At 41.5% G+C, this 72089-nt stretch overlaps 1 protein-coding gene across 1 annotated transcript; it reads left to right on the top strand.

The window, feature by feature from the left end:
* Positions 1–13919: 13919 nt before the first annotated feature.
* Positions 13920–36003, top strand: Tnfsf4 (TNF superfamily member 4). Its single transcript, XM_021176367.2, has 3 exons — positions 13920–14081; positions 33651–33693; positions 35612–36003. Exons 1-3 carry the CDS (start codon positions 13920–13922, stop codon positions 36001–36003), a joined length of 597 nt encoding a protein of 198 aa, XP_021032026.1.
* The last annotated feature ends 36086 nt before the right edge of the window (positions 36004–72089 follow it).

Raw genomic sequence — 72089 nt, forward strand, 5'->3', positions numbered from 1 at the left:
ACTAAGGTCAAGTCTAAGTGGATCAAGGAACTTCACATAAAACCAGAGACCCTGAAACTTATAGAGGAGAAAGTGGGGAAAAGCCTTGAAGATATGGGCACAGGGGAAAAATTCCTGAATAGAACAGTAATGGCTTGTGCTGTAAGATGAGAATTGACAAGTGGGACCTCATGAAACTACAAAGCTTCTGCAAGGCTAAAGACACCATCAATAAGACAAAAAAACCACCAACAGATTGGGAAAGGATCTTCACCTATCCTAAATCAGACAAGGGACTAATATCCAATATATATAAAGAACTCAAGAAGGTGGACTCCAGAAAGTCAAATAACCCCATTAAAAAATGGGGCTCAGAACTGAACAAAGAATTCTCACCTGAGGAATACCGAATGGCAGAGAAGCACCTGAAAAAATGTTCAACATCCTTAATCATCAGGGAAATGCAAATCAAAACAACCCTGAGATTCCACCTCACACCAGTCAGAATGGCTAAGATCAAAAATTCAGGTGACAGCAGATGCTGGCGAGGATGTGGAGAAAGAGGAACACTTCTCCATTGTTGGTGGGATTGCAAGCTTGTACAACCACTCTGGAAATCAGTCTGGCGGTTCCTCAGAAAATTGGACATAGTACTACCGGAGGATCCAGCAATACCTCTTCTGGGCATATATCCAGAAGATGTCCCAACCGGTAAGAAGGACACATGCTCCACTATGTTCATAGCAGCCCTATTTATAATAGCCAGAAGCTGGAAAGAACCCAGATGTCCCTCAACAGAGGAATGGATACAGAAATTATGGTACATTTACACAATGGAGTACTACTCAGCTATTAAAAAGAATGAATTTATGAAATTCCTAGCCAAATGGATGGACCTGGAGGGCATCATCTTGAGTGAGGTAACACAATCACAAAGGAACTCACACAATATGTATTCACTGATAAGTGGATATTAGCCCAAAACTTAGGATACCCAAGATATAAGATACAATTTGCTAAACGCATGAAACTCAAGAAGAATGAAGACCAAACTGTGGACACTGTGCCCCTTCTTAGAATTGGGAACAAAACACCCAGGGAAGGAGTTACAGAGACAAAGTTCGGAGCTGTGATGAAAGGATGGACCATCTAGAGACTGCCGTATCCAGGGATCCATCCCATAATCAGCTTCTAAATGCTGACACCATTGCATACACTAGCACTGAAAGGACCCAAAGATAGCTGTCTCTTGTGAGACTATGCAGGGGCCTAGCAAACACAGGAGTGGATGCTCACAGTCAGCTATTGGATGGATCACAGGGCTCCCAATGGAGAAGCTAGACAAAGTACCCAAGGAGCTAAAGGGATCTGCAACCCTATAGTTGGAACAACATGATGAACTAACCAGTACCCCGGAGCTCTTGTCTCTAGCTGCATATGTATCGAAAGATGGCCTAGTCGGCCATCACTGGAAAGAGAGGCCCATTGGACTTGCAAACTTTATATGCCCCAATATAGGGGAATGCCAGGGCCAAAAGAATGGGAATGGGAGGGTAGGGAAATGGGGGGCGGTATGGGGGACTTTTGGGATAGCATTGGAAATGTAATTGAGGAAAATATGTAATAAAAAAAAAACAGTGAAAAAAAAAAAGAATATTTATTCGCCAGCACTAAAATTACTTAATGTATGTGTACAAATGTTTTTCAGTCTGTTTTCTCTGGCAATATGAGTTCTAAGAAGGTAGGAATTGTATTCTTTAGGAGAAACTATTAAGAATGGATGGGAAAAAATAGGGCTAGAGAGATAGCTAAGTCAGTGAAGTATAGGTCATGGCAGCATGAGGACTGAGTGTTATGGCTGAGTATGGTGGCGCACGCCTTTAACCCAGCACTTGGGAGGCAGAGGCAGGCGAATTTCTGAGTTCGAGGCCAGCCTGGTCTCCAGAGTGAGTTCCAGGACAGCCAGGGCTATACAGAGAAACCCTGTCTCGAAAAAAAAACCAAAAAACAAAAACAAAAACCCCCCAAAAAACGAGTGTGATGTCTAGAACCAATGTAAAAGATAAAAGCCAGGGTGTTGACCAAGTTTGTAATCCAAACACGGGGAGGCTGAAATAGGTGGCTCCCTGGAGCCTATTAGCCCAGCCCAGTCAGTGAGTCTCAGGCTAGTGAGAGACTCTGGCTGGCAAGGGGCTCCTGGTTGGCTTGCCAGAGAAAGCTTTAGCAGTAAATCCTTTACCTAATTCCCCACTGCTAAATGGCACGTGTTCATTACCAAAAGCCAGTAGTTTTCAGCTACAGAACAAGCATGAGAGTGTTAAGTTTCCAGAAGCCATTAGCTTCTAGCCTTCACTACAGTTAGAGTTACAAGGTCTTTGACTAAATCTTTGTTTCACTGTTCCCCTAAGGCTGAGCAGGCCCCTGGCAGTAGAGACCCAGAAGAGAGAGACACAGAGAGAAACACAGATACACACACACACACACACACACACACACACACACACACACACGGGGGGGGGGAGAGAGAGAGAGAGAGAGAGAGAGAATGAAAAAGACTCACAGCTTGTATATGGAACCTATCATATGTCTAAAGCAGGCTAACGTCTCTGTCTTATTTGATCCTCAAGTTTTGCAAGAAGTAACATTTTAAGTAGTCAGGTCCAGTCTAGGAAAAAGGGGTTTTATCTGAGTGCCCAGTGTATTGGAAGAGATCTCACTACATTTTCACCCTCCTGCACTAAGAAAGCAGTACATAAAACCTTTTAGCAGTTTCTACCACAAATAATGATTTTTGAACCAAACTCTTTTGCTTAGGGAATTTGAACCAGATGATATCGAAACAAGAATAATCATTCATTTCCTTGAGGAGAACCAGGTTTTAAAAATGCTCTAAAAGACAAATATTAGGGGCTAGAAAAATAGCTCGGCATTTAAGAGCATTGGGTGTTCTCCCAGAGGGCCTGGGTTTGATGCTCAGCATCCACATGCTGGCTCACAACCATCAGTAACTCCAGTTTTAATGCATATGATCCTATTATCTGACCTCCATGGGCACACCCCCCCACACACACACACATGGTACACAAATATACTTGCAGGCAAATCACCCATATACATAAATTTAAATAAGAATATAAAAGGAAATATTTCTTTATGGCCTCTGGGTTTTACTTACATCCCTATCACAAGTACCTTTTGCAGTGATAGAAGAGGTGGGTGGGCATGTTGTACCTGACAATCAGCTCCCATCCTCTGCCTAGCTCTTTCCTCCAACAGAGAGGTTGCAGCTTAGATTCTTTTGTTTTTGTAGAAGGTGATGCGATGTCAGAAATGGTCTAGTTAATAATCCCTGGGCCACTCTACAGCTTAGATTGTAGTCTATTTGGACTGTTAAATGCTTCTTGCTGCTGACATTGTAGCACAAATCCCTTTCCTCCTTACATACTAAAACAAATCAGCTAACTTTTACCCCCTTCTTCTTCACTCACCGGTAAGTTCATGGGTGAAATAGTATTGGAAAATGACCAAAATGATATATTCGGTGCTAACTTCATAAAATTCAATCCTCACTCTTTAGCCTTACTGAGCAGTCATTTCCAGTCACTGTGGGAGGAGGGACCTAATTCACAACAAACAGAAACAAAGAAATAGATCAGTGTGGAACATCAAGGCAGTTAGACCATGCAAGCGCCTGAGGACTCAACAAGAGCCCAGAGAAAAACCTGTGGCACGGATGGTCAGCATCATCCTCGACTGTTATTCAGAACTCAGGGGCCCTCTCTGCAATTCCCAGAAATACCCAAAGACTACACTACCCTGAGGATGATGGAAGCATTCTATTTTGTGGGTTGGAACAAAACTATCGAATACAAATATTACAATGTGGTTAAAAAATTTTAACAGTCACACAAAAAAGTGAAATTAATTTAATAATGTTATGTTTACCTTAATTGACCCCCCCCCCCCCAAATCTTAACATTTTGATATGTGGAAACTGGTCATGTGCTGATGAGTCAGCTCTCTGGAAAAAAAATTCATATTTGTGCCTTTGCTGATTTCCATGATATAAACATACTCACCATAGCCAACTTCAAGCTAAGATAATGATAGAAGGATAATAAATGCAATTATTGAATTCTAATAAGTAGATGACTATATTTGTATCTATGTCTCTATTCTTCTCTTCCTCTCTTTTTCCTTCCTTCCTTCCTTCCTTCCTTCCTTCCTTCCTTCCTTCCTTCCTTCCTTCCTTCCTTCTTCCCTTATTTCCTTCCTTCTTTTTATAGCACATAACAAAAGTCAACTCACTTGCCCAATGAGAAGCTGTGAAACCGATTTGCATACAGATCTTCTGACTTTTGCCCAGTATCAAGATAAAGGGCTGACAAAGGGCTGGTAGCCATGGTGCTGAGAGTGCAGAGCCCAGAACATAGAAGCTCTGAATAGACAAGAATGAAACTGTAGCCTGTGATAGAATCTAATGATGTTCAAATACTGAGCTTTGCCATGGATGGGTACTGTGGGTATGCAAGGGAGTATGAGGATGGATGGAGCTTAGAGCTTCTCTAGCAAGGGGAGACAGCCATATAGCACTGACACACAGCAGATAGGTCTGTGCTGAAAGAAAGGCCTCAGGTATCTCTCCCAGACTGAGCCTACAGAAGAAGAAAGGGACTATGATGGGAAAGGAGCAGAACATGCGCAAGGACATGGGGAACCTGGAGCATGGCTGATACTTAGCAGGGTATTCTTCAGGACTTCTAGGTCAGTGGAGTGAAATCTTTCCCAAGTTTTACCTTGGGATGAGATTTTAGGACAAGTTGGGACTTGAGTCAATATAGGAAGGTTACGAAAGCACAAAGGATGATAGCATAAAGTAGAAAGGAAAGGCCCATAGCAATCCCCTCAGCAGACTGGCATAAAACAGTGGGGTATTTGTGTGTGTGTGTGTGTGTGTGTGTGTGTGTGTGTGTGTGTGTGTGTGTGTGAGAGAGAGAGAGAGAGAGAGAGAGAGAGAGAGAGAGAGAGAGAGAGACTTTTGCAGATAAATTATATTCCAAAGACTTTTAGGACCAGCTTAAGGAGACAGAAATGAATGTGTTGAGTGGGAGATAAGCAGTATTATTTTCAAAGAGAAGGAACAGCCTCTATTTCCTTTTATCCACACTCAGTCTCTGAGCCAATGTGTCATTCCATGCTGTTCTTGGTAATCTAGGTCAACATCTTAAAGCTGGTAATTAACATCCCTCCTACTGTTTCCTTTACCTCTAGGTTGCAATTAGCTGATCTCTGGAAGAAACAAAGTGCAAGCAAAAACCAAAAACCAAAAACCAAAAAAAAACAAAACAAAAACAAAAAACAAACCACCCCCCCAAAAAAAAAACAAGAACCACAAACAAACAAAAAACAAAAACCTCAAAACAAGAAAACAAAGCAAAACAACAACAACAACAACAACAACACAAATCCAAAGGAATGATTCACCCAATTTTTTAGTTTAAAAGCCTCAGACAGGGAGAGGGGCACAGAAAACCTTTGATGAGGGGCAGAGAAGACAGCTTAGTGACTAAAGGTCTTACCAGATACGTTTGAAGACCTGATTTCATACCCTAGAGCCAACAAAGGGCAGATGGGGTAGTGCAGGTGTCTGCAATCCCAGCACTCTTGTGGTGAGGTGGAGGATAGAGTCAGGAGAATCCCCAGAGACTCATGGGCCTAGCAGGCACAGTTGCGTCTAACAGCTGTGTCTCAAGCAAGTAGAAGGGAGGACCAACAACCAATGGTGTCCTCTGACCTCCTCATGTGCCTTAGAAACACATGCACCTGGAATCATTCCCATGATTCCCATGATTCCCATGAACACACACACATGCACACAAGCATGCATATAGGCACATGCATCACACACACACACACACACACACACACACACACACACACACACACACACGAGTGATTTAAAAAAAGAAAGGGAATGTTGGGTGAGTAAGAGCAAGGTTTTCTGGCCACTCAGAGAACGTTAAGATGCCTAGATAAAGGTAGATTCCCAAGGAAGTGGGGAGCCATGGCCCTAACGATGAGGGTGGATGTGCAGTTTTGTCAAACCCAAAGTGTGTTGTAAGATGTATGATTTTGTTCTGGGGGTTTCTAGCAGCCTGTTAGGGATTTGCCTTAGTCTTCACATATTTCTGTCTGCCTCTCCCCTCCCCCCATGTCAGTCAGTCAGTCAGTCAGTCAGTCAGTCAGTCAGTTAGTCTGTCTGTCTGCCTGCTTTAGGTTAGTGCTTTTAAAATTCCTTATAGGTATACTTCTTTTGAAGCACAGACTCTGGGATCCTGCATTTTCAGACAAGTCCAGGGTGAGATTGAACTTGTTATATACTCCAAGTGCAAGGCACCATCCTTGGCACATGTCAATTCTACAGCATTTCAGAAGAAAATCCCAGTCTCCGTTGTAAAAGTGGGGGAACTAAAAGTGGTCAAGGTGTATTGTCTGATGCAATGATTTGCATAAAGATAGCAGTGATTGGAGGCTGGACCCAAAGAAAACTTCTTAAGATAATTAGTGTGCAGGTAGTTAACACTGACATGGCCTTCAAGGCCAAAACACAGAAGCCTGCACAACACTGCTATAATTGCCTGATCTATTCAGATGTGTTGCTTGGTTTATTATGTAGGTTATGTCATCCTATCCTCAAAACAAGAGCAATATTTAAGAAAATAATTTTTTTGACAAAGAAATTGAAGCTGACAGGATAAAGCTCTTGTGATCATAGAGTGGACATATCTGAAGGCATAGTCAAGACCTCATGTTGTTTTGGTACAATTTTGTATAATCCAGATGTCAGTGTCTTTGTGGTGCTGTATGGATATCACAAAATGTGTGTAGTTGTCAAGGTGAGAGCCGAAGCATGCTCACTGTGATCATGGTCTCTCCCTGCGTCTTGCAGGGCTTCCACACAATGTCCCCATGTGCTGGAGAGAAACACTTTTCGGGTAGTTTCTTACAAGGCAGCAAACCCCATCAGACTGGGGTCCTGCTCTTGTTATCTGATTGCTTCTTCAAATCTCACCTTGAACCACAACCACACTAGAGGCGGGTGCTTCCATGAGGCACACTTAGCTGTCGAGTGGTTTGGAACGACTAAGCCAACAAGCCCTCATTACTTAGTTGAAATTCCAGGACTCTTGCGGTTAAGTTCCTCTGAGAGTCCCGTTCTTTGTGTTAACCGTATAGCTTTTAATAACCATGTAGTGTTCCTGAGAGGACTGAGTGAAATAAAACATCCGTGCCTGGCACCTAGAAGAGGCAGCATAGGTGTGAGGAGCATTTTCATGCACTACACATTTTAGGGAAAGTCAATGACTAAAGTAACAGGAAGCTGTTTGATTCTATTGTGTGTGGTGAGCAACCTGGGCGGATGGGTAGAGGGTTTCTCGTGGTGAGTGTATATCATTGACTGGGGCCAGGGTGCTGGGAATGCTTCGTTTGCATGAAGAGGAATTCCAGGTACTTGCTAGAATTGCTTGCTTGTCTTTATAGGGTGGTAGGATGTTAAACCTGTCATCTGGCCACCAGGCTATATGATTACCTCAAGGGTGGTAGAACTGGGGGTTGTAAAGCTTATGTGTACTGGGACATGCCGGCCAGAGTAAGGAGGAAACAGTTCAGCTCCTGCTGGTCTCAGAACCAGATTTCCAGGGTCAGACACTTCTCACCCTTACTCTTGCTCCGGAATAGCTCTTCCAGTCGCACGACTGTTTGGTACCACTGAGTTTTATAATGTATCACCATACCCTAAAATAGCTGCCCGTGGTCGATTCAGGCTGGAAAAAGAAGCATCAAGTAATGTGAAGAATGAAAAGGAAAATTGGCCCCTGAAGAAAAGGGGCTGGCAGTTCTGAAACCCACGTGGAACATCGTTCAGTGTGTTCACATTTGTATTTGGACTGATGCTCTACAACAGGTTTCAATGAGCAATATACATCGCAAGCGTATTAACCTCAAATCTAAGCTCTACATACAGCAACCAGGAGACTTCTGTATTTAACGGTGACACTTTCAGTACTGCTCTCTCTGCTCCCATAAGTACTGTACTTCAGATCTGTAAGCAACGAACTCAAATTAATTTGGCAAATCTTTATAGAAAGCTTATCCTGGTCTTGTGGGAATTCAGTAGAGTACTCCTACCTCAGGAATATACAGCATCACGGGGAAGACAGAAATAATTTCAGGAAGTTGTAAGAGAAACGAGAGTGCAATCAAAGCTCTCTGCACAGGCAAAATCATTTGCATTCTCTTTGGGGCCCCAGAGGAAAGTTCTTATCACAGAGGGGTAAGGTCGGAGGAGGCTGATCTTACTTATAGGGAGACTCTCTGGGCTGGCTCTGAGGAAATCTTTCAGACATATTGTTTACCATACCCTGCTCCAGGTGTGCTGGGTCAGAATTGTAAGAAGGAATGGGGGATTTGAATCTTTCCAAAGCTCTTCTAATGACTCTGATGATCAATAGCTTTGGGAACTATGCATACTACCAACCCTCTACTCAAACCTAAACTTTCTTCCACAGTATTCTTCCAAAGTTTTTGTTTGCAAGATTTATTATATTTTTAATTGTGAGTATGTGTGGGGTTATGTGTTCTTGAATTCGGGTATCCTTGGAGACCAGAAGGGGGCGCTGGATTCTCTGGAGCTGAAGTTATAAGCACTGTCAGCCACCTGAAGTGTTCTGGGAGCTAAACTTGAGTCCTCTAGAAAAATAGGAAGTGCTCTTTCCAATATTATAGAAAAATACTGCAGAACTCTCTCTAGCCCCTTCTTCTAAGGTTTTTGTTTAGCTCATTCTTAAAGGGCCTTGCCTCACTAGGCATCCTTCTTGGGGTTTGGTGGGAAGAGATGAGAGACAAAGGTACTTGAGGCAAAGCAGATTATCAGAAATAGTCAGAAAAAGAAGGAGATAAGTTTAGAGAGGTTATTTAGATTGACTAAATTTGAAGGTAGAGAATTTCAGCTCTTAGGTTTTAAAATTTTGGTGCATGTGGGGTGTGTGTGTGTGTGTGTTTGAACTCAGGTCATCAGGCTTGGCAGCAAGTTCTTTTATTTGCTGAGTCATCTCCCAGCCCAAAGACTTTCAACTCTTCATAGGATTATGATTTTACCGACTGTAAGAAACACACGGTTTTGGAATCAGCAAGTACGAGAGCAGAGGAGGAGTTCAGCGGAGAAGGAATATGGGTTTGGGTCAAAAGAAGTAGGAATAGAAAGAGTAAGAAAACATGAACCCAGGAGCCATACCTTGGGGACATAGAGCTCTGCAAAGTTTGCCTGATCAAGGCTAAAGAAAAGCCAGTGCTAATTCTGAAACTTAGAGCTTTCTGGGCAGCCAAATCAGGGCACCCTGGATCCACAGCAGGTTGAAAATAGAGAGGGCAGGGCTGGAGAGATGGCTCAGTAGTTAAGAGCATGGACTGCTCTTCCAGAGGTCCTGAGTTCAACTTCCAGCAACCACATGGTGGCTCACAACCATCTGTAATGGGATCCAATGCCCTCTTCTGGTGTGTCTGAAGACAGCTACAGTGTACTCACATACAATAAAACAAATAAATCTTAAAAAAAGAAAAAAAAAAAGAAAATAGAGAGGACAGTCTGAGAATTTGAAGAATCCAGCTTGACTCTGTCATTTCTCGCTGCCCTTTGACTGGCTTAAACACTTCCTTATAACTCTCAGTGCATGAAGAATCACTGTAAGTATCTCTGCATTCACTTTCTTCTTCATCTAGTTTATAATCTTATTATCTCTCATTTAAAGAATTGCAAGCCCAAGGGCAGCTCTAGCTAACACTGCTGTCTTTGTGTGAACTGGAACAAGGTACTCTTTTCAATTAGAGAGCTAGAAAAAAGCAGCCTTAACCTGCGTAGACGTAGCCCTTCAGTGTTGGGGAAACAGGATTGCCCATTGTAGGAAGGCAGTGAGGGGCTTGGAGAGCTGAACAGAGCAGAGGCCGTATGGTAGAGCATGGTTACATTTTCAGTTGGCACAGAACACTCCAAAAATTTCTCCCAGGTGGTCTCCTTAATCGCACCATTTCCATTGGTCCTTAAAACCAAAACAAACTAAAGTGTAATCACGTCACCTTTTTCTTCAAACCTGTCAGGGCTTCCCTAGTTCCTTATTGCAGGAAAACTTTCCCAGGCACTCAGCAGCTACCATCCATCTTCCCAGCTGTACTTCCCAGAGTGCCCAAGGCACAAGCATGATTGACCCAGAGTGGAGTGCCTGCTCCTGCCCACTGTCTGTCTCTCTTCCTTAGATAGCCAGACTTCCCCAACTCGTGTTATGGAAGCTACCCCTTTAAAAAAGTTCAGTTCAGAGTGTCACCCTCCCTCTGCATCCTTCCTGGTGTTGATACCTCAGCGCCATCATCTTCCAAGCTGTGGCTGTCCTGTCTGTCCAGCTGTGACTCTTCCGAAGATGTGCTTCATTCTTGTGGTTTTCCCCAGCCCCAGGATTCAGGCACCTGGTTGAGGCTTACAGAGTACAAGAAGATGACATATGTAGATATTTCAAATGGACAAACAAACAAATAAAAAACCCCAAATACCAAAACCCCCAAAACAACAACAAAATCCCCCAAACCGAAAAAGCCCCCAAAAGTTTTGCTATTCTCTGAACATGAGATTCAGAACATTCTCTGTCAGCTTTTGAAGTATTTTTGTGTTCCATACTTCTCTATCGCTTCGGCTGTTCTTGTGAGGCTAATGTCTAGGAGACGTAACCATTTTGGTTTGCTTTACTTTCTGGTTTACCATGCAAAACTAGTTTTTTCTGGCACATATATTTATTTTTGTAAGGTATTTTAAAACACACTGCCCACCATAGTTGGTAATTCACTCGAGTTCTTTACAAACATCTCAACCATATTTTATTAAAAAACACGTTCAAGATGGAGGTCCCTGCCCATCTGCCCAGAACTGAAATACCAGTGATGTCAGACAGTGATTTCTATCAGTGGTGTTCAAATGCTGGAGCAGCCTGGTGATGAGATTTGAGACATTTACACAGTCTATCACACACAAAAAAAATCTCACCTAGAATTTCCATCTTATTTTCTAATTCTTCCTCCCTGGTGAGTGTGTGTGTGTGTGTGTGTGTGTGTATTCTCCTTTCTACAAGGGCTATGAGAGAATGCAGTTCAAAAAAATGAAAAAAAAAAAAAGAAACAAGTTTAAGAGATCATTTAAAGTTCAGTAAAAATCACAGGAGGCAAAGCGCTGCAGTAGGGTGTCGAGAGGGAGAAGCACAGCACAGCATGACTCAGGGCCAGCCCAGTTGCCTCTGCTTCCTTGGCACGAGATAACAAATGCTCTACCATTCCTACTGTATGTAAGGAAAAAGATTATTTCTCCAGAGATGCATGATGCTACAGATAAGGAAAGCTTGTGCTGCACACTGTTTGTGTTCATAGGTGTTTGTTATGTTTTGTCCTTTTGGCTCTCGTGGGGGAAGTGGTTCAGTCAGGAAAACCCTTGCCATGCCACCCACCATGAGGTTCTGAGTTTGAGCTACAGCCAGTCCATGTAAAAGCTGGCTTCAGTGATGCATGCTTACAGCCCCAGCACTATGGAAGCTGAAACGGGAGGATTCTCGGGACTCATGCTTGCTGGTTTAGTAAAACTGCAAGTTCCTGCTTCACTGAGAGACATTTCCTCCAAACTAAGCTGGAGAGTAACTGAAGAAGACCTGATAGGTCCCTGATAGGGACCTCCAGTCAGTACATGCACACACATGCAGATACCCACACCCACCACACACATCTAGCCAGTCAGACTGTTCCCTGTGATTTCTCAACATGAATCTGCTTTATCCTTTTTTTTTTTTTTTTTTTTGCTTATCTCTAGTTTGTATTAGAGTTTTGGGCTTTTACCTATTGTCTCTTTCAGTCTTTTTAAAATTATTATTAATCATTGTATTCATTTACATTTCAAATGTTATCCCCCTTCCTGGATTCCCCTCCACAACCCTCTATCCCATTCCCCCTCCACCCACCCACCCACTTATTCCTGCCTCACCACTCTAGCATCCCCCTCCACTGGGGCATGGAGCCCCCATAGGACCAAGGGCCTCCCCTCCCACAGGAGCGCTGGGTGGTCTGGTTAGTAAAAGTGACTGGTTACAACTGTTACATATTATGCAAGTGGGGAGTTTACGTACTGATTTTTCTTCCCTCTCTCTTCACACCCTGCTTTGCTGAGGACATCATTGCTGCAGAGTAGCCTATGTGAAACTGAGTCCGACTCTTACTCAAAGACCCATACCTTAGCTCACCCAATGGTCTCCAAATGCAAAGCCTCATTATAATGTAGGCATCAACTGATTTAAATAGTTGACTACTGTGGCAAAGTACCTTCCTTGTCCTGCAACTCGATGCTCTTTTTAATATGCCTCATATCCGTGATATTTTTAATTGTGGCACATTTGTGAGTTTCATGTACCTTCTTACACTCTGGCTCTCAGAATATTTTTTTCTCTCACTTCCTTCTTTATCTGTTGACAGCTCCATGATAAACCATGAGACTTTCCCATAAAGTTGAGAGAGAATTATGTTCAGCATCCCTATGCTATTTATATAGCGTTGACTTCATAGTACATATTCAATAAACATTTTGCCATTTTGGACTTGACATTAAAACTTCACATTCATTTAGTTTCACTGTGCATTTCAGTGACAACGGCTAAGCGGTGAGCAGTTGGTTATTGGAAGAATCTATTTTTAAAGTTTTGTTTTGTTTTGTTTTGAATGTAAGGGTTTTATGCCTGCATGTGTGCACCACTTGCATGCTTGGTGCCTACGGAGGTTAGAAAAAAGGCATCAGGTCTTCTAGAATTAAGAATTACAATGGTTTTGAGCCACCACGTAGAGGGAGAGAATTGAACCCCAGTCTTCTGGAGCAGCAGCCAGATCTCTTAACCACTGGGTCATTTCTCCAACCCTGGGAAGATATATTTATTTAGCAGGCTCTGAGTCCAGCCAACATTTCAAAGAGAGTAACAACCCTCAAATGTTACTTGAATTACTCATGCAAAAGTTATGTGTGGGGAAAATATATAGGGGAGGGAAGGCGGAGGGTGGGGTGGGGAATGACAGAATTTTCTTCTGCTTCTTTTTTGATATTCTGAAAATTAATCATGTATTTGCTGAATTTCCCTGAAATGAGAAAGTATGACAGTTGCAAGGTCGTTTAACACAGTGTCTGACACATAGCAGCTGCTCAATAAATATTAGTTTATTTGGCTTAATGTGATGCATTATGTAACTATAAGACCCCTTCTTTATGTCTATATGCATAATCCACCTTTCTATTTTCCTCTTTGTCCTTTTCATCTCAAGGATAACCTGTATGCATTTGATTCTGAAACTGTGAAATGGGCCAGGAGATTAATTGCACAATAGAAGCAGGGATGTCTGGCAAGCATTGTTCCTCAAATCTCTTCTATGGTTTAAGACCTCTTGAGGGATTGGTAAGTAAGCTGCTTTAAAAAAAAAAAAAAAAAAAAAAAAAGGTGATCTTTATCTATCTTTACCGGTGCAATAAAAAACTTCAGAGCACATGTTTGTGACTGTCATTTCGAAGTCACTCAATTCATAACTGGGATGCCACAAAAACAACTCCCTGTTAGCCCGGAGGGAAAAAAAAAAGAAAGAAAGTAAAGGGGAAATTCAGATTAGTCACATAGAAGTTCCCCCGCCTGCAAAACCTGCAGCGTTAAAACGGAGAGACTCTGCTCTGCTCCTTCAATTGCCTTTTGTCTCCTGTTCTGGGACCTTTATCTTCTGACCCGCAGGCTTGACTTTGCCCTTATTGGCTCCTTTGTGGTGAAGAGCAGTCTTCCTCAGGTTCCCCGCTACAGCTGTATCTCCTCTGCACCCCGACTGCAGAGATGGAAGGGGAAGGGGTTCAACCCCTGGATGAGAATCTGGAAAACGGATCAAGGCCAAGATTCAAGTGGAAGAAGACGCTAAGGCTGGTGGTCTCTGGGATCAAGGGAGCAGGGATGCTTCTGTGCTTCATCTATGTCTGCCTGCAACTCTCTTCCTCTCCGGTAAGATGCACCAGTGCGCGCTGCTTTTCCTCCAGCTCTGGCTGAGCGCCAACTGCAACAGCTGCAGCCACCTGTAAAGGATCTAATGGTAAAACTGTTCAGCTCCTGCCCCCTGCCACCCAGAGATTGTAAAGTGCGGTCAAATATCCTTTGGTGTCTCCTTTCCTTCCTATTTTAACAGTAGCAGTGCTAGGGTGAAGTAAAGGGCAGAGGGGCCCTGCTTCTAGTGGTTTTTGTTTGTTTGTTTTGCAAGGCAAAACCCCTGGTGTATCTTAATGAGCTGTCACCCTGAAGCTTTGGGCTACTGATATTTCTCTATCCATCCTGGTAGCAATGTGTCTGATCGAGGAATCCATATAAAAGAAAGACAAATAACGGACCCGTTTTACTTCCCACCGCGTTCATGAGTCTGCAGATATTCAAGGCGATCTGGTTCTTAAAGTTTGTTTTTGAAGGTTTCAGGATTGAGTTCTTGCTATCACCGACCTGCAGCAATGTGTGCGCACATTTGTTGGCTCAGACGTTTACATCAATCACTTAATCTCATAGTTTTGTTTGCTCGTATGTTCTTTAAGTGTTCACTGCAGGTCTCCCCAGAATTCCATGTTGGATCTGGCCTCATAATTCTTGTTTCCCCAGTGGTTGCTTTATGTCAGCAAATCATTCCATGGTGGATGACAGACAGAATGGAATGTCTTTTTCATGGCCATATCAGAGACACAGCTACGTCAAATTAAACCAGGATACGACGAGCAGTCCGGGCAAAGGCCTGGGCATGTCTCTGTGTACAGGAAGTGCGGTTTTGATAACTAGAAGCTGTCGGGAGCGTATGTGTTCACGAGGGCTGAACCTTGTATTGTGCTTGTCCCTTGGGCCGGCAAACTGGTGCGGGGCTCAAGCCTGCTTGGCCAATTAGAGCAGCATCATCCCGGTCCTCTTCTCTCCACTCCACATAGCTCTCTGTGTAGGGCGTTGGATGGATATTCTGTAGGCACTTTGGGGGAGAAGGTGCTAGGGTAGAGTAATTTGTTCACGGTAGGATGTCTAAGACACAGACCGGAATCAGGCTTTTTAAAGAAAGCAAACAGAGTAACCAAAAATAGACCAGCTGCGAGCCTTGAATAGGTCTGGGAGTCTTGAGACTTTTCAAACAACCACAGGGCCAGAGTGTTTCCTCACTCGGTGGTATGAGAAGGACTTAGGACCCCAGTCTAGGGTAACAAGGCACACAGAGTATCAGGCAGAGGCAGCAGAGAGCAAAAAGTGAACCGCTGGTGTCTGGGACCTCCGTGGACATTCTCCCCCAGGCATGGTAAGAATTCGTGTCCTTTCTTCAAGTCATCCAGAAACTGCGGCAGATGTGGGAAGTAAAGCCAAAGGCACTCTTTGAGGTAAGAGCAGTCTATGAGGGAATTTGTTTTCTGTGGTCTTGGCTCGAAGTGGAATCAAAAGCAGGAGATATGAATTGGACATTGAAACTGATTCCTCATGAAATAAGCCACCTGGTTGCTCTTGATAGAGAAGATTTGGGAGCTTGTGTAACTCAGAGTTTTACATTGTTCTCAGACCTGGGCAGCGCAATGGACCAGTATACTTAATCTCACGTATTAGGGGGGATCGATAGATAGATAGTATGTATTTTTTCCCTGGAACTTGGTCTAATTGAATGGATAGGGAAAAGACCAGAAGGAGGAAGATAATTTCTTTGACAAAGGAACTGGTAACCTTTAAAACATGAATGTTTGGCGTTATGGTTGGGGGGTGGACCAGGTGGTGAGGTTGGTGCAAGGAGACCTGTCCTGGGAGACATATGTTGAAGTGAGGTGTCAGGGGAAATGAACTGCGATGCTTATAAGGCCTATACCCAGCTAGGTTTTTCCTGTTGTAGGGAAAAGGTATTTTGAAGAGAATCTCATCACTTTCCTTTCTCCTTATTTCTTAGCTTTACTTTTTTAGCTTTGATTTCCTACATTCAAGGTTCCAGCTTCTAAACTCTACCAGGCAGTCACATTTTCCTTGAAGTTTATGTAGCAACAATAATGAGTGAGTTAGATTTTATTGACATAAGGGAGAAACAGCTTTGTTTTTGCAGTTTGCCCCTCCCCCACTTCCCTGCCCAAAGACAGCCTGTACCCACCTCTTCTGCAGTTCATGTGTTTCTTTGGGACTTGGTTTTCTCATCAGTAACAGGGGATGTGTTGTAGGAAATGGACATTGAGAGCTCTTTCTGCTCATCAGCTAATGAGCATGCCATCTAAAAGAACAGGCTTGGGGGGGGGGCGGAGCTGAAGGAACAGAAATGTACGTTAGCAGATTTTTGTGCCTATAGGTGCCGATTTCTTGGCTCTTAAGACTGGCCTGGAAGAATCATATTTTCATGAGTATTCTTTGGATACTTAATTTGTTCTCCTTGTAGTTCATGAAGTACCTTGCTTAGAATGAGGAAGAGACGGGGCTGGAGAGATGGCTCAGCGGTTAGGAGCACTGACTGCTCTTCCAGAGGTCCTGAGTTCAATTCCCAGCAACCACATGGTGGCTCACAACCATTTGTAATGGGATCTGATGCCCTCTTCTTGAGTGTCTAAAGACAGCTACAGTGTGCACTCATATACATAAGATAAATAAATCTTAAAGAAAAAGAACGAGGAAAGACACAAACACTCTAGAATATCACTGGTTCGAATTATAAAATGGAATTCTGCTGCTGCTGCTGCCTCATTGTGCATCAGACATTACCCTGGGGTACCATGTAAAGTGCTAGGCTTCTAGTCTTACCTGGGACTTTAACTGGGAAGCAGTAGGCAGAGGGGAAGCTGGTCTAGGAGCTGAGAAGGAGCTCCTTGTTTTTATTATTTTGAATGTGGCATTTGTGGGTGTGCATATGTTTATGTGTAGGAACTTGCTTTTGTGTACATGGCTGCATGTGTATGTGCAATTGTGTGTGGAGGCCTGAGAGCAACCTCTAATGTCATCCTCAGCAATGCCTCACCCTCTCTTTAAGATGACATTGCTCATTGGTCTAGGGTGCACCAATGAGGCTAGACTGTCTGGTGATTGAGATCCAGAGATCCTCCCGTCTCTGCCTTCACTGGACCAGGGTCTCTAGCACACACTCTTATGTCTGGCATCTTAACGAGGGTCCTGGGAGCTCATTTTAGGATATCATATTTTCTATGCAAATACTTTATCATCTGAGCTATCTCCCCAGCTGTAAGTTATATGTCTGTGTCCCTGTGCTGTTGAAGTCTTCCAAGCTCCATGTCACCTTGACCATGACCTTATATAGTTAAGGACTTTTTCCTTAGCAAACCCTAACTTCTTGTCTCTTGTCTCTGTTAGGAAAAGCAGATGTGGTCTGTGTCAAGAGTTAGAATTCAGTCTCTTGGTGATGTTTTGTATTATAAAATGCCAACTTTTGTTGTTGTTGTCATTGTTAAATGCTGGAAATAGGGATTTGGCCAGGCAGTGGTGGTGCACACTTTTAATCCCAGCACTCGGGAGGCAGAGGCAGATGCATTTCTGAGTTCAAGGCCAGCCTGGTCTACAGAATGAGTTCCAGGACAGCCAGGGCTACACAGAGAAACCATGTCTCAAAAAACAAACAAACAAACAAACAGACAGACAGACAGACAGACAAACAGACAGACAGACAGACAGACAGACAGACAGACAGAGACAGACCCCCCCCCCAAAAAAAAAAGAAAGAGGAATTTGCCTTGAATCTTGGTTTACAATTAACTTAAATGTCTACATGTGATCTACCATGTCTTTTTCTTATTAATTATTCAATCATATACATAAAATAAATTCAAATTTGAGTAGAATTTACTTTCTCTGAGCAAGTCTTTGAGATTTAAAAAAGGAACACTTGGACTGTTGGACTAATTCATCGTGAAGGTTCTGGAGGCTCTCATGGTGGATGTTAATGAAATGTTCCATAGACCCTAGGCTGCTGAGCAGATATTAGATACAGTATTTTATGAGAAAACAAAAACCCAAAGATGGTAGGTAAATTGCTCATGATCACCTACCTACTTAATTAACCAGGTGATTTTGACTTTTGCACTCCATCTTATCAGTTAAAACAACCTTACATTCGTTCTGAATGCTTCTTTTGTATAGGGTATTGTTTGAAGCTTCAGAATAAAAACTGCACTGGAGGTTTTAAAAAAAACTCTTTAAATTAATGGTCAAGAGTTGAGATGAGGCAAAAAGATAACAGATGTGGGGGGGGGTTGGTTCTCAGGGGACAGTGGAAAGAGGAATGGAGGGAGAAGGGGTTGCCTAAGATGTCTGAGCATATTTGTGGAGAGTCAAGGGGCTGATGTAAGAGATATGATATTCAGCTGATGTTAAAGTTGAGAGTGGAATTTCCTCCACAGACAGGAGGGATGGAGATGGGGATGGGTAGGCAGAATAGCAAATCATCCAACATGGTTGAAACTGAGTGTTCAGAAAGAAGGGGGGGCTAGGAGATGAAGATCTGGGCAGGCAGAAATGGCAAAAGATCTTGTGAACCATCCTGGGTAACTTGATTTATTCTATTCTATGCCAAAGGCAGCAGTTACCAACAAGGATGCTTCTCCACATTTTCTTTCTTGCATGGGATCTAAAGATGGGCAGTACAGAAATCAACCTAATTTCACCTGGCACTAGGGGGCACCACTGTAAAACTAACCGTCCTCTTATATCTTAAGGCAGCTTGCCCACATTCTCCTTAACTGAATTCATGTAGTAACCTCTTTTGATCTAAAAGGAAATCAATTTCTCATAGGGAATCAAGTGCTCATTCACGCAGATGAGGACGAGCACTATTTGGCAATATTAATCTTCTTCACACAGGGATGGTATTTTCTAAACGAGCAACTTAGGTATATGTATATTCTGACTGGATAGCATACTGTGGATGGAATTATGTTTAAAAACATTACATACAAATATACATATAAACACAAATATACACCTGACCTATGGATATGATCTCCCTATTTATCTTTGTTGAGTGTTGCCCCCAGCTATTAGCACTGAGCAGACCCAGTCTTGCCAAGGGGCTAGCAACCCTGCCTTGATTATTCTTTTCCTTTTGGTGACAATTACCTCTGTGCCCTACACTGTCCAAGAACATGCCATTTTCTTCCCACTTCATGGGTTTTGTGTTCATGGAAAATGAGCATTAATTCTTTGTGATCATGTGAGTCAAAGGAGTCTCGGGGAGTGTTATGATTTAACACATGAAAACACAATGACAACATACAGCATGCTTCCCTCTCTATAGTCACTGGTGAGAAAAACAGAAGAATTACTGTGAAATTGGAATCCCTAACATCCCATGCTTTGCTGGTTTTGATACTTTTCAAAATAAAGGAGTGAAAATACTTCATTATATAGAAATACAGAAAATCATCTTAGACTTTGGGGCCAGGCATTAAAGTACAAATACACAGGGAACCAGGAACCAGAAGTCCAGCTGTTCTTAGGCTATTAGCTTCATGTTACTGAGTAAATTCACTGTGTGTTGGGTTTTTGAAGTTGGAACTTGTTGGGGAGGTTCACACACGTGAGTACTGAGTTTTGTAAAAGCTAAAGTTATTATTGCTATTCATGGGCATATTTTCATAACCACACAGAGGCATCACTTTTACTTTGTTTTGTGTGTGTGTGTGTGTGTGTGTGTGCATAAATGCTGACAATCAACTATACCTCTTAACTCAGCAGGCATAATATGTAAGGTCTATGGCTTCATAGACTTGATTTCTATACTGGAAATTTGGGAATTAAAATAATCCACCCTAAAAATAGTTCTGTTTTTAATTTTTTAAAAACACAGGTTTCTAATTAAGAGTTGTTTATGGCTATAGTAGAGAATAAAAGAAGACAGAAGGGGAGACTTTATGAAGTCATGAAGTGTTATTAGGTTCAGTGTCTGGTTAAAATGGTTCAAAAAAAATCTAGAATTCAAGGTTGGAGAGATGGCTTAGTGGATAAGAGTGCTTATCAACATATTGAGGACCTCATTTGGTTCCCACCCATATCAAGTGGCTCTCAGTCACTGTAATTCAGGTTTCAAGGGATCTGACACCTTCCTCTGGCCTCTGTAGGCACATGCACACAACTCAGGCAGACACATCCCTTTAAATGAACAAATAAGTTAATATTTTTAAAACTATTAAAGTTACAGGATTAAAATACACAGACCAGGCCATTTCTATTGACCTGTAGTCACGTCTTCCACTTCTCCAGAGACTTGGCTGTCAGACAGCAGAGAACCATATCTGTGAGGAGCATATGGGTTCCGACTCACACTATTGGAAACATAGGTAACCTGAGTCACTGATTTCTTTTTAGGATAGCCTTTATTCTGAAATGGCTCATAGGTGGAGTAATTTGTATGTATTTATTTGACTTTGATAACATTTTAAAGTCTCTCCATGGACTAACAAATATAGAAATAGAGACCCCCATACTTTAATTATTTCCATACTGTTTAATAAGCATTATGGATCAAAGCCCTCATTACAAAGTATAGCATTGTGTTGGTGGGAAATTGAGGGCTCTGGTAAGTTTAAGTGATGTACACTGAAGGCTAGGCTTCCCTGCAGACAGCAACAACATGAGCCTGGAATCCAGGATAAATAGTCAGACAAGGTTTCTAATATTATAAATTTTAGGTTAATATTATAAATGAAAAAGAAACATCAATATAGTCAGCATGGGAGGGAAATAATGCCTTTCTGCACTGTAAAATAAATTGCAAAACGTGTCTTACAGTTTAGCAATAAGGTAATTCAGAATTATTTGTGTGTTAGGTACTTCATGCTTGCAGATTCTAAGACCCCTGAAGATATTATCGTGTGAGGTACAATAAAGACTGGGAAAATCAGTGTTCTTGAGATCAGTGTGGACACAGGGAGGGGGCGTTGAGTGATGTCACCTGTGACAATGTCCCTCAATTTGGCCTATATTTTCCCTTACTTCTGGCTTTTCTTCTTTACTGTGTCCTTGGAGGTAGGTAGAAATGACATGGTTGTGCTATTAAATGCTTGGGAAATCTGAAGCAAGTGGCTTGTCAAGGTTTGCACAGAGAGATCAGGGCTGGGAATGAAGGTCAAAATCCCAATCTTGCCTCTTTCTGCTACACTTGTCCGTGATCTCAGAACTCGGAACTTTTAAGGATGCTCCTGACTGATTTAAAACTGTACTTTTCTGTCTGACATTAGTTGCCTTTGAAGGAAGATTGGAGGATTTATGCTCTGTCACAGAAGAAAGACTTACAGCTACGTACACAAAAATAGATAACGTGGTTAATGCAGCTTTAACAATTACGTAATACCTTACAGGATCCTTTCAGAAAACACACCATTGCCTGCCTGACATGCTCTGATAGAGAGAGAAGCTGATCTGCACCCGTTTTTCCAGTCCTCCTCTTTCTCCTCCTCTTTTTCTTTTTAAACAGGAAGGAGACTGGGCTATATAATTGTTTAGGTCTTTTCAGTTCTATTAGCCACCAATTCAAGTAGTTAATGAGATGCTATGTTGTGTGTTTCTACACTACCTGCAAGTACATTCTATTGTTCCGTGGTTTGCCATCTGTAGCTAATTATCACAATCTGGGTGGCTTAACACAACAGGAATTGATTCTCACAGCTCTGACACCAGAGGTACTGGAAAGGTCATGCTCTCAGAGAATGCTTTAAACAAGAACCCTTCCCGATTCCTCTCATTTTGTTTCTACACTACCTGCAAGTACATTCTATTGTTCCGTGGTTTGCCATCTGTAGCTAATTATCACAATCTGGGTGGCTTAACACAACAGGAATTGATTCTCACAGCTCTGACACCAGAGGTACTGGAAAGGTCATGCTCTCAGAGAATGCTTTAAACAAGAACCCTTCCCGATTCCTCTCATTTTGGGTGGTTCCTTAAAATCCACATGTTCTTTGGTTTCACATTATCTTCCCTCATTATCACATGGCAACCTTCTCCTCTCTGTGGAGCCTCTCTTTTTCTTTGAAGGGTACCAGTCATATTGGATTTAGGACCCACCCTAATCCTGTCGATGTCATTTTGACTATTCATATTTGTGAAAACTCTGCAGATCTATTTCCAAATAAGGGCATATTCTCAGCTTTATGCATTTGAAGAGCATGCTATTCAACCCAAGTGATATCATTCATTCATTCATTTTTTTTTTTTTTAGTGTTCATGGAGCATGGGTTTCCTGTCAGGCATTTAGGGGAAAATGGTGAACAAGACAGATATGGCCCTCCTGTTCTGATACTGCTTGTAACCAGTAAGATGAAGTTAAAGGAGAATAGTAGGGCATATGACAAGCATGGCAGACATTAATAAGGAATTACAGATGCCTTACTGTCAGTTGGGTTTTGAAAAGTGTAGAGGAGGGCTGGCAAGATGGCTCAGCGGGTAAGAGCACTGACTGCTCTTCTGAAGGTCCTGAGTCCAAATCCCAGTAACCATATAGTGGCTCACAACCACCTGTAATGAGATCTGACACCCTCTTCTAGTGTGTCTAAAGACAGCTATACTCTACTTACATGTAATAATAAATAAAAAAAAAAGAAAAAAAAAAGAAAAGAAAAGTGCGGAGGAACCTTTCCTTTTGCCTTACACAATTGTCTTCTATTAATTGGCTGAAAAGTTTTAGTTGAAAATCCATTGTCCACCAGCATTTTCCCAGTGCTGTAATCTGACGATTGCACCCTTCACCAATCTCATTTTCCCTTGGAGCAAGTGCTGGGAGATCAGCCTCATGCAAATGAGCCTAGGAGTCTTGCTGAACCAGGCACAACCTTGAGTGTCCCTCAATTAGTAGAGGAAACTCTCCTGCTGGGGAGGAAAAGGCCTGCTGCTGCTTTTCTCACATCAGAGGGGTCTGTGTAAAGATCTGGGTCCAGAAGGTCTTCTTGTCACATAATGCTTGTAGATTACTCTTTGGTGATGTGATTTGATGAACTTCTGCAATGGAGTTGTCATTAGGCACTGCAGCACCGTCATTTTAATTGAAGTTGGACATCAAGATGAGGATAGTAAAAGTCCAGAAAGGGAAAAAGCTTGTTCTAGACTCAGTAAAGAAACCAGGAAGTGCTACTGCTAGTCTGACGCCCAGTCCACTCTACTAGATTGCCTTTTAAGGCAGTAGTTGTAGTCTGTGTTACTACTTTGTGAGTTCTTCTTTCTTCCACCCCTTCAATCCCCTAACATTAGTTAGGAGAGAAAAAAGAAAAGAAAGGGGTTGACATTATCATTAGACTACCTCCTGCTGATTAGGGACATCAAGTTCCTTGGGACAAGTTTGATCTCTGGTGTTAGGATATCTAATTTCTTCTTGATACATGGCTACTTAACAAGCCACGGGCGACAACAACAAAAAACAACCAACAACCCACACAACCAACCAACAACCCACCCTGCCACTCAAGGCCCTAATTTTTATATCCTCTGAAAAGTCCCCAGAGTTCTCAACATCACACAATTGCAGAAACTATGGGCCACTGGCAAAATCATGCCCTTGCTAAAGCACAGGGAAAATCATAATCACCTGCTGTGGACCATCTAAAGCACAAACCCCCAAACCCGGGATTAACATGAAAATATAGTCTTATAATATTTCTGTGTTTTTTTTTTAAAGAAAGCAAAATTCCAAAATTGTCACTACAAGTGGTCCCTTCTTCTTATGTAGTAAATGAGCCTAGAAGTGGGTAACTTCCTGTAGAAGACACCAGTGGTAGGACTTCCAGTGCTTTCCTTACACTCAAAAATGACCAAGACAATTTAACAACCATGATTGGACCCAGGCCAGCAGCTATATAACAGCTGACACTGTCACTGTGCATTGCCCATGATTGTTGAAATTGGCTCTCTTGGTCAGCAAATATTTGATTACTGAGTGCCATTATGTTTGAGAACTGATAGAAATATGGTGACATGGTGGGTACATTGTCAACTTACTCTTTCAGTTGCTTAGACACTAAACTAGTGCAAGAATATTTTTAGTGAATACCTTCTCAATCACTGAGGGGAGGAAGGGAGAAATGTTTCAGTAGATCCCTTTGTCGGTATTATTCAAGGAATTCTGTAGTTAACTTGGAGTGGGAAATTCTAGTACAAGAACATCCTGCCTTTGAAGATATTTAAAGAATTAGTGTGTTAGATGAGTCATATACTTTTTTTAATGCTTTTTATTGTTCAGGTGGAATGTATATCTCTGGCTGTTTTTGTTGTTTAGTTGAAAAATCTGAGATTACTCTTAGAAACCTGAGACAATGAAACCACAGTCCATGTTCTCTGGGATAGAAATTGGTGAGTTTCTCTATGGAGCCACATACAACCACCACTAAGTAGCTTTACAAGAAGACAGGAAATGGTTAAAAGAAAGGCCACTAGATTATCAGCAGGCAGTGTAGTGGGGAAGAAGGCAAAACTGAGTTTAAGAGAGGTTACACTAAAAATGTGCTGACACAATGTATTCAGGGTGAGCATGTTTTGGATAAGAATTAATGTAGCTTCTCTTTGGGTTCACAAAAGTCACTCAACTTTTTTTTAAATTAAGGTTTTCAAAGCCACTGCCTTTGTCTCTACGAGAATATAGCTAGGGACACATTTTTATGAACATTGAAGATGGCCAAGTTTTTGCCTTATTCCTATTCCCAATCCTTTCCCTCAACAAGGTTCTGAGCTTTTTTTTCGTCAGAAGCAGAATCCACCGTTTGCAAGATGCCGCTTCCATGAACTACACACTGAGTCCTTAAGTAAAGAAATCTAGTCTCCCAGTCCACTGTATTGTGGAAGTGTGAAAAAATCCCACTTTTCTGCTTTGAGACCCAGCCTAAGAATTTATTAGGTGGTGCTTTCATGACTTCTCAGATCTCAACGGTAAACTCAAGATGGGGACATCAACTCTGTCACAGTGGAGGTGGCATGGTGCACTAAGGGAACACTGTCACAGAGTTTTCCCAATCTCCTCAAGTGACTCACAACTCATTCATATGCTCCCTCGAGATCTTCAAATTGTGCCCTGGTGTTGAGTGAGGAATAGCAAGCTCCATATATGACTGCAGAGCCTACTTCCTGGTTTCATATTTGATGAGTAACATTTGCTCCTGGTACAGATAGCCCTCTTCCAGACAAATGCCAGATGACTATAAGGTCAACAGCATTATGTCACATTCTACTGAGTCAGAACCAGAAGCTGACACTGTCCAAAGATGATCTCTTAAAACATCATCACCCTCTTGGGGGACATGGTATGAACAGCTGGAGAAGTTTTTTAATGAACTTTTTATTTTTTTAAGGAATCCTGGAGGCAAGAGAAGAGTGACTACTGTAACTCTGAACATAGTACCTTTTACTCTCTAACAAGTTCTAAACCTCACTGACTCTAATTTTCCTATTTCTAATTTCTACAGGTAATTGTTGCATGATGATTTTAAGTGGGGTTGGGGGATAGGGGAGTAATCAATTGCAACAAGATTACCTCAGTGCTTGGTACTATTAGAATTTCCCAGTTCTTTGTTTCCCCTGTCTTAAATACACAGAGAATGGCCTTATTTGTAGGTCATTCTTTTGGCGAATTATAGACCTTTTGCTGTTCTGTGTCTTCCCTCTTTCAAAACCTAGATCCAGGTACTTTCTCTTATGCTACCAAGCCATGAGATAGTTTTTATTTTCATTGTCTGGGACTCTATGAAGCACACTGCTTGTTGATAGTTCCTAAAGGCTTCATGTGGAGAGATCACTTTTATGAATGATACACAAGTTTGCCAAAACTAAGGAGTGTATATATTCTAACTTTGTGTTCACTTTGTGAGTTGAGTATAATGACTGTCTCATAGAAATGTTCAGTTTAGTTTTAAAGTATTTTTATTCTTTTTATCAGTTTGTTTTAGTTAACATGCAAGCAAAGAGTTTCACTGAAGCATTTAAAAGTTTATTATTTATTTATATATTTATTCACTTGTTCATCTTACATCCCACTTACTGCCCCCTCTTGGTCACCCCCCTCCTATAATCCTTCCCCCATCTTCCCTCCTCTTCTCATTTGAGCCGGTGGGGACCTCCTCTTAGTATCCCCCCATCCTGGCACTTCAAGTATTTGCGAGGCTAGGCACTTCCTCTCCCACTGAGGCCAAACAAGGCAGCCCAGCTAGAAGAACATATCCCAAGGCAGGCAACAGCCCCCACTCCAGTTGCTCAGGACCCACATGAAGACCAAGCTTCACATCTCGGGGAGGCCTAAGTCCAGCCCGTGTATATTCTTTGGTTGGTGGTTTAGTCTCTGAGAGCTATAAGGGTCCAGGTTAGCTGATTCTGTTAGAATGATTTATTTATTTATTTATTTATTTATTTATTTATTTATTTATTTATATGTTCATTGGTGTTTTGCTTGCATGTATGTTTGTCTCTGTGAGGCTGTTAGATCCCCTGGAACTGAGTAATAGGTCATCGTGAGCTGCCATGTGGGTGCTGGGAATTGAACTCAGGACCTTTGGGAGAGCAGTCAGTGCTCTTAATTGCTGAGTCATCTCTCCAGCCCCTCATTGCAGTATATATATGTATCATTATACTCTGTTCTTATTGACCCTGCTCACTGACCTTTACTGTCAACCATCTCCATGCTTTTCTAGTCCTGTTCCTACCCCCAAATGGTCCCTTCCACTCTGATGTCACATATTTATTCCTTTAACCTTTTATGTTCTCCTTCCCCCTCTTTTAGACTCTCCTTAACCTCTCACAGTCATTTTTCTATTTTTATGAGTTACACATAAATATAGATTCCACATTATTAGAGAAAACATGCAGAATTTGTGTCTGTGGACCTGGCTTACTTTATTTAACTCAATGACAGGTGAATAGTTTAAGAAAATGGTACATGTATAGAATGGAATTTTATTCAGGTTTAAAGAAAAGCAAAATGATGCTATTTTCAGAACAGATATGACCTGACATTATCTATCAAGTAATACCTAATAACTTGCTACTGCTTCTATCCAAACTACCAAATAATATGGTAATCATATCATTCTTCAACTATTGAATAGCATCCAGTGAACAGCAAGCATTTCTTGAGTACCATTATTTTTCCCTATAGGGTTTACTGAGAAATCTTCAGACATTGACAGGTTAGTAAGATGATTTTCAAACTGGGAAACCTGGATTCTTCTTTATTTCTGACTCCACCCACACTTTTCATTTTTTTCTTTGGGACAGGGACTCACTATGTAGGTAGGTCCTGACTGGCTTGGAAATGGCCACATATACCAGGCTGATCTGGAACTCACAGAGATCCACCTGCCTTTGCCTCTCTGCTGCTACTAAAGACATTTACTACTGTGCTTGGCGATTCAGACCTTTAGATCCAGGGGCTTTGGGACTAAGTCAAGAATCTCTATTTTTATTTTTCATAACTTTCCCAGGAGATTCGAATGCATCTCAGCATTAGATGCATCTTCTTGTAGTGTTATCATCTATCTCCAGGCACTACATATACACATGACATAATCAGTTGTCAAATTCCTTGTGTTTGCTACCTCGGTACTCAGTTGTTCCTGTGTTCACTTGCCTTCCTCCTTCCCTCCCTACATCCCTCCCTACATCTCTCCGTCTGTTCCTCCCTCCTCCTTCCCTATCCTTCCTTCCTTCCTTCCTTCCTTCCTTCCTTCCTTCCTTCCTTCCTTCCTTCCTTCCTTCCTTCCTTCCTCCCTCTCTCCCTTCCTTATTTTCTTCATCTGTAGCATATTTGACACCCAGAGGTGAAAGCATGAATTCTGGGTTTTCCCTGGATGCCATTATGATGAGGTCATTTTCAATCTGCTGTGTGGCAACTATTTTTTTTTTCTCCAAGGCTGGTGCTGAAGTGGATACAAGAACATAGGAGTGGAATATTAATACAATCTGCAAGGCAGTTTCCCTTCCTTCTATATTTGTATGTGCAGGAATATTGTTGCTAGGTTTGGAGACATTGAGCTATAGTCTCCAGTTAAGAGGCTGATATAGGAGGATCAAGAGTTCAAGGGCATCATGTGATAGAAAATAAGCTTAAGGCCAGACTGGACAAGTTAGTGAGACCCTCTCTTAAAATAAAAAAGAAAGAGCAGGGTTACAGCCCAGTGGAAGAGTATCTGCCTTATATGGGCAAGGCCTTCGATTCAGTCCTTAGCAACCTAAACAAAGTATTTTGAACTTTGCTCTTCACTTATGATGAGAGACCTTCACACTTTGTAGAATAAAGAAACTCTGTTCTGTAAGCTATGGTTATGTGGAGACCCTTTGTTTCTTTGACATCTCCCAGTTTCCTTAGCATCTGGAGATGTTCTAGGGGATTTACTTTTCTTTATATTCAGACACGGTGTTTACTATGTGGAGGTAGACCAGATGTCTTTGGATTGTTTTCTCATTAGGACCAGGTCCTCTCTGGGTTACAGATAGAGAACTTGATTCAAGGACTTTGGTAGTTTTGATATGTTCTTTAATTTATTATTCCTTTTTTAAAAAATTATTTTTTATTTTTCTTTTTTCACATATAGAACACAGTATTATGTGGGATAAATTATAAAACTCACATGGATTTTGTTTTCTGTGTATCAAAGAATAATGGCTGATATTTGTTGACTCCTTAAATTTTTCATGTCAGGTGCTAACCATTCACACATATTATCTCAACCAACCTCACACCAGTCTTCTGAGAAAATAGATTCTTTTCTATCTCCACGTCATAGATAAGAAATTGAAAATCAGCAAGTTATACGTCAGTTAAGAACAAGGAAATAAGCCGGGCATGGTGGCACATGCCTTTAATCCCAGCACTCGGGAGGCAGAGACAGGCAGATTTCTGAGTTCGAGGCCAGCCTGGTCTACAAAGTGAGTTCCAGGACAGCCAGGGCTATACAGAGAAACCCTGTCTCAAAAAACAAATAAACAAAAACCAAAAATACAAAACAAAAAGAACAAGGAAATAATTAAATTAGCAAGTTAATATAATTTTCTAATGATCACATAAAAATATTCTAATATCATAGACATTGAAGATATCCATCAAGAGTGATTTTGTTTTATTATGGGGTTCACTTTTGATATTGCATTTTCTATATTTTGTGGGGTTGACTAATGTATAATGATGTATATCCCCACATTATAGCTTCACTATGCTCAAACATCTCCTGTGTTGCCCCTGCTCAGCCCTCTCCAGCTATTTTAGTGCAGCTTTGCTACAACCAGAATGTTTTACAACTGGAGTCACACAGAGTGTAGCCTTCACTGGTGGTTCTTTTACACAGATATACAAAGTGAAATTTCCTCCACAGCTTTTTATGGCCACTTCTTTTTTTTTAATTTTTAATATTTTTTATTACATATTTTCCTCAATTACATTTCCAATGCTATCCCAAAAGTCCCCCATAGCGCCCCCCACTTCCCTACCCACCCATTCCCATTCTTTTGGCCCTGGCATTCCCCTATATTGGGGCATATAAAGTTTGCAAGTCCAATGGGCCTCTCTTTCCATTGATGGCCGACTAGGCCATCTTTCGATACATATGCAGCTAGAGACAAGAGCTCCGGGGTACTGGCTAGTTCATCATGTTGTTCCCCCTATAGGGTTGCATATCCCTTTAACTCCTTGGGTACTTTCTCTAGCTTCTCCATTGGGAGCCCTGTGATACATCCAATAGCTGACTGTGAGCATCCACTTCTGTGTTTGCCAGGCCCCGGCATAGTCTCACAAGAGACAGCTATATCAGGGTCCTTTCAGCAAAATCTTGCTAGTGTATGCAATGGTGTCAGCGTTTAGAAGCTGATTATGGGATGGATCCCTGGATACGGCAGTCTCTAGATGGTCCATCTTTTCACCACAGCTTATGGCCACTTCTTGTTAGCACTGAAAATAATGGTCACCTTGTGGCTGCTCCACAGTTTCACCTTCTCCAGAACCTTTGGTAGTATCCAAGTATTGCCAGTTAGGACCACAGCTTCTATCAGTTTTTGTATGAACAGAGTGACTTAAAGTTATTTGGTATGGAGAAACAGCAATCAAGAATCAAGGATTTGATTTCGGCCTGGGGTTGTGATTCTGATGGGCAAAAACAGATAAGTAGAAATAGAGTAGAGAGTAACCAAGCATTTCTGAGCAATTGCCATGTGTTGGCAAACTGCTACTTTCCTTAAACTACAGTTAGCTCTTGGGGGGCATACCAGTTATAGTGTAACTGGATCATTGTGCATGTGTGTGTACAGTGTGTGTATGCATATGTGTATGTGTTTATGAAAGTGAATGCCAAGAAAAGGTTTATGTCTTTTCCAAATTCGCAAAGCCAGAGAAGTCACAATTTGAAACAAACCCGAGGCCATCAAATCTGCTCTCTGTCTTGCCCTATCAGATTCTTCATCTAAGGAGAAGGGGATTAGAGAAATGAGTTGGTTTAATCATAAGTCACAAAAAAGATATGTGTGAAGTGTGAGTATGAAGTTGTAGCCAGATCAAGCATGAGATTGGCTTTGGAATTGTGAGGATCTCTGAACTACATGGAATGTCTCTGAGCAGTGTCTCTGGATATTATAGAGTATCTCTGGGAGATGTGGGAATGTCTCTGTCCAGGGATGGGGTGACTCTGGGAGGTGTAGGGATTCTTCTGGGCAGTTGGGTAGCAGATGCTGGGTATCAGGTGCCCACAATGAGAGCAGAAAAAGTTAAGGGAGCAGGAAGTATCATCTTTTTCCAGTACACAAAATTACCTGAATCCACTAAATGGTTGTTTCTAAGAGGTTTCTGAGGATATGCTAATTTCCACTCTAGGTGACCTTTGGGAGAAGGAACAGGATGTTAGGGGTTGCAGATCAAACCAGTGGAGGAAGTCACATGTGCTTCCCTCTCTGCCTCTTGACATTTCAGTCCCAGAAGATGCCTTTTGGTCATAGTTCCTCCTACAACATCAGGACAACAAAAAGATAAAATACAAACACACACACACACACATGCACACTCACATGCACACAGGAACCTTTTAGAGTCTTTCACAAAGTCAGACTGTAGAAATAATCAAACCACGTGCCCAGGGAATTTAATGTTAACAAGACATTGTCATAATCACAAGGTTTTTAGGATGCCTGGAGGTGTGGTTGGTGGTAGGCGGGCTGGTGAAGTGGTTTTTTTTAGAATGTGAAAGGCCCTAGGTTCAATCCCCAGCACCAGGGGGAGAGGGGAAGAAATTAAGAAAGAAAGAAAGAAAGAAAGAAAGAAAGAAAGAAAGAAAGGAAGGAAGAAATAAATAAATAAATAAATAAAGAAAGAAAGAAAGAAAGAAAGAAAGAAAGAAAGTGAGAGAGAGAGAGGGAGGAAGAAGGAAGGAAGGAAGGAAGGAAGGAAGGCAGGAAGGAAGGAAGGAAGGAAGGAAGGAAAAAATCAAGTCACAAGCCTTTTGAGATCAGAGAGCTTGAAGTAAATCTGTGAATGGGGAAACTTCCTCTTGTCTTCACTTTCAATTAACTCATTAACTCCGGGTTGCCAACTTTGTTTTGTTTCTGTGTTTTGAGACACAATCTGAGCTTGCTATGTAGACCAGGGTAAGATCCACCTGCCTCTGCCTCCTTTGTTGGAATTAAAGGTGTGTGCCACCTCACTGACTAGTTTTGTTTTGCCTGTTCGTTTATGTATTTATTGCTCTTTGGGGAGTAGTTTAAGTATAGATGTCACGGGATGGATCCTGCATGGGACGCTGATCCTGACATGGATACCCACAGTGTTGTAGTGATTATTAGAGGACAATCTGGTGCCCAGGGAGATTGTGATACTTAATCTAAGCTCACCCAGTACTTGCTTGGCTGGTATCAGAACCCAAGAGCTGTGTGCTGTGCTGAGCGCTATGCCACTCTATAGATGACTTCCGATGAGTCCCAGAGCACAGGGCAGTTTATTTGTCTAGGTGAAGGGGGTAATAGGCCTCTTGAGAGGCCTTCTAGAATACTCCCTAAAACGCAAAGAAACAGCATACAAAGGGCTGGGAGCCAAGACTTGGATTCCTACCCAAGGCAACCTTTCTCTCACACACTCACCACTTCGAATTTTTATTTTCTTCAGTCTAGGGGCCCTGGAGTGGGGGAGGGGGCGTTCAGGGAAAGCCCTCTCTCCTCCCTATGCAGCCTGTTGATTTTAGCCTAGGAAGGCCTGTGATCCTGTTTAAAAGAGAAGTAGGGGATTCCTCATTGGTATGGGGAGTCCCCAGTGGAATCCTCTTGACTGCAGCTAACTAGTCTGCCAGGAGAGTGGGAAGCAGGGTTTTTACTGCCCAGGGAAGGAAAACAATTTGCTCCCAAGCCTCCCATCAGGATCTTCTGCCAAAAATAGCCTTGTGGCTGTTGTTCTTGGCCAGAAAGTGGGCATTTCTCTCTCTCTCTCTCTCTCTCTCTCTCTCTCTCTCTCTCTCTCTCTCTCTCTCTCTCTCTCTCTCTCTTTCTCTCTCTCTCTCATTAGTAGGGAATACACCATATAACTCCCCTCTAAAATTGTAGAAAGGGTCCCTAGTACTTGTGACCTCAGGCTGCTAATTATTTTTCCAGAGACAGCATCTGTAACTGGCTTCTTGGTGCATTCTTTGAGAGATAACTCAGTGTGTACAAGGACATTTCTGCTTTTAACAGACACGAATATGCTTTTCATAGGGTTCTGCCCTTTTGTTATGACTTGGCTCCATCTTGAGTTTCTTGGCCTTTTAGCTGCTAAGTCCTGTGAGCTTCTATCAAGCTCCTTACTGTTTGACTTCTTGCTGCCATGCACTGACTTGACTCATGTTAGGTTTCTCAAGCTGTTGAAGAGAAGGGAAAGATCCAAGGCTTAAAAACAGCTAATTTGGCTGGTGAGATGGCTCAGTGGGTAAAGGCACTGGCCCCAATCCTGACAACCAGAGTCTGAACCCCTGAAACTATGTAAAGGTAGAAGGAGAACACTGATTCTACCCAATTGTCCTCTGAAATGCACACATGTTCCATGGCAAGTGCAAACACACACACACAGACACAAACACACTCATGTACAAAATAAATTAATGCAAAAAAAATTAAAGCCAGTTGAAACACTCTGTTCTGACAGGTTAGAGCAGGTTGTATTGACCCTTGAAAAGAGGGTATGCTTACTCCTGAGATGCAGTGGAAGAGAAAGCACGCAAAAAGCATCCACAATTTTCTCCTAGTTTGTTCTGAGAGTCTGTGAGGTTGTTTTTCTTTTTGTTTGTTTGTTTTGTTTTTTGCTGTTGTTGTTGTTTTTGTTTTGGGACCTATTAAGTGTGTTTGTATCTAATGTAGAACTGGGGCTCTGTGAACCAACAAAATAAACCAAAAAGGAGTTTGGCAGAAATGATGACAGAGTTCAGATGCTTGCATGGTAGAGCAGAGTGATCCTCCCCTATTAGAAGAGACGTGCAGTAATAAGAAAGCAAAGGGCATGTGGCTAGTCCTGGTCAAATCCTCACAGAAAAGCTATGTCTTTCATCGGGTATTGTGCCTGTGGGCTGCAGTATCCATCTCTCTTTTCTTTTTCTCTAAATATCCATCTTTTCCCTTCCTTAGGCAAAGGACCCTCCAATCCAAAGACTCAGAGGAGCAGTTACCAGTAAGTATTACTGAAAGTTTAGTTGATCTTTATGTGCCTATTGTGTGTATCTGTGTGATACATGTGTGTGTGTGTGTGTGTGTGTGTGTGTGTGTGTGTGTGCATGTGGAGGCCAGGGGTTGACACTGGGTATCTTCCCACATGCTCTTCACATTATATTTTGAGACAAGGTCTCTTACCATACCTGAGGCTCACTGGTTTAGCCGAGTAGGCTGGCCAGTGAACTCCAGGGATCCACTTGTCTTTACCTCCTCTAAGCCTGGCTTTGTGTATGTGTGTGTATGTGCATGTGTGTGTATGTGTGTGTGTGTGTGTGTGTGTGTGTGTGAGAGAGAGAGAGAGAGAGAGAGAGAGAGAGAGAGAGAGAGAGAGAGAGAGAGAAACTGAGCCCAGGGTCTTATCTTCAGTGACAAACACATTTCCATAACCTTGTACCCATGTCTTTAATAGGCTCTTGTCTGTAGTCCTAATTTTCTTCAGAATATAGGATCTGTCATTTCCCATAGAAAAGTGTTGCATCTCCAAATTGTTGGAGTCTGATCATCATCATCATCATCATCATCATCATCATCATCATCATCCCCCAAAGGGGAATAGTAACCAAAGAAGTGCCTATCTCTGTACTAGCCTTTCTTAACCCCCCCCCCAGAAATACTTTTTTGGATAGGAATTTCACTTGGTTTTCATCTATGGATTCTAAATGTGCCTGGGTGTAAGACACCTGCCAGTTCTATTCTGTAGATGGTGATACCTTAAGGAGAGCCTGGAAGGCCATATATGAAAAACACCTGATACTTTGAGCAAAAGAATATCATTTGGGCTTTTGATCACAGCCAACCACCAGAAGTTTCTATATGGGTTTTCAAGGATTTATTAAGCTCTACAAACTAAATGGGAAATACATTTTGCCCTCAATAAGTTATTCTTATTTTTGATTCAAAGGACAGCTCTAGGGCCCTGTACAAAGTAAGCCTTATTGAATTGGGGTCAACACTAGGGGCCTGTTATTTCCTATCAGTAAGGACCATGAGCCAGAGTAGGTGTATACGATGTGGTTGCTTAGTCATTCAAGGTAATACTCAGGCTGATGTCGAACTGTAAGAAACTTGGGCTTTGGGGCTTGCTTCTGGGAAGGCCCGGCACAAACTTTCCAGATGCAGCTGGTCCTCTTTTCCCTCCTCTTCCTCTTTCTCTTTTCCCTTTTCTTCTCTTCCTCTTCCTTTTCTTTCTCAGTGGCAGTGACTCTTCCCAAGTCACCTTCCAGGAAATGCTAGTTATAGGAGGTAGAAGGAAGAAGCCCATGGCTATGTCTTTGACCTCTTTCTTCCTGCTTCCCGGGACTGTGTCCACTTTGATTCCACAAGCATCCTGAGTTTATTGGACTGCTGCCAGTGATGCTATCAGTGAGTCTGATTCCCAGTGGCATGTGGAAAATAGGGATTTCATGGTCAGGTGGAAAGGTGTAGGGAACGGCTAGGCTAGATGTAGTTGCTCTGAGTCAAGATAATCAGGGATGGTCAGGACCAAGGCAATGTAGGCCCTGCTGCCCCACTCCTGCCAACCTTTGTTTTAGTCTATGCACTCAGCTGGAAAGTAAGCATTGAAGATTGAAAAAAAATCAGGGGATATTGGAACCTGACTGTCCTGCCATATGCCTGAGGTGACAATGGCTTTAATCTCTCAGCTCTGACTCCTAAACTTCATCTTACACTTTCTTGAAGACTGACATTGGCTCTGCCTTTCCCCCTACCCCACAGACACAGCTGGTTTGAGACATCAATATACTACAGCACTCTTTTGCTTTCATTTTTTCTAAAGTCTCCCTCCTTGTTACTTTTTCTTCTTCTGTTCTAACCACATTGGAGCGTTCTTACCTCATATTTTGTTAGGGATAATCTTATATTTCAATTCTTTTCAGGATGTGAGAATGGGCAACTATTCATCAGGTCATACGAGAATGAGTATCAAACTATGGAGGTGCAGAACAATTCGGTTGTCATCAAGTGCGATGGGCTTTATATCATCTACCTGAAGGTCTCCTTTTTCCAGGAGGTCAAGATTGACCTTCATTTCCGGGAGGATCATAATCCCATCTCCATTCCAATGTTGAACGATGGTCGAAGGGTTGTCTTCACTGTGGTGGCCTCTTTGGCTTTCAAAGATAAAGTTTACCTGACTGTAAATGCTCCTGATACTCTCTGCGAACACCTCCAGATAAATGATGGGGAGCTGATTGTTGTCCAGCTAACGCCTGGATACTGCGCTCCTGAAGGATCTTTCCACAGCACTGTGAACCAAGTACCACTGTGAATTCCACTCTGAGCATGGACGGGACACAGGTTCTTTCTCGCGAGAGATGAATGCATCCTGTTCATGAGATGTGACTGAATACAGAGCCTACCCTACTTCCTCACTCAGGGATATTTAAATCATGTCTTACATAACAGTTGACCTTTCATTCCCAGGATTGACTTGAGCCTGCTAAGAGCTCTTCTGGGAATCAAAAAAAAAATGTCTCTTCAAGACACATTGCTTCTGTCGGTCAGAAGCTCATTGTAATAAACATCTGCCACTGAAAATGGCGCTTGATTGCTATCTTCTAGAATTTTGATGTTGTCAAAAGAAAGAGCAAAACATGGAAAGGGTGGTATCCACCAGCCAGTAGGAGCTGGAGTGCTCTCTTCAAGGCTAAGGTGATAGAAGTTTACATGTTGCCTAAAACTGTCTCTCATCTCATGGGGGGCTCGGAAAGAAGATTACCCCGTGGAGAGCAGGACCTGAAGATGACTGTTTAAGCAACAGAGTGCACTCTGAGCTTCTTTCATCTCTCTTCTTTCCTGGCCCCTGAATACATAAAAGAAAATGTCCTTCAAAGAACTACCTAGGGACCATGATACCCACCAAAGAACCATGTCAGCGATGTAAGGAAACCAGTAGAGCTTTGTTTATTTTACAGAGTATACGAGGAATTTTTACCCTGAGGGCTATTTTTATTATACAGGATGATGGCAAACTGGATGTCTCAGGATGAAGGCCAGGAAGGATTTTCACAGCCTGAGCAAGACTGTTTTTGTAGGTTCCCCCTTCCAAAACTTTTAGGTAAATTTTTGATAATTTTTAAAGTTTTAGTTATTTTTTTTTGGACCATTTTCAATAGAAGATACAACACATCTCAAAACCTTTCCAGATGGTTTTATATCCCCAAAAGGATTACATTGTGCTACAAATACAGTGAATATCTCTTAAACCTCTGGGAAGTCTGAAGGCTATTAATCTTAATACTAAGTGAATTCAGTTGTATTTGGATTTTTCTGTCTGATAATTTTATATTTTCTCTTATGCATTTATAGTTATATTCTCACTCTGTTTTAATCTGTTATTAAAAGAAGCTGAATAAAAATGCTACATAAATGGGATAACCACGGGTGTTACTACTGGAAAGCCTGCCATGGGCTACACACTAGGCAAGATATTCTGTGATCCCTGCCTTGGTGACCCAGGAGACTGTGTGTGTGTTTGTGTGTGTTACAGTTTTGTTATTGACTATGTTTTGCAAAGTTGTTATTACCTAACAAGTAACAGCTGAAAAAGTAAATGTTTATAACTATGGGCAATATTTAAGAAAATGTGTGTTTTGTTTTTTAAATTTGGACTTATGTCTCTATATTTTATGGATGTGCAATGTGCATGACTAACATAAACATCACTGTTCCATTGGTCATTGCCTTGAGTACCATGGTGTCTGCTCTGGAACCTTACTCCCCTGGAGCACACCTAGCTTGCTACTTTTGTTCTGGCCTCTGGCAGTCACTCAGGGATACTGCTCTGTGTGCCAGCCTCAGTCGTCCCCCTGCCAACGTATGTGGTCTGTGTTTTAGTTCCCTTATCATTTTCTTCAAAGGAATAATTAGCCCTGTATTCTACACGAAGAAGAGATTCCCAGGAAGAGAGCTGAGTGCGAAATTAGGAATCATGAATTCTAAATTGGACTCCAGTTACTATGCAAGTGCTCTTGGACATATGACTTCCTATTTCTGCAATCTGCTTCCCTCTGTAACATCACAGAAACACAAAATATCTAAAAGTTTGGAATATTGTGTTTGAAATGTTAGCTGAGGACCCCACGTGTTAAATGTTCATGTGCTGGGCAACTTTCTCTTTCATTGAATGGAAATTGTTTTTCTGTTCTTTTCTCTGCCCTTGACAAGCTACATATCCTCCCTTAGGCTTCTTTTGGTAACGCCTCGTAAAACAGTTACCCACTGTTATCTAATGACTTTCAGTTATAGGATGCTATAGGAAGTATAGAGTCTTGATGTCAGTCATGATAATGATCTTAAGCTTATCAAGTGGTTTCTTGGTTTTAAGCCATAATTGTATTCAGTGCATTCCTGGCTCTCAGAGAATATAAATATTAATGTTAACTATTATAGATGACAATAGTGTTTGTGTTTACCTTTGAATTCACTGATGGTTAGAGTGTTGATTTCCTTTGTGTTTCTTTTCAATGTGTCCTGATTACCCCCCATAATCCCTCATAAACACAGAGAATGGGACAAACTTTGTGGTTTCCTACCTGCCTCTGTCCGGGGGGTGGCTGAGCTGGCAAAGTTCATTTTTGCTTTTGAGAAGCCTCTGGAGGTCAGTGCTTCTCTCACAGTTCAAGAGATCTGGCTACGCAGAGTCCTTTCACAGACATACTGATCTTCCACGAAGGGTTTTTCTTCTTATATCTAGCCCTGGGTGATCTCTGAGAATTATGTCCCTTTTGACTCATAGCCATTCTTTGCTGTTTCAAAACGAGGTCACAAGTATGAGTGGCGTCGGTGACATCGAATAGACACAGAAATCTTGGTGCCACCTTGATGATATTAATGACTCTCTCTTCTATAAGTGCTTTCTACATTCAGTGTCTTTGGTCTCCCTCCCCCCCACTTCTTTTCCTCCACCCTTCTGTGGGACCGTGAAAAGCCTATTTTCTGGTTGAGCTAAGTTTAAACCCTGGAGACCCAGCAGGTGTTTCTGCAAGGGATGGAAGGTGTTTGCCATGCCCCCAGACCCCAGACCCCAGGCTTCTGATGTGAGGACTCAGCTCTCCATAATTCTGTGGCCAGCAATCACATAAGGCAACACCCCAAGCCCCTGGCATTCTGTCTGTACTCCACCCCTATAGTTACCTGACAACAGACAGGTATGCTCCTCCCTACAGTTACCTGGCAACAGGCAGATAGGCCTGGCCCACTATAAAAGGGGTTGTTTGCCCCCTCCTCCCTCTCTTATGCTTGCCTCTCTCTTTTGCCTTCTTGCTCCTCCTCTCTTCACATTCCCTTCTCCTCTCTCTCCACATGGCCATGGCTGGCCTCCACTTCTCTACTCTCTTCCTCTCTCTGACATTCTCTGCCTCTACTACCCTCTTAACTCCCCTTCCCAGACACTCCTCCCTGCAAAAGCTATTTAACCTCAGACCTGCCCTGAGAAAGTGGGTAAGGTTACATTCATCACAACTTTCTGCCATGATAATAAATTCCTTAAAACCATGGACTGCCTCTTCTCATCGGGACCTGCTGTGGGGAACAATAGAACAGGTCTTCCTCTAAAGAGCTGCATATCCAATCTCCTGCAGAAGCCCTCCCTGTACTCTCAGCCATGGTCACCACCAAGAAACCCACCCGAGCAAGCCAGAGATACTCTCTTCACTGCAGGAACCAGCTGGAGCTCTCTCCCCTTGCCCTTTCCCCTTTGGCCCTGGGCTAGAATCCACCTGCGGGCCCACACTCCGTTCTCAGCTCTTCTGCAGCATCCAGCGTCTGCAGTGTCCAAGAGCTAGAACCTGCCATCCCTGGCCTCCATGTTGCCCCGGGGACCCACGAACCTGCTCCGGGCAGTTCCCCGGGGACCTCAGACTGCAATCCCCACCCCTGGTGTGGGTTCCTGTACCTTCTCATAGTCCTACATTCGCCTGGCAGCTGTCAGGTGCGCACAGTCAAACTTTGTGCATCTGCCTCCATGAGCGGCCCTAATCCTGTGGCAGGCTGGATGCAGGACACCACTTTTAACCCACACCCTCCCCTTTTCTTTCCTTTCCCCCCTTCTCTTCCCTTTGCTTTTTCTCCTTTCTCTCTCCTCCCTACCTTTCTCATTATTTTCCCTCCCCGTTCCTTCTCTCTCTACCTTTCCCTCCCCTCCCCTCCCCTCCCCTCCCCTCCCCTCCCCTCCCCTCCCCTCCCCTCCCCTCCCCTCCCCTCCCCTCCCCTCCCCTCCCCTCCCCTCCCCTCCCCTCCCCTCCCCTCCCCTCCCCTCCCCTCCCTTTCCTTCCTTTCATTTCCCTTCCCCCCCTAAGCTTGCCTTTTCTCTACTCTGCCTTTCTTATTTTTTAACCCTCTTCTCTTTCTCTGTTCACTGTTATGGCCTCAGCCTTCTGCCTCTGCTCCAAAGTTCATAGTTAAGACCTCAACAAACCATGATCTGGCCAATGTATGTGTTATATTTCTTTGTTAGGTTGAATTTAATTTTCAATAATGTAAACACTGAGAAATTTCTCAGTGCTTTGAACAATAAAATAGCAGACAGGTCTTAACTTTGGCATGCTAGTAACCATCTCCTGCAGCGGAACAGTTTCTCTCTTCTGGAATGTTCTTTCTCAGTTTCCCCAAGTCCCACCATCCACTGTCTTTTCAAATATTCTCACACCACCTCTCTATCTGACTAGCCTGAAGGCATTTGCACTGCCATAACTTCTCTGTGTCCTCTTCCAGTGTCACTGCTTATACACCTAGAACATCTAAAGCTGCTTTTTAAAAATCCAGATACTTTCCATTTTAAAGTCACATATGTTGTTATTATTTGCATTAGTAAATTAGTAAAACAAGAACAAACGAACAAGAAACACTCATGTAGTATGTACTTAACCTACTCTAGGCATCGTACTAGCTGTCTTATGAAACTTGTTTAATTCTGTCCTCCCATAACTCTTTCAGGTAGGTTTTACTATAATCCCTATCAGAAGTACAACTTGAGACCCACAGGTAAACTTGCCCAAGGAAATCTCACAAATTCAAGACCAACAATTTTTGACACCAAAGAGCATGTTCCTAACCATTGTACCTCTGGCCCTCACAAGCATAATGGGCACTTCTACACAGCATGTCCACTGTAGAAAAGTCTGACTTCTTGGCTAAGCCATTTCTCCTGGTTCATGGTGTTGACTAAAGGCATCATAATCATATCTGAGTCTATTGTCTTAGCTCCTTCACGCTCTCTTCATTGTCTATGGCTTTACTTAGTCTCCCTATTGTTGAGATTTGGTCTGTTGCTGTGCATTGTAATGATAAGTGCAGGCCCCCAAGACCTGGTTGCCCCAGAGATGAGAGAGTCCACCTATGACTCTAAGTGACTTTGTCCCCAAATTATTTCTGACTGGTGAATAAAGATGCCAACAGCCAATAACTAGGCAGAAGAGACATAGGCATGGTTTAGGGTTCTTGGGCTTGGGGTAGGAGGAGAACCACAAGGGGGAGAAGGGGAGTAGAGGGTTAGATGAGCCATGAAATAATGGCCATGTGGGTTGGCTAATTGGATTTAAGAGCAGCTCAGATGAAACACGACAAATTATATAGTAGGGTTATTGGCTGGGAAATAGACATAATAGCATAGAGGATAGATATCTGCCCAGCTTTTGTGCTGATTACGGCTTATTGTAAATATAAAGATTGTATGTGTCTTACATACAGGAATTAAATTGTTAAAGGTGGAGTAGAATCTCTGGATTGGGATTAAAATTTTCAACAACACCCTATGAATCCTATTTTATACTATAGTAGCAAGTACTAACAAGGTCTACTAGTGATTTTAGTTTGGTGCACATTAGTTCATTGAATGAGCAAAATGTATAAACAAAACAAGGTAGAGGATGGAGAAAGCATGGTGTTGAGAATATACTTTCAAAGACTCTTATTTTCTAGCTGAGTGATTTTGGGCAATTTTTGTGAATCACTCAGAGTCTATTTTCCTTATCAAAGGAAAGTGTTAATACATGTCTTAGTTAAGGTTTTATTGCTGTGAAGAGATACCATGACCATGACAACTCTTATAAAAGAAAGCCTTTAATTGGGGCTGGATTACAGGTTCAGAGGTTTAGTCCACTGTCATCATGGCAGAAAGCATGGTAGCATGCAGGCAGACACAGTACTAGAGGGGTATCTTAGAGTTCTACATCTGGATAGGCCACACTAACTTACCTGGCCAAAGTCACCTAATATGGCCATGAGGAATGAAACCAGGCTTGGGCTGGAGGGCCTACAGCAACACTGAGACTGTGATCATTTTATTGAGAACAATCAGACCTTTTATAGCATCATTAGAAACAGATTGTAATGGAAACTGCCAGGATTAATAGTTGCCAGGACATAATGAAGTTTGCAAGCTATACAGGGTACACAAGATTAACGTCTAAGACCAATTGTCCTGTCAAGCTTTTATGGTTCCTTGACTACAGAGAAACACAAAGCGGCACAAACACTTCATTGACCAAGGGAACATGCCAGTCTCTCAGGTACTGGAAGGCATATTGTGCCCCAGGAGCCACGGACTATTAACTTGAAAAAACCTGTGACGCCTGCCTCTCTAGGCAGCTAGGCCAGGACAACTCCATGGTTCTCCGCAGGCAGGCAGCAGGAAAAGAGAGACCCTGGGTCTGACTTGAGCATTCAAAATCCCAAAAGCTTACTCCCGGTGACACACTTCCTTTAACAAGACTACATATCCCCCAATAAGGTCACCTCCTAATAGTGCCACTCCCTGGTAACCAAACATTCAAATCTGTGAGCCTGTGTGGGGCATTCTTATTCAAATCAGCACAACATGTATTTTATTTCTGTGCCATTGTAAACATTAGAGATAATTTCTGAATAATGACTGAAAATAATTGGTTTCAGTAAATAAGATAAAAAATCATCTGCTCTGTAGGGCTGAAAGTAAAGGCCACATGTATAATATAGCTCTGGGACTTTAAGGACAGAGAAGCGGGAATGACAAGCTTTGCAATGTTTAGGTAAGAGAAGAAGAAAAGAATGTAATGGGAGGATCAGCATGTGTGAGGCACAGAGGCGGGACTTCTCACGGTTGGCTCTAAATACAAGGAGTGTCCACTATGGTCACTGTGTTCACTGTAGTCACCATGTCCACTGTCACTGTGACCACTGTGTCACTGTGTCCTCTATGTCACCATGTCCACTATGTCACTGGGTCCACTGTGTCACTGTGTCCTCTATGTCATTATGTCTACTATGTCACCATGTCCACTATGTCATCATGTCCATTGTGTCACCGTGCCCTCTAAGTCAGTCTTCTATGTCACGATGTCCACTATGTCACTGTGTCCACTATGTCACTGTGTCCACTATGTCACCATATCCTCTATGCCACTGTGTCCTCTATGTCACTGTGTCCACTATGTCACTGTGTTCACTGTGTCACTGTGTTATCTATGTCACTGTGTTCTCTATGTCACTGTGTTCTCTATGTTACTGTGTCCACTGTGTCATTGTGTCTACTATGTCACTGTATCCACTATGCCACTGTGTTTACTATGTCACTGTGTCACTGTGTCCTCTATGTCGCCATGTCATCTATGTCACTGTGTCCTCTATGTCACCATGTCCACTGTGTCACCATGTCCACTGTGTCACTGTGTCCACTGTGTCACCATGTCCACTGTGTTACCATGTCCACTGTGTCACTGTGTCCAATGTGTCACCGTGTCCACTGTGTCATTGTGTCCTCTATGTCACCATGTCCACTATTTCACCATGTCCACTGTGTCACCATGTCCACTGTGTCACCGTGTCCACTATGTCACCGTATCCTCTATGTCACCGTGTCCTCTATGTCACTGTGTCGACTATGTCACTGTGTCCTCTAGGTCACTGTGTCTACTATGTTACTGTGTGGTGAAGCAACAATCTGGACCGGTCTAGCTCACCTGAACCCCTCTGGCTTACATAGCTTCCCTATCTCATTTCTCAGCTTCTCTAAGTCAAGTTCAGGTATGTATAGATTACCAGTTAAAGTATCTAATTTCTTCTGTGAGTCTGCAATGCCTTTAAAGTTAGGAGTTGAAGATGGCTTCTGGCTTGTCTGTGTGGGATCCAGCATTTAATAAAAAGTGAGAATGCTGAAACTAAGCCAAGCAGATTTGGTATATGTGAGGATATGATTCTTCTAAGACTGAAACAAGTATTATAAATGAAAAATGCTAAAAACATTAAACAGACATACCATATACCGATCATGAATGGTCAATACAAAAAGACATGCTGTAGTAAAATTATTGGGCTAAAATATCTGAAGAACATATAGATGATAAAGATATTATCACCCTACTTTCTGAGATTAATACTTTATTAGTTTCTATTTCATTTTGGGACCAAGATTAGGGAGGTTATCCTCACGCTTGCCTAGCAGCCCTGCATTTTATAGTTTCTCCTTTTAATCATTATACCACCTTCATTTCAAATCTGACTCTGACTTACTCTCCCAAGGAAGTCATGACCCTAATGGCCCCTGGATAAATAAAGATAATTTCCCTTCTCATGATCCTTGATGCTTGTGAAATCTCTTTTCTCATATGAGGTAATACTTATAGATCCAGACCTGAACATCTTCAGGGACCATTGTTTCAGCCTACTACAAATACTTTAAATCAGAAAAAAGTAATAAAAGTGAACATACTCAAGAAAATAAAATAGGAGCAAAAAGATTTTATATTCAGCAAATCTGACCTTCACTATAATCAAGACAGAAATTGTTCACATGATTTCTTCCTGAAGAAACCACTAGAAAATGAGCTACAGACAACTAAAGAACTAGATAGGACATTAATTACCTAAGGACAGTGTTGACCATGAAATATCCAGATTTTACTGAACACATTGTAAGAGGAAGAGATTGTAGCACATAATAGATGTACATTCCGACTATATGCTTGTAATACTATTGTGAATATAGGGTAGGGAAGATCACACTAGAAATATTTTTTAAATTATTCTTACCAATTGCATTGATGGTTATCGTATAGCACTGCTCCAGTGAAAGCTTTGTGTATAAGTAGGGATTCATGTGAATACTCATTATTTAGGATCAACCACTTTCAGCTCAACAAGTCTTCAATTGTCTTTCATTCTCCTAGGAAGGACGTTTCTTATGCTAATTACACATGATATAATTTTACGACCATCGGTACTTTCTGTTTTTTTGTATTATAGTGATTTACATTGTCTATGGCACCACAATAATGAGTCTTTGTACACAGGATAGTGCCAGACACAGGAAATTGGCCAATAACTCTATGGCTGTGGATAGATAAATGATTTATTTTAAAGAGACAGCTACTAAAATTCTCATGCAGGGCCTTCATTTGTTCTATGTCCAAATGATGAACATCTGGGGGATGATCATTCTCAATAATAACAACTCATCATTGCATAATAAAATCTCCTTTGTAGATACCCAGATCTTGCCCTCGTAATTATTTTGTTCTTACTAGTAGCATGGAATAGCTCTCCAAGGGCCTGGAAGTTTGAATATTTTTGAAGGTGGTTAGTTCTTGAGGATATATTTGTAATGAGAGCTTCATAAACCATAATTATCTGCCCACAAAGAGAGCAATTACATCATTACTAATTACCTGCTTCAGCCTCTTTACACATAGGATACGATGTCTTATGTAAGATATATGAAAGCTGTCGCATGCATTCTGGGTTGCTCGCCAGCCATAAGCTAACAATTGGAAGACATTGAGTAGCCTTAAGAGTAGACTTAAGCCAGCTTGGTCTTAGACTAGATCAAAAGCAGAATTTCCTATTACTTTGGCAGACTTCCAAACTGGTCTAGTGTTGATTGAAAACATAACTCCTGTGACACTTTATAGGGATTTTTCTGGAAGAGAAAGAAAATCTAGTGGGGCATAAAAAGAAATACTATTCTAAATTAAGTTAAGTCTAGACATTCAGACAACTTGTGTCTAGACCCACATGTCACAAGGAATTCTGGTCAGAACTGACTGTTTTCACCATAGAGTTAAGTCAGGAACCTCGCCAAAGTTATAATAAACCACCCTTTTCAGGAGAATCCTGCCAGATGTTTGCAAGCAAGTAAGTACAGTGTGTACTGTATACACATCAATAAAGTCTTTTTCTCAGTAGGGTTATGCCTGTGAACATGAGGTAAGGAACAAAGAACTGCAATGGAGGGAAGTTCAAAATATACCAGGTATATAAAAGAAATAAAGAAAAAGTTGATGAAAGTGGTTTTAATGAGTACAGATCCACACCAGAACTTTATTAAACTTAAGGTGTGCATTGTGTATGGCTTCCCAAAGACCCATGAGTTAGATACGTAACATTCCCCACAGTGATGCTATTGGTGGAACTTTTGAAGATTGTGGGGTCTCATAGGAGAGTTTGAAGTCATTCATAGTGTGTCAAGTTGGAGGGTGTCTTAGCTAGGGTTTCCATTGCTGTGGTGAAACACCATGACCAAAAGCAAGTTGGGAGGAAAGGGTTTATTCAACTTACATTTATATAGATATCACTAATCATCATCAAAGGAAGTCAGGGCAGGAACCTTGAGACAGGAGCTGGTACAGTGGCCATGGAGGGATGCTGCTCACTGGCTTTCTCTCCCTGGATTGCTCAGTCTGCTTTCTTAAAGAGTTCAGGACAACTAGATTAGGGATGGCTCTACCCACGATGGTGTGAGTTCTCCTCCATCAATCACTAATTAAGAAAATACCTTACAGGTTTGCCTACAACCTGATCTTATAGAAGCTTTTTCTTTCCTTTTTAAAAATATTTTAAAAAATTTACTCTTCTTTCACATATTGCAACCCAAATACAATTTCCCCTGCCCTTCTCTTAATCTCTTCCCTACATCTGTCCTCTGCTCCCCCATCTCACCTCTCATCTACTCCTCCTCCATTTCCCTTCAGAAAAGGGAACTCCTCCCAGGGATATCAACCAAACAAATTAAGTTATAAGATTAGGCACCTTCCCTCACATTAAGGCTAGAATAGACAACCCAGTGGGAGGAAAAGAGCCCCAAAAGCAGGCAGAAGAGTCAGAGACAGCCCTCACTTCAATTAGGAGTTCCACAAGAAGACTAAGCTATATAAACGTATTTGCAGAGGGCCTAAGTCAGATGCATGCAGGCTCCCTGATTGTTGGTTCAGTCTGTGAGGCCCTAGGAGCCCAGGTTACTGGGTTTTCTTGTTGTGTCCTTGACTCCTCTGGCTCCTACAATCCTTTTTACCACTTTTCTGCAGGATACCAAGAGCTCCACCTAATGTCTGACTTTCACTGTATGTTTTGACAAACTTATCCCAACCTGCCTGTAGTCAAGTAGAGGGAAAAGGGTCTATATATCCAAAGACAGAACATTGGAAATCATGCAAAGGAAAGAAGATAAAAATATCGCATTAGAAAAGATTTTCAGATTTATGCTATATCAGTGAGAGACCTATCTTTCTCATTATAGAAATTACAGAAAGTGAATTCACTATGAAATGGACACTAAGCTTATGTAAAAAAAATAATGGGCAAACACATTTTAAGTCTGGAGAAAGAAACGAACATCCAAGCACACGAAGCTCAAGTGTTTTTAATTAAAATCAAATTCAAAGAGGACTTTGCCAAGGCATACTGTAATTAGCTCTCAAAAATCAAAGTCAAAGAGAAAGTCTTACAAGTGATAAGAAAGAAAAAGAAAAAAGTTTCTTCACACAAAGGGAAAATCAACTAAGGTTATAAGCAGTTTTCAGAAAAAACCTTGCAGTCCATGAAAGACTGGGATATTTTGAAAGTGCTAGGAAAAATGTTATTATTCAAAAATAGATACAGTGGTTTTCCCATATACAAAAGCTAAGGTGGCCCATTGACACTAAACATGCCTTCAAGAAAATGCCATAAAGAACTTTTTGAGTTGTTGTAGAAAGACACAAATCTGTAATGTGAAAACATAGAGTGTAGTATGAAATCACAGGCAAAATAAATAGTCATATCCAGAATGCTGTAATATAAATAACATCTGATATAAACTTAAAAAAAAACTATTAATATAACTTAGTATTCAGTTATAAATATGTAATAAAAAAGACGTGACATCAAAAAATGTGTGCGGCAATGGAGAAATAGTGTAGATAGTTCTTGCAGTTTACGTTGCTATCAGCTTAAGCAGGCTGTTAGAACTATGTGACAATGTATGCAATTTTTGTGGTAAACACCAGGTGAAAGACTCTAAGAGGTACCATATGCATACTACAGTAAAAATTATAGGAGATAAGGTGAACAGGATCAAAATGCATATAGGTGTGGAAAAATCACTGCACCATAAGGGAAGACATCAAGAAAGGATAAGTGAAATAAGAGGTCTCTATATCCAGGCTGCAGCTAACCCGATGACACTAGTCAGTCCTTATTTGTTATTAATATCATATAAAGCATATGGATTCAATTCTCAAATCCACAGAGAAAGGCTGAAAGCATAATAAATTATGCCAAACCAATTCATCACAAAAAAGTCATCAGCAAGAGACAAGAGGAGCATCTACTAAACAATATAAGCAAACATTAATTGTATCTAAATGGAGAATGGGACAATCAGACAACAATAGTATAGAACTTTAGTGCCTCCCTTTCTGCAATGAACTCATCATCTAGGCTCAAAACTCAACCAAAAACACTGGACCTGACCTCTACTTTAAAACAGAGAGACAGGGACACACAAGCCATTTTATCTCCAGTGGAAGAATACAAGATAGAGTGTATATTAGCATTAGGCCAGACAACAAGGCTTTCCCAATTTAAGAAGACAGAAATCAGAGAGTGCATACATTCTAATCATAGTGGTATCAAATTGGAAGTGAATTAGCAGTAGGAAAAATGAAAAATAGACAAATGTGTGCAAATTAAAAAAATATGTTTATGAAGATCCAAGTAGATCAAAGAAGAAATCAGAAAATTTAAAAAATCTTGAGGCAAATGAAAATAGAAACACAATATAACAAAGCCTTAAAGGACTTAGCAAAAGCAATCAAGTAATAAGAGATAAATTTGTAGCAATAAATACCTATATTTAAAAGAATGGTCTTAATTGAATAATACCTCCCTCCCCCCCCCAAAAAAAAAAACAACAAGAGAAGATAAGGGAATGATAAATAGCAGAGCAGAAATAACTGAAGCCTAGAGCAGAGGGATAATAATAGAAAGAAACCTCATTCCAGAGAGTGTCCTTTCAGCTGTGATACGGTTGGGAAGGAGCCCCTCGAGAGATGTCAGGCTTTAAGTGGAAGTGGGGAAATGAGGGCTCTTTGTAACTCTGTATCAAGTCCACAGACGAAATTGTGTCTTTCTCGGTCCTGCCCTGATCCCATTAGGTACCTGGTTATACCAAAAATATTCTTCAGGGTGTAATGAGCTATTTCTTTTGGGCCATTTTAGTGTGGAGAGGGTGGCCATGATGGAGCCAGTCATCCAGGACTTAATTTTTCCTTGTGTTATGGTATAGATGCGGTTCTCTTTTCTTTTCTTTTTTTTTCCTTTTTTAAAAAAATATTTTTATTAGGTATTTTCCTCATTTACATTTCCAATGCTATCCCAAAAGTCCCCCATACCCTCCCCCCTACTCCCTTACCCACCCACTCCCACTTTTTGGCCCTGGCGTTCCCCTGTACTGGGGCATTTTTCTTTCCCTTCCCTTCCCTTCCCTTCCCTTCCCTTCCCTTCCCTTCCCTTCCCTTCCCTTCCCTTCCCTTCCCTTCCCTTCCCTTCCCTTCCCTTCCCTTCCCTTCCCTTCCCTTCCCTTCCCTTCCCTTCCCTTCCCTTCCCTTCCCTTCCCTTCCCTTCCCTTCCCTTCCCTTCCCTTCCCTTCCCTTCCCTTCCCTTCCCTTCCCTTCCCTTCCCTTCCCTTCCCTTCCCTTCCCTTCCCTTCCCTTCCCTTCCCTTCCCTTCCCTTCCCTTCCCTTCCCTTCCCTTCCCTTCCCTTCCCTTCCCTTCCCTTCCCTTCCCTTCCCTTCCCTTCCCTTCCCTTCCCTTCCCTTCCCTTCCCTTCCCTTCCCTTCCCTTCCCTTCTTCCCTTCCCTTCCCTTCCCTTCCCTTCCCTTCCCTTCCCTTCCCTTCCCTTCCCTTCCCTCCCCTCCCCTCCCCTCCCCTCCCCTCCCCTCCCCTCCCCTCCCCTCCCCTCCCCTCCCCTCTCCTCTCCTCTCCTCTCCTCTCCTCTCCTCTCCTCTCCTCTCCTCTCCTCTCCTTTCCATGACATACCTTCTGGGATATTCAGCTCTGAGCTGGGCAGATGATTTCAGTCACACTATGACAACACTAGAGATCTAAACTGTTATAGCCTAACCCTGTATTTTTATTTAAAAAGCAGTTTTAAATACAGTTGTTAGATACATTATGGAGTCTTCTATTTTGTGTAGAATTAGCTCCTCCCCTTCAAATGCTATAATGAACAAAACTTAAAACTTGAATAAAATATCAAACCCTCAAAAAATAAGAAAAGAAAAGCTCAATAAAACTGAGTTGGTTTTTCTGAAAAGATTTAAGAAGGAAAATTTTCAAACCTGTAGCTAAACTGATGAAGATTTCGACAAGCAAGATGAGCAGTGAAAGAGGCCCACCCTCAGCACTGAAGCCACAGAAACATCATGATGATGGACATTCACTATGAACAATAGACCTACAACAAGTTGAGTAACAGGGCGAAAACAAATGCTTCAATTCCCAGAACTACTAGGAAGCATGAACATACAAATCCTGAGTTAGGGGACTGACTCATTGATAAGCATGATCTTGTCATAAAGATGTTCAGGCCAGATTTCTTTACTGGTGGATTCTAGTGAGCATTTTAAAAAAGTAACACCAAACATTTATCAACCTTTCAAAAATAAAATGATGGGGAAGGAATACTAAGATTATTGATATCCCATACCAGAGCCTAAGATACTATAAAGAAGATAACTACAGGTCCTTACTCTGGATGAACACATGAAAAAAAATCATCACCAAACAAAGTAGTAAATGAAGGTTAGCAATCCATTAAAAGACATTCATTACAATCAAGAGGCATTTATCCCAGAGATTCAAAGATGGTTCAATATACACAAATTAAAAAAAAATCACATTGTCATAGTGGAAGGCAAAAAAATATATAAACTAGTCAGTAGACAAACAATAAAGAAAATGACAAGCTTAAACATTCCCTTATGATTATTTAAAAAAGAAAAAGACAGATGGGAAGGAAGTAAGGAAGAAAGGAAAGAAGAAAGGAAGGATGAACATAGAGCTAGGAATCCTAGAGATGTCTCAGTAGGAAGACTTAGGCCCTGTCTTCCAAAAGGACTGGGCTCAATTCCAAGCGTCCACATGGTGGCTTACAATTGTCTATAACTCCATCTCCAGGGGATTTGATGCCCTCTTTTGGCCTCTGAAATTAGCAGGCTCATAACTGGTGCACAGGAATATATATAAGCAAACCACTCATACACATAAAATAATAATAATAATGTTTTATATTCTACACAACTAAAGAGTAAGCAAGGAATATATGTACCTCAACACAGTGACATGTGTGTATGCTAAGCCTGCAGCTCTGTAGCTTGATAACTGGCCACTCACCTCTCAACAGTGTCCATATGGTGCGACATAAAAACATTTAGCAGTTGCTCTAAAAATCTATTTCTCCTTCTTTATGAGCAAAACTGTGATATTTTGTTAGGGAAAGCACCCTCATATAGGTAAGAATGTATACTTCCTGAAATTCTTTACAGAAGTCATGGTTGTGTGGCCAAATTCGATTCATGGAGGTAGAAGGCAAAATTTAGAGTGTGATACCTAGCCAAGATCTGTAAAGTGGAGACGAATTTGCAAGAGAGGATTCTGCTGCCCTTGTTCTCATAAGTGCTCGGGAAGGCTTACCCAGTCAACTGGAGACTCAGATTACCTTAGGAGAGAAGAATTAGGAAGAACACTTGCAGTAACAGCAGCAGAAGCTAAAGGCAGGCTGCGAGAGAATGCTGGATACTGTCCAGCATGGAGACAGCTTGAACATCACTTTACCTCAGGGAAAAACGATTATTTTATTTAAATGACTGCTTTGGTGGTTTCCATGTCTACATCATACACAATCTCTAAGTTGTATTTGTGGCTTTCTGGTCTATGTGTGACTGCCTTTCCAGACTCATCTCCCACGACATCTGCCCACCTTTTATCCTCAACCAGTAAAGACCCACACCCCAAGCAGAATAAATGACTTTCAGTTCCCCAATCTTGTCGCCCTGCTCACTCTCTCTGAAGTATTTTAGTCTACTCGTCTTCATAGTTTTACTGTTTATTCCAGGAAGGTTGTCTTTTTGTCCCAAGTCTGAATAATTCCCATAAAACATGTCTGGTATTGATTGCAATTATTAAATCATCTGTCTGGTTCTTCCCCTATGTCCTAGATAGTGCATTTAAAGTTTTACCTCCAATTGTTTAGCAAGAATTTTGGCATGTAGAGTGTTAGGACATGTGCAGTGACTGGAAACAAGTAGATAAGTGAATAGCCCCTCCCCAACACATTATGGTGAAACTGGTGGACTTGTCTTAATAAGTTCTGGGCTAATTTACCAAGAGGTCAGAGCATGGCTCCAACCAGCAATTCTGGCCACCCAGCCTCTCCATTCCACAGAAATAGGCAAAGATGACAAATTTCCATTTCTGTGTCTGATTTACCTTTGTGATTTTGCACAGCTCATCTTCCCTCCTCCTGTTCTTCTTACCACAAAGCCCACACACCTCAGCTTAGAGGAAAAGCTAATTGTAGATGGATACTTCTTCAGAGAAAACACCATCTTTAAATCAAATTCTGAGGTGTTAGTCTAGTCCCTTTGAGGTTAAGCAGTGGGCTGGAGGGGTGTGTGCTGTCACATGCTGTGCCAATGACCAACTCGGCACACAGTTGACTTTCCTCCTCCCAGTTTTGCTGTTACTCACGCTTTCATGTCCCCCCTTTTATCTCTTGTAAAGAAGTAGTCATCTGCATAAAGTTGTTTTATTGTGGGGTCTGTGTCTTGAGAAATGAAACCTACCTGAAGATAGTAAACAATGAGTCATGCCTTGTCTCTCACCTTCTACCACGTTCACCATTCAGCCATTATTCACTTAGCAGCTGTCGAGAGGATCAGATCAACTGGGGCCATATTGCAGGCTATGCTCAAGTAACATTTGCTTTATAGCCTCACCTGACTAACTGTAAGGGTTACTGCCTTTTCCCCTCACCATGTGGGCATTGCATCAGACTCCATACCCACAGGATAGATAAAGACAGTGGTTACACATGCCCTCTTCTAGCACTCAGGAGGCAGAGGCAGGCCTAGTCTAGAGAGAGTTCTAGAACAAAAGAGACAGCTATCAGAGCAGTACATAAGACATTTCAAGAGGGAGAGCCTATATATTTATATTTTTCTAGAAGACAGTTACAGTTGTTCTGTTATTAAATATTGTTCCTAGTTGTTCATTGTGCTTTACTTTAAAGTTAGACAATATTAGGCTTGCCATAGAGCAAAATGCCTACCTTCAAAGATGGCGAATAGACTTGTCAACTTTTAAATGTGTGCAAAATTAGTTTTTCATTTCAATGACTTTATATTCTGTCACTGAATGGAATACATTGCCTTGATTTTATTTTTATATGGTATTCAGATAGAGTTCCTAAGCTCTACAGAGGAATTTGAAGACTACGGGGCCAGAAAACTGCAGTTTTGTTGAGCTTTTTAGAAAAAATTCCCCAAACACTCAGTATACTTTCATCTCAGTAATTAACATCCTGACACAACGGAACACAACTAAAATTCATGGTATGTATATCTTAATTCTTTTTAGGAGCGGTAACGAAAGTTTTCAAAGCCACTCAAAAATTTTGAAACTTTTTGTAGACACCTTTGAAGTGGTATGCTGAAAACGAGGCTTTCTTTCTTTCTTTCTTTCTTTTTTTTTTTAACGTATCAGAAATAAACAATGTACTCAAGTCTCACACCCACTGCAAACTTAGAAAGCAGAGAAGATGGTGAGGAGATGTGGAGGCAGGTAGAGTTGGGAAAGAACAGTTTTAGGTGTCCCACAGACTGTCGCCATCTCTTTATTGCGTGGCAAGCAGCACTAATTCATTTAGACGGTCTCTTCCACTCTTTTGCTGTTGTAGCATCTCGAGTCTAATAACCTAGTGTTCTGCATAGACAGTCACACTGATTGGCATTGACAAGATATAGATCTGTCCCTAAAGTATTCAAGGTGGAACTGTTAAAACAAACAGGCAGTGAGCTTTTTCTCCATGATCATGGAGATGGGTTTGTCAGAGGTCCAAACAGCATGCCTGTGTGCCTGGGAGTGGCAATGTGAGTCTGGAGGTAGGATAGTTGTTCCAAGGTGTTGGGAACAAAATAAAAGGGGAGGCCTGGTGGTGGGGGGGTTGGGGAGAAGTGGGATAGGAAAAGATGCCCCCGCCCCCGCCAGAGTTTCCCTATTCTCTGGTCTGTCAGGCGTGGGAGGGCTGCTACCTACCCTATCCACTCATCCCTGGGTGGGCATTCCACCATCCCACTCTTCAGGGTATGGCCAAGGGGCAGCCTGGGACCCCCCCTCCCCAGAGCTACTTTGCTAAAGCCACCAGGGTTGTGGGAGAGAGGGAATAGGGGAAGAAGTTCCCAACACTGACCAGAGTGCACAGTGGAACTTGAAGGAGCAGAGAATATGGTTTAAGAGCTTTATTATAGAAATGCAGGGGAAAGAGAGAAGGTAGAAAGAGAGAGAGAGAGAGAGAGAGAGAGAGAGAGAGAGAGAGAGAGAGAGAGAGAGAGAGAGAGAGAGAGAGAGGAAAGGCTAGAGAGAAAGAGAGAGAAAGAGGAGAGGAAAGAAGAAGACAACGAGGAAGGGAAGAGAAGAGAGAAGTAAGAGGTGAAGGAACAAAGGAGTAAGAGGGTAAGAGAGCTCAGTGGGGCTGAACACCCCTTTTTATAGTCTTCACTGTTGCTAGGTAACTGGGGAGGAGTTTAGCCTGAAGGTCAGAAGCTTGGGCCATTGCTTACATGACTACTGACCATGCTTCTCTTGTAGGGGCTGTGGGGAGGTAATACCTTAGGCAGGGGCCAGAGTTCCAGGAGCATGAGTGAATGCCTACCGTGTCATGAGGGTGAATTATGACCATCAGGGTTTAGACCTCAGCTCGACTGGATACCAGCCTGCAATTCCCCACACCAAGGGATGAGGGATGTAGAGGGAGATGCTGGCTTTGTGCTTCAAGGATGAGCATCATGTGGCTTTCCACTATGGTATGAATGGCATCATCTTCATTTCTGGCTCTGTGATTTTGCACAGGTCAGCATGATGCTCTGAGCTGTTGTATCCTCACCTGCAAAATTCAATGACAGAGTTGTAAGAGTTAAATGATATTACCCAAAGAGCTTTTTAAAAAAAACTTATAAAGTGTTATAGAAACTTAGGATCAAGAGGCTACTGATTTGTAGCCAATACTAAGATATTTGTTACAATGTCTGTGAAATGTTGAGAATTATTGGAAGGCTACAAAGTCATGGGTGTAAGCAGTCCACTAAAATAAAAGACCTAATCACAGGTAGAAAAAAGTAACCGTGAAAGCAGAGGTTGTTGGGACCTCTTAGACCAAAATTCACTAAGACAAGAATTCGAAGAGACCTTAGAACAGTGGTTCTCAACCTTCTTAATGCCGTGACCTTTTAATACAGTTCTTGTTGTGGTGTCTCCCAACCACAAAATTATTTTTGTCATTATATACATTTTTGTCAATTATAACTGTAATTTTGCTACTGTTATGAATGTAATGTAAATATCTGTGTTTTCTGATGGTCTTAGATGACCCCTGTGAAAGGGCCAGCAACCTGTAGTTTGAGAATCATTGTCCCAAAGGCTTCATCAGGGTGATGCATTGAATCTGTGTTTGTGGTAACTAGGGCATTGTACCAGACAGTAAGGACTCACTGTACCATGTGTGGGTATAGATACGCAAGAGGAAGGTTCTGGTGTACATCTAGATCTGCCTCCAGAGAGATCTGAGGCAAGTTAGGTTATCCAGAAGACAGTCTCAAGCCAGGCTACTCAATGCAAAGCTGGACAAACTCCTAAGGAGAAAGAGTATGTCTTTACCATGGTAAAGAGAAGTCAGAGTCAAGAAACAGAACTATTCAATATGGTTAAGAAACTCTACGAAATCTGCATATGAAAGAAGAAACAGATTTCAGAGGAAGGGGACAATTTATTCTAACCCAGACCTAGGTGGGGATGTAAGTCCCAAAGCTATAAGCAAATCAACTACATCACGAGCTATGTGTAGTGCTGATGATGTGGACTCATTCATTACTCATGGTTTTTGCTTTATGGAGTTATCAGAGAGTTGTGAAAATGTTTGGCAGCTGATAACGATTCTAGAATAGACTTCGGAGTGGGTAGAGTTTCTGAAATGAAGGGGTTGTGGGTAAGCACTGTGTTCACACAGCCTTTGGGTAGGCGTCTCATAAATCATTGGAGCAGACTCATCCTGAGAAAGTAACAGACCTTTGATCATATACCCTTGGATTATCTCCTGGATGATTTCTAACCACTGGCTACCCATGACTCCTACATGATGTAGTTGGTACTCACAGAAGATGATTATATATATATATATATATATATTTTCCTGATCATTTGTCATGTTTATTGTGATGTATTAAGTATAAAAAGTAGATCTATGAAAGTGTGAGAAATACTGATGGGTGGATTTCTCTTCCTTTTAGTTCAGCTGCTTTTATAAATAGAATAAATGGCAATCAAGCAACAACCCTATGAAAAGAACCCCAGGGGCAGATGAACAGCAAGGTCATGATTGGCTGCAGTGGTAGAAAAAGGAGAGGCCATCATTGGAATTTTTGAGAAAATTTTATGTATGTGGTGAGCCACCATTAACCTTTAGGGCTTCCAAGTGACAGTAAGGGCTGAAAACATTGTGGCCAGGCCTGCACCTTATAGTCTGTGTGTACTGTGGTCAGGAATACAGATCCTACTGTGAAGGAGTTGCTAAACCCAGCCCTTCCTTATCAAAGTTGGGGTGGGCTGTGGGAATAAGAGGGCACTCCTTTCCTTGGCAACAGTCTGGAAGAGAGATCAGTGTGGGAACCACACTTCTGATTTATCCACTTTGAGTCAGCTGTATTTTGGATTTGGAATGTCCTTCAAATGTCTGTATAGTAAAAGTTTAGTCCACAGCTTGGTGCTGTAGCGAGGTGAGGTGATAGAACTTTTAAAATGTAGAACCTAGGGGGGAGGCCTTATGTCCCTGGGGGTATGTGTTTGAAGAGTGGCTTTTCCTCTGCCTCTTCTTTTGTGGTTGACCATGAAGTGAGCTGCTTTACTTCCTATGAACACTCACCATGACGTGCTTCCAAAATTCTGCAAGCAATAGGGCCAACCAACCAAAGACCCGTAATCTGAGAGCCAAATAAAGTTTTCTCTGGATAAATTGATGACCTCATATATTTCTTCCATTAACAGAAAGCTGAAGAAAGCAGCATCTGCTTTTGGATAAGATGTTGCCGGACCATAGTCTAGTGTCTACCAGTCAGATTCATATATACAATTTTGAGATAGTTAAATGAGGAAAGTGTGAGAGCAGGTGCTGGTGGTGGTGTGGTTCAAGAGTCAATACAGGAATCAGTAAAGTATGAGTTTCAAGAAGCAGACTTGGGAAACCCAGCCATTAGCCTATTTCTGGGGTAGCTAAAGTTGAATGATCAACTCTTGTTTCTTCCAGCTATCAAGAATGGCTCTCTTTTTGTTACTGAAAGGCTTAGCTGACACTCTCTGGGCTGTCAACTTTTTTTTTTTTTTTTTTTTTTTGAGGTCATGGTTTTACATCTTCATCCCATGTATGTCATGTCAATGCAACAGAGTGATCACGCAGAACTCATTACAAAGATAAAACATAAGTTCATTGTCTCCCTCCACCCCTTCACTGTTCATTCAGAAGAGACAATCCCTCCCCATTCCTAGATTAAAAACTCCAGAGGAGTCCAAGACCATGCTATGGAGGACACATAATCATTTTGAGTTAATGAACATATTCAAATCGAAAACAAGAACATTTACTAATGGATTTTAAAGTATAGCAGTGGCACACCCCCATACTTAGATCAGTCTGCTTCCCCCTCCCCCCCGAAGCTTTCTGGGGGGAAGCAGAAAGTTGACTGTCTTTGTCCCCCTAATTTCTTGTGTTCTTTCCAAAACTCAATGGACAAAGAGTGTAAAATGACAGTGGAGGAAAATGTGTCCTGAATGGACCAGATAGGATGTTTAAGTATTGCACATTTTTAAGGCAGAATCCCTCACGAGGTTCTTCAGTGGCTCTTCAGACACAGGATTCCTTAGCCTCTTGGATGTTCATATCTTTGTCCTTTTGTAATCTGGGTGGCTACTTTTCTCTTTCCTGGCAATCTAACAGTCATTTCTAGTCATTTTGTTTTGTTTTGTTTTGTTTTGTTTTAACGGTTTGGAAGGGGTTTATACGAGGAGATTATTCAATGAGACTCTAGTTTTTCCCAAACAGTTTCCCTCTTCCCTCTATGTCCTGATAAACTTAAGCAGTAATGCCTGATTTTGACAATACCTGCACCTGCCTTGCCCCTGCCCTTGGAACAGTCATGTCATATTTTTAATAAAATGTTTTTTTCCTGAATTCAAATCCTATGCCTTACAAGCTATAGTGATCATAATTCAGTCTGCCTCTTGGAAGTTCGCATTTCTACGTGTGAGAGGAGACAGATATTCCTTTTTCAAACCTTAACGTATAGGACAAAAACATGTCTTGAGTTAAAAGAAAAGTGCTTTGAAACCGCAAGGAACCGAACTCAGTTCATGCTAATCGGGAAGTGAGCTAGCCAAAAGGGTGCTTTCTTCCTGCGTAACAGAAATAAAGACACAGATCACCCTATTGGAATGGTGTTGGAAGAGCAGATTCTCACAGAATGTGTGATGACGTGACCCAGGGAAAGTGACCCATAATAATTCCATGGAAGATGCTTGGGTGTATGACTGACAAGAAAACATGGGAAAATTTGAAGCGGAGAGATGATATGTTAGGAATTCGGCCTGTTGAGGTAATTTCTCTTCCAAGGCAGCTTTAGTGTGCGATTTCTTATCTTGAGGAAACACCCCAGGTGATACCTGGAAGTCTCATGGCGCCAAATATTTGCATATCTTGTTGGCTTCCCATGTCTGTAGAAGTTGTTTACTGAGAACACCAGAGAACACTGACAAGACTTTTGTTTCTTTAAACTTTCTTTCAGGGGGAAACTAAAGCTAAGCAGTAGGAATTCTTCTTTGTGAATTTCACATCCCATTCTTCTCCCTGTGTCCCTTTGTGACCCCGTGTCCCCGTGACCCTCTGCCCTTGCAACCTCCACCACGAAAAGAAAACAAAATATAAAGATAGAATTCTTAACGGGCAGGAGTATTTTCTCTGTGAGAAAGCAGGTTGGCCTTCGTTGTGGAAAAGGCCTCTTTGCAAAAGGCTGTTAGCCAGTGAACCAGAAGTGATGCAGCAGGGAGGAAGAGGCCAGAGGTGATGGTGGTAGAAAACCAAGTGGAAATCGTGGAATGGAAGCTGCTTTTGTCAGCAGTGGTTCTGCAACTGAGCGAGGCTAGGGCATCAAAGGAGAAACTGTCTCTGGAGGGAACAGGTTTCTCTGCCGAGGTAACAAATCAAATTGAGGACAATTATAATATAAAGGCAAGCTTACCGTGGGCAGCTCTGGGGTGGGTTCACCGATCTCCCAGGAGGAAGTCAGTCAAGTTGCAAGGTTGAGCTGAGGTAGGGGCTTCTTAAAGGGAAGGGGAGGCAACCGTGACGTGATGGTGAGGTACTGGGTTATAATCTTGTTTGGTGAGTCTTTAGGGCCCTATTATAGGGTGGTCTTAGGTCCAGTGGTCACGTTGGAATCCGAAACTGCCTTTGTCCAGTGTTTTGCGCTGGCTTTTGCGAACATCGGCTCCTGGTCAAAAGAGAAGGGCGGGGACCTCTTGGCCCATGCCACCTTGGCTTTGTCCCAAAACCTCTGGCTTAACAGGAACTAATAAAGAAGTGTCTGAAAAGCCGAAAACTGCTTGGAAAATCAGAACACTAATACAGACTGGGCTGTGCAACAGTTCAGAGCTTCCATCCTGGCTTCTGTACTGGGGCAGCAGAGGTGAAGTGAAGTTGCAAGCACAGTGCAAAATGCGAATACAATCAATACCTTCATTCCGCGCTGGCAGCTGCCTTCAGTCCTTTCGAGTTTGGGGCTTTGGTCCGAGAGAGATGATGCAACCTTCACAGCAAGATGGGACTGGAGAAGAAATCTGTCTCGTGACTCAATAAACTCTCAAAGGACTCTTCCAGAGGCCACCTTGAGCAGGGTCCCTCAAGTTAAGGACCAGAAGGCACACAGCAATCACAAGTTTGGTTTCCAGTGGGCAGCCATCGTTGATCTGGGTGTGAGTAAGGCTACTAAGCCCATCATTTAGCTGAGGGTGTTTTTAAGGGACTGGAGTGGTAGAGGGGCAGAGAGGAGTGAGAAATAGTGCAAAAAGTGCAAATAGGTCATGTGGCTCTCAGAGATTTAGAATGAGACCATCACACAGTGTTATTGGATAACTGACTGGGGATATATATATATATATATATATATATATATATATATATATACACACACACACATACATATACACATATATACACACACACATATGTGTGTGTATGTGTGTATGTATGAACTATTAAAGAAACAATAAATTTGAGAAGGAGCCAAGGGGAACTCATGGGAGCTATTGAAGGGAGGAAAGAGGAGAGAGGTTGGTGTAATTATATTATAATTCCAAATTTAAAAACATTATTGTTTTTGAGGGGGAACCATGGTTGGAGTGAGGAGCTGGCCACTTTCCTCTGCAGCCCCCTCTAGTTTTTCCAGGGGCTTGCATGTTAGTCTGGACCCCAGGTGCTTAGTCACACACAGTCTGACTCATCTGTTGAAGCCATGCTGCCACTCTGAACTCTTAAAAGAGGTCGATTTAAAAGAAAAAAATGTCTCCACTGTAGCCCAATGTTAGGGCTGCAGCAGAGCGCAGAGGTCTTGAGAGAAAGGGAACACAGCAGGGTTGTAAACATTCAGAAACTAGGGAACTCCCAACTGGCTCAGCAGCTTGTGCTGCCTAGGGGTCCCCAGGAAACAAATCCCTGACTTGTTCAACAGTCTCTGAACCTGCCCGGGGAAGCATGCTAGAGCCCTAACTGGTTTGACAACTTGCCTAAAGTTGGAGAAAGCTAAGCAGATTACATTAGCATTCCATTCTCCACCTAGACCAGCAGAGGCATACAAGCCCGAGAACACAGCACTTGTAGTCCCAGTTCTAACCAGAATGTAGATGATGTTCTATTGCTTTGTGGCCTTTTGGCCAAGATAAAGTGGGCAGAAGGCGTTCTATGCTAGGCTTTGTTCTTTTCTGTTCTCTTTCCCATTGTCTCATCTAACTTTAATTTTTTCCTGTATTTTCATATATTTATTTTATTTCTTCTTCATTTCTTTAATTGGATTTTTATCTTGACGTCTTTCCTCTCTCATTTTTCCCTTATTTTTGCATCATTCTTTGTTATTCTTTTCTCTTTTAAAAAAATACCTCTGCAGTATTCTTTGGAAGTCTCTCAGCTTTTGTTTTGATTTCTTACTATTTTAAATACCGTTTTAGCATAAAGCATCTCTTTTTAAAAACTAGGTGCTGTAGTTATAGTTTTTATTATATTTCTGGATTATTTATATATGTAGTGTAGAATGATAAAACTTGATACCTCAGACACACTTGGTGGGTGCTTCTCCACAGAGCTGTTCACCAAGTGTAGTTGAGAAGAATTCCACTCTTGTATAGACCACATCTTTGTTCTGCTGGAAATCTGGCAGATTTTAAGTATCAGACACAATTAGAGTACCCATTGATGACCTGGGCCGGAGTGCACATGGTTAGAGGAAGACTTGTCCTAGTCAAAGCATCCCCATGGCAACCAACAGAGATATATAAACAATTCTTGTAGATACTGCAGCTACAAAAGACGAATGAAATGTGCCTGTATTATTTACTGCTGACAGAGTACCAACAGCAACCACTTGTGATATTCCCCATACACCATAGATGTTCAACATGTTTGCCTTTACTTTCAAAGGGATTGGATAGCCCTAGAGATCTGTAGGGAAAGCTGGTCACTTGGGTTTTAGCATAATGAGGGCAGTAGCAAATGCTACTAACTACAACCCAACAAGCCACCTGAAATGTCACACTGAAGTGGACATGGAATTTAAATTCAACACTACAAAGCTGGCCTACATTCTAGGGCACACCATCAGAAGAAAAGTGCCCCCTACAAAGGCTATCGCATAAAAGTTCAAGAGATTTGTATGCTAACAGGTGTCTTAAAGTGGAATGACAAACAAAAAAACTTTTTTAAACCTCTAAACTTAACAATTCCACAACTGATCCCAATGAGATTGAAGTATATAACATACTATATAAAGAACTCAAAGGAATTATTGGAAAATTGATTAACAAGCTAAAAAAGCAAACCAAAACAAAAATAAACAAGTAGATAAACCCAAATACATAACTGAATGAAATTAGGAAGCCAGGTAGCTGTTCTGGTACACACCTGCACAGCTGTAATTCTTGCTCTTGGGAGGTAAGTTACAGAGAAACTTTTTCTCTGTAACCAAGAGTGAGGGTGAGGGGAAGAACAATTTAAAAGAGAGTGAATGGCTGAAAAATCTCTTAACAGAAATGTTGAAAACAAAAAGTTTAATAAATAAAGCAACATTAATAACAGAAAATTAATTTGAAAGACTTACCAATAAACTAGATAAAGAAGACAATGTAATATCAGGGTTAGAAGAAAAAGTTCACAATTTAGGATATTAGGACAACAATAAAAGAAAAGCAAATGAATGAATGAATGAACAGAGCAAACAAAACCCCTAGGACAGCATTAAAATATACAATGTAAAATGTTCTGTCTAGATAAAGGAGTAGAGGTAGACATTAAAGATATAGAAAATGTTTGGTAAAATGGCAGAAAATTTCACAAGACCTTGGAAAGAGATAGACATTCAGGTGCAGGAGACATTTACAATCCCATGTAATACGATTAGAAACCAACATCTACATGACACAATATGTGTAAACTATGAAACACTGATAGCAGAGAAAGAATATTAACATAGAACAGAATGTCCAGGTTCTTAAAAGGCAAACTCATCAAAATAAGAGCAAGTTTCTCAGTAGAGGCCGTTAATCCTACAGATGGTAGGACAAGGACTCAAATCATCATTGGTAAATTAATTAAACCAAGTTTTTAAACTCATGTACATGGGCTGCTTCCCTGTAAGGCGGGGTTAGAGAGGTCAGCATTGGGTGTGAACAAGGCAAAGCTTTTATAGCTCAGGATTAGGGTGTTTCAAAATGTGGGATTTGATGGTCAAAATAGTTGGAACTATAGGAACAGAACATAAGCGTAGTAAGTTAGTCCCTCCTGCAACAAAGACATGGTAGTCATAACAACATAGTTATAGATTGTCATATAAGCTTTTGAAACAAAGGTAGGCTTGCAAGATGGTTATAAAACACTTTTTGAAACAAAGACATGGTTGCCATTCCTGGAAAAGAGAACACAGAACCACTTACAGTTAGGGTTGCAGTTGGGACTTAGCCCAACTTTTAAAAAACAGAGGTTTAATCATAAACAGAAATGAATCTAGTTTGTCTTTACTATAAGATAGCTTTTAATCTTAAGATGGTGGCAGGCTGCTTTTTCAAGACCCTAAAGACCAGGGGCCACATAAAGACAGATATTAAATTTCGGAAAGAAAATAATGGCCAAACATTTTCACTGAATTCAGAAATTATTACACTTCAAAACCAAGGGGGAAATAGTCTGTTTATAATAGAAAAAAAGCTGAAGAAATAAACATATGGCCTCTAAATCACCATTGCAGAAAATATTAAATAAAATCTTAGACTCAAAGGAAGAAAGAAGACAAACACATTCACAAGCAAATGAGAATGAGGGAAGAAGAAACAATGTTTCAGTACAGCAGCTCTAAGAAGAGTAAAGGGGCTCAGCTGGACAGGTGCAAGTTCCTGAGCCAGAGGGCCAGAGAGAAAAGAAAAGGAAGAAAGTCAGATACACACACACACACACACACACACACACACACACACACACACACACATACACACACACACTGGTCAGGTTGACCACCCGGTTCATCAATTTCACAAGTACAAAAGCATACTTATATACATACAAATACATACACATACACACACACATACATATGTCTATGTCTATTTCTATGGATAGAGATAGAGATAGAGATAGAGATAGAGATAGAGATAGAAATAAGGATAGAGATAGATCGACAGGCAGACATATATACACTTAGTGGAAGGAGAAGAGCCCCAATAACCGCAGTTTAAATTTTCTCTAAGCTTTTTTATACCTTCTTAGACAAAGGTTCTTTATAAAATTACTGCATAGATAAAATGTTACAGAAGAAGGGAGTTATGGAAGGATGTAGATAGTAAGTTCAAAACAGTGTTTCATTATATAAGCTCATTATAAGTTTAAAGCAATAATTTCACTTGACCTTGCTTTATTAAAGTATACATCTGTGACTTCATACTTGGACGTAACCTAGAATGAATGTTTTCCCTTGATCATAAATTTGTCCCAAGACCATTTCTCTTCTTAGTGTAATTTATGAAAGTTCATTGCATTTCTTATTATGCAGCATCTACTTATTATTCTTGGAGGAGGAGGCACATCCTGCTCTTGATCCTAACTTTATTATATCTTTCTGGCAAAACAACTAAAACCATCTCCTTAACTTTCTTCCTAAAATTATTTGAATCACATAATGATTCTATAATTAATTCATCTAAACAGCATTAATTCATGAAAGTTCATCTTTATGTTGATCTACAGTAAAATTTCCCAATAGTGTGGGCTGAAACCCAGGTATCATTAGGCTATGTAATAGTGGCAGGAAAGGCATATCAGCAGCAAGAAGCAATCTTAGGATGAAGTCTTTGGGGCCATGCCTCTGCAGAGTGCACCCATCACAGCCATGAAAAATAGTGAGCCATCTCTAAGAAACTCAGTAGCCTTTCCTAGATGGCTTTTGTCATACCTCAGAAATTTAGATCATTATTAAAGAATCATATTCCAATGAATTTGAGAACTGAAAAAATGGACAAATTTCTAGACATATTTTAAAAATACAAGAACCCCAAGTGTATTTAAAAGTAAACATCTTAAATCAAAAAGTACAGAATGAGGTAGAAGTATTAATCAAAAGCCTTCCTACATAGAAAAGCCTAAGATTTTTGATGGACTCATTGTTAAATTTTAGCAGATTTTAAAAGAAGAACCAATACCATTGTTTAAATAATTCCATAAAATATAAACAAAAGGAAGCCTTCCAAGTTCATTCTACACAGCTAGTATATTCTATACTATACAGTCAAAAGAGAAGTTAGAAAATTATAGATTCATTCCCTTGATGTACATAGATGCAATAAATAAGTGAATAATCAATATCAATAAATAAAATATATACAAATCAAATTTAACAATACATTTAGCACAAAGCCTCTGAATAGGCACATCAATTTTGAGCAAGAAAGATTTATGCTGACTCGGAAGTTGTAGCCCAGAGAGCCCACTGAGTTGAGATCACCTGGCTGGAGCCATGTGGTATGTGGGTTGCTGACATGGGAAGCCCACAACAAACATTATCTGATATTAGCAGATAAATATCTATTGATCTAGACTAAGAGAACTCAAAAGATTATTCTCTAAAATAAAACTTTTAATTGAGTCAGTCTCCATGGTCTCAAGAACACCTTAAAGACAAGGCCATGTGTACCTACAAACTGCTGAAAAGCCAAAATGAGAATTCTCTTCAAATGCATAAGTAACATACAAACACAAATGGGTGTTTTAACTTCTTAAATAACAAGATAAACTCTATTTATAAATCCACTGATACTTGTAAGCACACTTTACGTTTTGGTTTGTCTCATTTTTCTTTTGAAGTAATACTTGAGACTCAGGGGAATATTTCTCACTCAAATCACGTTTACTAGGGCCAGAAGAGTAAGTAGGACTTTGGGGAAAAAGTCATCAAAACTAACATATAAAAGAAGTATGTTGTCAGAACACCAAGTACACCCTTCCCATCAGTGAGGATACATGCAACAAAATAGAGCAAGTATGAGAAACAGCACAGCGGTACAGGTGATATGCATGTGGCCAATAAAGGCACAGGCATCACACTCATGGCAGGGGTAAGGATTAGAGTTGTAACTTCTTAGGTTTCTGCCTGCTTCCATGCTTAAGAGTATTCCCTTTCTCAATTTATCTCTGCTTCTACAATTATCCACCTGCCATAAAGAATTGGTCTAATTCTTTATGTTGCAATATAAGAAAGTAGAAATCTCACCATGGTCCCTTTGAACTCAGATCCATGCCTATAACATTAAGATGGCAGCTTGGACTCTCATAGACTCTATGGAGTAAATGTGTATAAAGGATAGGGGGTTTTGTTTCACATTTCCTGGGATTTGGAGGTAATTTTTATAAGCAGGGTTTCTGGGTCACTTGGATAGTGCAGGCTTTGTCACGTACTCTCTGTTTCCTGTAGTTTCCCATGTCTCATTCACATTTTAAATCACTATAGGAATGATCTTTTGCCTTTTGGGATTATAGTGAGTCAAAGAGTCACCTTTAGACATCTCAGTGCCTCTGCACCTGCACCGCTGAAGTCAGCTAGCTATAGTCACCTTGGGGGCAGTGATTTATCCATCCATTTTCTTTGCCAAGATGTTTTTCATCAAGTACTAATTCCCTTAGACCTTCTGGACTTTACTCCAATAATTCAAATTTGAAAAATAAGTTTGGAATACTTGGTGGGAAAAAGAAATGCAGGTTGTTACACAGTTTTTCTTCTGCAAACTCTCCCTTAAGGTGCAAGTGCAGGCTAACTATGTTTGGAATGCAAGAAAGAATCTCAGGAATCAAGTGAGAACACACTGATTATCAGCCAATCATCCCTTTTAGGCTTCAAGATTGAGCAAACTTGTGGAGTTTAAGGTTGGGGTGTGGAATGTTCTACTTGAGAAATTTCCCATTCATTGTTGTTAGCACAGGCCAATACCTGGGAAGCCACTTGGGAAAAAAAAAACGCACTGGGGTGTGTTCTGTGTTGATGACTTGTTCTCTTTCATTCACAAAAACTTGGCTGAGCTCTCACCACATCTAGGCAGTGGCTAGTCAGTCTGTAAAAATATGTAAACAGAAGCAGGAAGCTAAAGAAGTAGACTGCAGGAGAAAGAAGATTAACTATTGTAAAGAAGGGAAAGCCAATGAGAAAGGGGTCATGTAGAGAAGACAGCTGGGCCTGTGCATCTGAATCATAGGATGTTAATAGCTAAAGTCCTCAAAATGGGAGATTTCTTAACATGAATGTATACCAAGAATCAAGGCCAAGCTAGTTTTGGGAAAATCAAAATGCAGATTCAAATTTCCATGGTATGCCTCTTAAATATGTTGGGCTGTTCTTTCCCAAAGTGTGCTAACTCCTCCACTTGCTTACATAAGAAGAAATGTAACCATCCTGGCAGGAGTGAAACTATTCTAAAAAGAGACATTCTTAATCTTCCCTTTGGCTACCAGACTATTGAAATTATAGTTCCCAAAGAATGGGAATTTCCCCCAGAGATCTTATGCTGGGAGAAGAGGCAGGATGAAGCCTGGTGCTAGTCAGAGAAGGAACTTGTCTCCCAGGAAGAGATTCACACAGTACGGACAATTTGTGAGACCACCTGCAGGAGAGACAGGAACACAGGCGGACTTGCTAATGGTGGCTTGGCTATAACCTAGAGCAGGATGGCTTAGTTATTTATGGAAACCTCTTGCCTTCTAAGTAAGCCTAAAACTCTTGTCAAGACCCCAGAGGTACACTTGAGTCGCTTATGGCCCGGTAGGAGGGAGAGAGAGGAGAGGAGGCATCACATTAGCATATGAATGAAGCGAGTTCTCAGAAGTTCTGGAAACTCTCTCCACCAGGGAAAAGCCCACAGTCTTTGAATTCAGGAGAAGAAAGGCAACATGAATAACACCAAAAGTGGGTCATGACTCTTATGGATCCATGCACCTCCCCGCACCCTACCTCTGTCTTGCTGGCCTACTACCACCCGTGAAAGTGCTCTCCTATCTGTCTCCATTTCTGCCTTCCTCTTATCTGTCCTGGGTTCCGTTCTTTCTCCCAGAAGCAGAGAATCTTGAAATCGTAGCAGGTGCTGTCATAACTTTGAGCCACACCTGTGAAACGGACCCTCTTTATCTGTTCCTCTTGCAAATGTGATCATACTGAATAACTCTCCTTTCTCTGCTTCTCACAATTATTTTTTTCTAATTGACCTGCTAAGGGTTCAGGTTCTGACCCAGGTCCCATAACAGACACACACACCCCCATCCCGCTCCCCTCAGGACACGGAGTCAGTTAGGGATAATGGGGAAGATTTGAAACACTAGGATTGGTAAATACTCTTCTAATTAGGCACCTTTGGGGCTCAGAAAACCACACTGCATTTTGTACTTTGACATTGAACTGTAAGGGCTCTCTGATCTCCTCCTCTCCAGCTGTATGTTTTTCCTCTGTCCCTCAAAGTACAGGGAGGAATTTTCTCTGTAATTCCTCTATCTGTCTAAAACAGAAATTAATTATCATGTATTCTTCCCCTAGAATGTTACCCACTAGAGTTGACTGCTTTAATGGTTAGGCAACAGCATGACCAGCCTATTTATTGTCCATTTTCATGATGGGGTTTCTGAGAAAGCTCTTGTGATGTACAAGACCCTTTATCTTCATAAAGCTATCCCCTCCCACTACAAATTTGAGTGTTCCTATAATTCTTTGCCATTTCCTCAAAAAACCTCTAAATCCCTATTCTTTAAAAAAATGCATATGTCTATATATGTGAATATATGTATGCCAGAGGATGTCACAGGATCACCTGGAGCTGGAGTTACAAGTGGTTGTCAGCCACTTGACCTAAGACCTAATGACTGAACTCTAGTCTTTTGAAGAGCATTAAGCACTGTTAAATCATTGAGCGATCTTTCTATGCCCAACGTCCCTATTGTTTTCCATAGTCTTAGATGCTTAAAATTCTCAAACATATGATTCTTCCTTGATTCTGCTATTTTGCAGCATAGTATTCATATGCATTGTGGTGGTTTGAGTAAGAATGGTCCCTGTAAGCTCATATTTGAATGCTTAGTTACCAGGAATTGGCACTATTTGAAAGGATTAAAAGGATTAGGAGGTGTGGTCTTGTTGGAGGAAGTGTGTTGTTAGGAGTGGGATTTCGGGGTTTCACAAGCCCACATCAGGCTCAATGCCTCTCTCAGCTACCTGGGGATTAGGATTAGCTCTCATCTACTTCCCCAGCATCATGCCTGTCATACCTGTCATCACAGAACACTAACAGACAGAAATTAGTCCCAGGGATGGGGTGCAACTGTGAAAGACCTGATTATGCTGTTGTTTGAAAAAATATGGAAGACTTTGAGACTTTGTAGTAGAAAAGTGGTAGAACATTGTAAGTGGAGCTTAATGGGCCATCTTAGTAGGACCTAGGAATTCAGTAGTGCTGAGGGCAATGTGCACTATGGTGGTCCAGCTAAAGAAATTTCAGGGGGGAATAATAGTGAAGACTATTTTGGTTATATTAGGCAGAAAATGTGGCTTTTTTGTCCTTGACCTAATTACCTCTGTGTCCTGTGGTGATTAGTGATCACCCTTATACAGATCTATCCTGAGAAGGTACAAGTGGGTGAAGAATAAGTACAAAATGTACAATTTGAAGGGAAAAGATCACTGAGAAAGGTAAGGTTGGTGTCAATTCTTGTGCTCAAAGAGATAAAATACTTAAAGAAAGGCCGAAATACTTAAAGGCTGGATACGACATAGAGTAAATGGAATGGTGCCTTTGGGGAAAGACCTCATCCAGCTAAGCTTCCAACTTATAAAAAGTGATTAAAAGAAAGATCACGCAGCCATAAACCACACAAAGCTTATGCAAATGTAATTCAAGAAGTGGGCCAGGTCCCAGCTCCCGCAAGCAGAAGAACTTGGAAAGCTTCAGCCACGTGGTTCTGGTTTTAGAGTCAAGAATGACACAGGTGAGAAGTGGTAGAATATTCCTCCTTGGTTAAGGAAAGCCAGTGAAGCCAGGACTGTGGCCAGTCACTGCACGGAGGCCCAGGAGGACCACTGGTGTGAAGTTGAAGAATTGCCTTGGAGGTCCTAAGATGTTGGAGGTGTGAGAGCTGAGGGATACCTGCCAAGAAGAGCTGCAGATCCCGTGTGAAACTAGCCAGATATAGAGATGTGTGCTACAAAGCTGGAAGAGTCATCTATGCTCTTAGACAGTAGACATAGAATTTGGGGTTTGCCCTGATGGTTTTGGTCTTGTTTTGTTCTAGTATTTCCTCACAATGTTCCCTCTCTTCCTTTTGGAATGATAAGGTATATTCTGTATCATTGTATCCAGGACAATGCCTCTGCATGGTATTGGTACAGGGACAGACACATGGATCAATGGAATGGAATTGAAGACCCAGAAATAAAACCACACATGTATGGTCACTTGATCTTTGACAAAGACACCAAAAATATACAATAGAAAAAAAGAAAGCATCTTCAATATATGGTGCTGGTCTAACTGGCTGTCTCTATGCAGAAGAATGAAAATAGACCCATATTTGTCACCTTGTACAAAGCTCAAGTCCAAGTGGATCAAGGATCCCAACATAAAACTAGACACACTGAACCTAACAGAAGAGAAAGTGTGAAAGAGCCTTGAATTCACTGACACAGCAGGAAATTTCCTAAACAGAATTCTAATGGTTCATGCTCTAAGGTCAAGAATTGATAAATGGGACCTCATAAAACTGGAAAGCTTCTGTAAGGCAAAGGACATAGTCAATAAGATAAATTGGCAACCTACAGATTGGGGAAAAAATCTTCACTAACCCCACATCCAATAGAGGGCTAATATCCAAAATATATAAAGAATTAAAGAAACTAACCACCAAAAAACCCAAAAAACCCAATCAAAAAATGGAATATAGAACTAAACCAAGATTTCACAACTGGGGAATCTCAAATGGCTAAGAAGCACCTAAAAAATGTTCAAAGTCCTTAGTGATCAGAGAAATGCAAATCAAAATGACCCTGAGATTCCATCTTACACCAATCATAATGGCTAAGATAAAAAAAAAAATCAGGTGACAGCACACATTGGAGAGGATGTGGAGAAAGAGGAACAATCCTGCATTGCTGGTGGTATTGTCAACTAGTACAACCACTCTGGAAATAAATCTGGAGGTTTCTCAGAAAATTGGAAATAGATCTACCTGGAGATACAGCTATACTACTCTTGGGAATATACCCAAAAGATGCCCCACCATGCCATATGGGCATGTGTTCCACTGTGTTCATAGTGACCTTATTTGTGATAGCCAAAAGCTGGAAACAACCCAGATGTCCCACAACAGAAAAATAGATACAGAAAATGTGGTTCATTTACACAATGGAGTACTACTCAGCTATTAAGAACAAGGACATCTTGAGTTTCCAGACAAATGGAAGGAACAAGAAAATATCTTCCTGAGTGAGGCAACTCAGGTTCAAAAGGACATGTACTCACTAATAAGTGGATATCAGCCAAAGAAGAAGAAGAAGAAGAAGAAGAAGAAGAAGAAGAAGAAGAAGAAGAAGAAGAAGAAGAAGAAGAAGAAGAAGAAGAAGAAGAAGAAGAAGAAGGAGATACCAAAGATACAGGCCACAGAACTCAAAAAGGTCAATAAGCTGAAGTGCCCAAATGAGGATGCCTCAGTCCCACTTGGGAAAGAGAAGAAAGCTACACAAATGGGGAGGGAGGGAGAGACCTGGGAGGGAAAGTGGATGGTGGGGTAACTGAAGGGGAGTGGAACCTGATCTGGTATTGGGTGAGGGAAAAGGACTGAAGCCTTGAGAGCCAGCAGAAAGAATGGAAACAGGCAACCTAGGGAGATAGGAGTTTGTGGGGGGGACCCTCCAGAATGCATCAGAGACCTGGGAGGTGAGAGACTCTCAGAACTCAAAGAGAGGGAACATATAGAGTAGGGAGAGGGAACTTATAGAGCCCACCTCCAGCAGGAAGGCAAGATATCCATGA

Source organism: Mus caroli, unplaced genomic scaffold (assembly GCF_978045245.1).
Source record: "Mus caroli unplaced genomic scaffold, Mus_caroli_1 scaffold_1, whole genome shotgun sequence".
NCBI classification, from domain to species: domain Eukaryota; kingdom Metazoa; phylum Chordata; class Mammalia; order Rodentia; family Muridae; genus Mus; species Mus caroli.

Excerpts from the sequence above, each read along its gene's own strand:
- Tnfsf4 (XM_021176367.2), top strand. The coding sequence starts at position 13,920 with ATGGAAGGGGAAGGGGTTCAACCCCTGGATGAGAATCTGGAAAACGGA. Across the intron at positions 14,082-33,650 it reads TGCAACTCTCTTCCTCTCCG|GCAAAGGACCCTCCAATCCA; the intron begins GTAAGATGCACC and ends TCCCTTCCTTAG. Across the intron at positions 33,694-35,611 it reads ACTCAGAGGAGCAGTTACCA|GATGTGAGAATGGGCAACTA; the intron begins GTAAGTATTACT and ends AATTCTTTTCAG.